Consider the following 72089-nt stretch of genomic DNA (forward strand, 5'->3'; position numbering starts at 1 on the left):
TTTTATTTTATTTTTTAAAAATAATATGTTAACTTCAACTTTCAATACTTTTAAATTTAGTTATTTTTAAAATTAATTATGCAATTTTTTTTTTTAATAATTGATGTAAAAAAGTAATTAATTTTGGGCAGAGCCGCCCCACGGACTTCCCGCTTCTCCACTTTGTCTGAATTGTCAACCTGACTGACTTGCGGTTTCAGCTTTCAACTCTGTAACTCAAAACCCCTTCCCCTTCACTTCCAAATACTAATAATAACAGATACAACCAACCAAGTCAACAATCCCTCTCCAAACGCATCAACTCCTTTCCGTTTCAATTTCCTCTTGGATCTCTAACTGTAAGTTCTCCCTTCTCATTTTCCCTTCCTATTTATTTTTTATATTCTGCAATATGCGATTGATTGTTATACCTGCTAATATGCTTTCCTTATTCTATAATTTATTACTCTTGGAAAGGTTGTCGATTGTTAGGGAAGTGTTTTTCATTTATATTTCATGATGCACACAAATATAGATCACGAGGAACAAGGGAATCACGATACAGATCTTTGAAAGCCATGTGTGTGATGCGATAATACAGCTCACGGCTTAAACTTACTTCCTCTTAATTTCTGTTACTATCTAAGACTTGAAGAATCCAATTTTTATGTAGCAGTATTTGATTGATAATGTTGCTATCGCCTATCTGTCACTTGATGCATTTTCAAAAAAAAAAAATATTTGTCAAGAGGATGATTTTTGGGTTATTTTTTAGATCTTGGTGATTAGAGTACACGGTTATTAATTTATATGTTGTCTGATTTCTTGCAGATCTAGTAATTAGATTGTAGCATATGAACTCTAGCTTGCTTTTGCCATGGAAAATCAAGAGTTAGTGGAGACAAAAGAAGCAAGTTCTCAAGCTGTTGAGAAGCTGCGAGTAGATGCTTTTTCCATTCTGAATGAAGATCAGGATAAAAAATCAGAGGAGGCAAAAGCTCAAAATATTGGTCCTGATGGCCCTGAATTTGACAATGAACTAGATGACATATCAGACGAGATAAATGACATGAAAGATGTGAAGTCTAAGTCTAACAATACTCACGAGGGAATAAGAGACGATGTCGTTGGAGAATCTGAATTGACTCAGAGGAAAGATGAGAGTAGGGATTTGCAGTCTGGAACCCAACAAGAAAACTTAGAGACCATTTCTATTCAAAAGGTGAATGAGACTGCTTCCAAGGGATCCGAAAATGAAGTTAATACTGTTGGGCAAGAGTATTCTGGTGAAAAGGTGGATTCCAGTGGTGATTTTGAGCCTAAAAGTCAAGAAGCAAATCTAGATGGCAATTCTGGACAGATTGACTCGGCTAAAGAGGAGGATGACAGTAGGGAAATGGAATCAACGCTGATGAATCAAAAGACAGATGAAATTCCAAGTGAGGACCAGAATTTGGAGCCTGTATTTGATGGAACAGAGGTTCCAGGGATGGAAGCTAGCCGGAGCACATCTGGCCGCAAGTTGGATACAGATCAGGAGTCTCCAGGTGTGGTTGAGAAGGCAGTGGCTCTGAAAAATTTAGTTAAGGAGAAAAGTGCAGTCGCAGTCTCCACCATGCTGCGTCGCCTTTCTGGAAAAAGTGATGAAGCTACGGTGGGTAGTTTTGATGATGAAGGTAAGGATGTTTCAGACTTCTCAAAAACTAGTGAAACCAAGGTGGTTTCCGAGAAGACAGTGGAGAAATTCGCCTGGAATCCCTTAAATTATATTAAGAAGTCATCTGATATTGATGTGGAAAACAAAACTGAGCAGAGGGATTCAATAACTGAAGGTCCACCACCACCCATAGCCATGAAAGGAAGGATAATTCTCTACACAAAACTAGGGTGCCAAGAATCTAAAGAGATTAGGCTATTTTTGCATATGAAAAGGCTTAGATACGTGGAAATTAACATAGATGTGTACCCCAGTAGAAAGAAGGAGCTGGAGAAGTTTTCTGGATCTTCTTTTGTTCCCAAGGTTTATTTCAATGAAATACTTATTGGAGGCTTGAGTGAGCTAAAAACCTTAGATGAGTCTAGCGAGCTTGATGAGAAGATTGACTTTCTTATTACTGAAGCACCATTATTTGAGGCCCCATCACCGCCTCTTTCTGGAGAGGATGAGGTGTCCAGTAGTGGGGCACTTGATGAATTGGCTGTTATTGTCCGCAAAATGAAAGAATCTATTGCTGTGAAGGACCGATTGCACAAAATGCGTAGGTTCACTAACTGTTTTCTTGGCTCAGATGCTGTGGACTTCTTATCAGAAGATCAATATTTGGAAAGGCATGAGGTAAGCTTGACCTTAAGTCTCAAGCATAGGTCTAATACCCTTAAACAACCCATTTAAACTTCTCTTATCATATGTAATCATTTATTACATAGAATTTGGTCTTGCTATATTTTCAATTACATGATCAAACAAATCATCCACTGAATATCCCACAGATACATTTAATACAATTTCTAGCTTCATAATGTCATTATCTTCTTTCTAACTCTTGTCTGGGGGTATAGGCTGTTGATTTTGCACGAAAGCTTGCTAGCAAAGTTTTCTTTCGACATGTTCTTGAGTAAGTCAAAGCACTCTATTTGGTGTATCCTCTTTCCTTTGTTATAATTATGTTTTGTTAGTTGTTACAGATTTGATAATCCTTCCCGGTTTTCAATGATTTTTCTTGTGCTTTAGTGAGAATCTATTTGAGGATGGCAATCACTTGTATCGGTTTTTGGATGATGATCCAATTGTCGTGTCACAATGTCACAACATTCCTAGGGGCATACTTACCCTGACGCCCAAGCCTTTAGCAGAAATTGCATCGAGGCTAAGGTTTCTGTGCTATGCAATCTTTGAAGCCTATGTTTCTGAAGACGGACGTCGTGTTGATTATACTAGTATGCATGAAAGTGAAGAGTTCGCAAGGTTTGGTTAACGTTTTCTGTCTTTTGCCTTGCGTTAGAACTTAGACGTGCCGTGCAATCTTGATAATCCATTCAGTTATTTTTAGAAATTTTCACTGTTATTTGTACAATTATCATTTTAGGTATATGAGAATAGTCGAAGAGCTCCAAAGAGTGGAAATATGGGATTTGTCTAGAGAAGAGAAGCTAGCGTTCTTTATTAATCTTTATAATATGATGGCCATCCACGCAATCTTAGTATTGGGTCATCCAGATGGAGCACTGGAAAGAAGGAAATTATTTGGAGAGTTCAAATATGTTATTGGTGGGTCCACCTACTCACTTTCAGCTATTCAAAATGGCATATTGAGGGGAAACCAGCGACCACCATATAACCTTAAGAAGCCATTTGGTGCAAAAGATAAACGCTCAAGGGTAAGCTACTAATTTTTTGTATTTGTTACTCTTAGCAATTTAAATATTTATTGCTGTTAATAAAGTAAATTTGTTAGGAATACTTTTGACCTAGTTATACAATTTAGTTCATCAATTTTAAGCTTTGAAATATATTTTATATATATGATCGTAAGAGTCATAAAATCAACAGTCATATTAAAAAAAATAACATACTTTTAGTGTAATTTGTTTTTATTCCATTTTCTCTAAACTAATTTAACATTGTCTAGAGTTTTCTTTTCTTTTCTTTTTTTGTGTAATGCTAAATCCTTTCCAGACTGCACCCAAGAAATTATTTTGCCAGCATTTAACAAAAACTCTTGTTTGGCACGTGTGCCTTCACCATGAAATTACCTGAATAGCATGCATACTTTGATGCTCACGTTTCTTTTTTTCTTTGTCAGGTGGCGCTCCCTTACCCTGAGCCTCTTATTCATTTTGCTTTGGTATATGGTACCCGATCTGGGCCTGCACTTCGGTGCTATTCTCCTGGAAATATTGACGAAGAATTAATGGATGCAGCCCGTAATTTCCTGAGAAGTGGAGGCGTTGTAATTGACTTGACTGCAAAGGCTGTATATGCTAGTAAGATTCTTAAATGGTAAGTTCTTTCAAGGGGGGATTCTGAATATGATTGATGTGACTTTTGGTAAATTTAAGCAAAGAAGAACTCGTTTAATATTTCTTATAGACTCACATTCTGTGACGATTACAAAGCAAATCTTTCAAATTCTATACTTGACTGAATGGTTCAAACTCAAAGTATTTAAGCTTTAATTTTTTAAGTTTGACTAGCGGGTAGTGTCACTTGAACTTATAAATACATTAAGGGATCTTGCAGAAATGCAAATGAGTTAGTTAAAATCCATTCTGATGTTTGTTTAATATTATACGTAAAACTTGTATATGTACATGCATTCACGATTATCAATGGTTGTTAAATGAAATACACTATAATGAGCAGTGCTAAAATTAAAGTTTTATCATGGAAATATTGAAACCTGAAAATAGTTATTTCTCCTTGTTCATTCTCAGGTATAGTATAGATTTTGGCAAGAGCGAGGTAGAGGTGATCAAGCATGTATCCAACTACTTAGATCCAGCTGACTCGGAAGTATTATTGGACCTGTTTGCTACTTCTGAGTTGAAGGTGACATATCAGCCTTATGATTGGGGTTTGAACAGCTAGCGTGTGCTATCGAAGTCCTGTAAATATGTCACGTAGATTGATACCGATTTTCTATCAGACAAATTATTACTAAAGTAATCAATGTCGTATGATAACTTTTCTGCCCATTTCATTAATCTCTATATAAGGGTAGACGAGGTAGACAAAAATAGGGCCTGAGGAAAATATGTTTCTATCATTTCCTGTTCTTTATTAACTGGTCTTTCTATAATTACTTGTTCGTATGTGTTATTGTTTGATGCAATTTAAGATAGTCCATCAAATGCAATCTGCATGAAAGAGTTTGAACTTGTGATACAGCGGCATCACACTGGGGGCTAGTGAGTAATGCCAACTATTACATTCTTTTTGCTGCACAAAGCACAACCTGAATCTATTTCTAAAATAAAAAAATTGGTTGAACTTAAATGGATCTACTATTACGGTTATATACATTTATACGAACATTGGGTCAGAATTCAGAAATTATGTCACAAATCTCAAGTTTATAGTTTGCTTATTGCTTGTTTATATATGTAGGCATAACATTGTGAATTTGTGACTCATTTTTACTAAAAACAACTGTCAGAAATTTAAGGAAGGAGTGAAATTAAGGGGGTTGAAAATCTAAGTTCTTTATTTAGAACTTTGTAAACGGGCAAGAACCAAACAAAAACAAAAGTGATAGATCGGAGATCTTTCTCCTTTGTTTGTTCATTGTTGTCTGTAAGGTAAAATAAAAGAACCTACGCAATTAGTTTATTGTTATATACAGTTATAAGTGAGCAAAATAAGGGTGAAAATATAACCTCATCTTTGTTCAACCAATATTAAAAATAGGAAAAAACACTTCACATGACCGTTTGATTTGCATACAAAGTTTTTTATTTTATGTATGAAACTCAATAATTTTCGTGCACCTGAGAAAATCAAAGCTCTTAAAAATACAACCTTATCAATGTCAAAATTCGTTACATGCAACGGCGGGCAGCCTCACACTTTCAAAGTCACTCATACAGACACATTATCTAGTAGCTGACGGAGGAAACAACTTATCAAATTGCTGCGGACCATGTAAAATACTCAGTCTAGTTCAAATTTTGCTTCTCTTCAAGGCATAACAGAAGCCACTGCAGCAAAGGCATAACAGAATCATAAGTTTCTGACTGAAAGCCAAACCAGGTTCAACATTCAGCTCCTATTACCGCATTCAAAATGTACATATTCACGTTTTAAATTGCTCACATAATCTTCTTAAGTTAGACGGTGGGGCCGAACAATGATATGGGCTCTGCGCTACCACGGAACCAAAGATGTCATAATAGTGGGATCCAACCACCAAATAAACTGTCCAGTACATGAAATCATTGTAATTGCTCCTGGTGTGAAGGTGGCTAAAAGATGTTCAGCATTGTTAGGGTACACACAGTTCCCAGTAACAACAACATCAACACACACAACATTGGTGTCCTTCGTGCTCAATTGTTACAATAAAAATTGGGTTTTGCAAATCAGAAAGAAAGAATAATAAAAACAGTAACTTGGGGTTGCTTCAAGATTGTAGCCTGATTTGGATGATAAAAAGGTCAGCCAATCATTACTGACCAAGTTATCAAACTGTCCATTTTTTATATCAAGAATTTAGAAGCTAAAAGAAGTTTAGTTGCAAGATAAACATTGTTAAAGTTTCCATACTACTCTCTGGCCTGCTATACTCACTTGAGGGTGATAAGTTGGACAGATGTCTTAAGGGGCAGCATCCAACTTTTGTTCCCTAACATACCAGCTAGGTTTCTTTCTTGGTTATGACATCTTCTCTAGAATCATACACCAGTTGGATTTATCAAAAAACTGATCAACAACTCTAGCATTGTTTATTCCAGTTGCCAAACTGCAAAAAGATATGAAAATAAGTTAGAAATCAGAAGTAACCTATCCACATAAGCATGTCAAGTCATCTGAAACATAGTTCTGCACTATCCTCCTTTTAAAATTTGATGTTCATTTTGAAACATAGATTAGCAAGGAAACCATAAAAAAAGGTAATTATATATGTTCATTGCACCCTCAGACGCTGTTGATTAATTTAAGAGGTAAAGAAGAAACACAATGACATGACACTGGCCACTTAATTTCAGAATATTTAAAGTCCCTTCTTCGTTATTTTTGAAGACCATTGCTTATATTTTCAAAAGTATAATGACCTCTACCCTAGCTTTTCCTCTAATAAATAGCAACACAATCTCTATGATCGGCCAAAGAAGAAGCAGCAAATTTGACTATTCATCATTTAACAACTAGTTAACACTGAAGCAGCACTTTCAAGTTTGAACATTGAACTGCTTTTACTGAAGCTAATGTCTGATTCTCATCCGAGTGTCCTACTTTACTTTGATTATACACTCCATATTTCTAGGTTCAGATATGAAGTATGCTAACATAGCACAATTGATATCCGAGATCAAGCACACCAAACACAAAGCCTGGTTGGTGTGTGTAACTTTAACTTTACCAACCTATTAAGTGGGGGGGGGGGGGGGAATGAAAGAAAACCTTCAATAACAAGATATTCAAAAAAAATATTACATCAGAAGACTTGGTTCAGTGGTTTACAAGCTATGATAAGCTAAACAAGAAATGGATTAAAGGTTTGTTCCATATTCATATAGAAAAATTCTAATGGAGGAGGGAAAATGTTACCTTTCAAGCTCGCCTTCACTAAAAACATGATAATATCTATTATACACTACAGCACCCTTTTTGTCATCTTTAGTTGCCAGACCAGTAGCAAGAGCATGCGCAGAAGCACCACTGACTTCGGCACGATGATAAGGTAAATGCCAAGGAACAAAATATTCCTGTTGATTCTTCATATTTTTTTCTTCCTTCAAATCTCTTGATAATTTTGAATCATTGCAAACTTTCATGTGCTCACCTGAGCTACTCTCCTCACTTTCTGAAATACTTTCTAATGATAAGGATGAAGGGGCCCTAGTAAAAGGACCTCCTGGTCCTATCCACTCTTCAACATACTTCTCTTTAAGTGGAGTCCATTTGGTAATCAGCGATCCATCCTCTTGTTCTACAGCCCAAACTGTAATCAGAACAAGGCCACCCTTTTTAACAACTCGGACTAATTCTTCTATTGCTTTTCTCCTTCTATTTTCAGTGCTTAAATGATGTAACACAGCTATAGATATTGCTGCATCACCAAAACCAGTTCTGTAAGGAAGATTCACAGCATCTGCAACCAGAACTTCATGCCCTCTATCCGAGCATATTTTAATCAAGGAAGGACTTATATCACATCCTGTAAAAAAACAATCATGATTTAAACCTAAGTACTTCCCATTCCCACATCCGGCATCCAGGACAAGAGATCCTGAAGGCAAAGATGATAGAAATGTGGCAACCTTTGGCCACTTGGCAAACCGGGTGGAACTGAAATGTGGAGCAATAGCATCATAAACATGATGGACAAACTTCTTTTCAATTTCAGGGGTAGATTTCACACTCATAGATGAAGTATCAGGGTCCTCACTGGCTGAGAAGGAATCTGTGATGCAGGGTTCACCATTGGGGGCAAGAGTACACAAATTAGAAACCATTTTAGAATTTATTTCTTTCATTGAACTAATTCCTGAATGAAAGACACAAGTCACACAACCACTAATGGCAATGGGAAAATCGAGGGCTTCCGAATGTTGATAGAGGAATCTACTTGCTTTTAGAGCAATATGAACCATCAACCTGCCACAGTGTGCCAGAAATCACCTGCATAAAGTTATAAGAAATTTTTTCAAAACATGTCTTTCATTTATGCATAAACCCAATAGTGATTCATTCATATAAAAAACAAAAAACCCAAAACCAACATATGCAAATACGTGCACTTGTAATGAAATGACCAAATGAGAAGATATAACCGAGTGAGAAGGGTTAACTCAAAATCACCGAAAGTCCGAAACCCAATGGAAACCCGGAAGAACCCGTGCTTAAAAATCCCAACTTTTGAAAGCTACAAGTTGGGGGAGGAGAATGAATCTACTTACTCAAAGGGCCAAAAGCAAATAATCGCTGGGATAGTGAACAGATAAGAAAGGATTGAACTGTATCATGAATATCATGAAATTACATTACATGCGGGAAAGACGAGAGAGAGAGATAGAGACAATCATGAACATCATCATGGGTTTAATCAATGGTGTGGCTTCGCTCTGTGTTTGTTACTGAGAAAACGTGGCTTGAAAACCTCGGTGTCTGTATCCAAAAAAAAAAAAAAAACCTCGGTGTTTGTTTTCTAGTGTTGTCGGCGATGAATTTTTGTATATTACATAATGTATTGCTAATTATTATTATTTTAACCTTATTTGGCATGTCAGATCCAACTATTATCTTAAAAATAAAATTGGGGCATTATTACTGACCTAAGCCAGTCTAACTTCATCATACATTACATATTTTTCATATCTTTATTATTAATTAGATTTTATTAGGTCTCACTAAATAATTTAGACTCGTTCTTTATTTTTTAATAAAATCTACATAAAATTTACTTAATTAATCATTTTTCTGCTATAAAATCAATTTCGGTATGATTTGTTTAATACATTCAATTACACACTAATATTAAAAATAGTAGTTATTGTAATTATAAATCACACCCAAAAGTAAATGACGTCATATGTAAAATCACACGGATAGATCTTCTCATGTTTCCTCTTATCGTAATTTAGGAGCGTTTGTAATAATCAGGAATATGAGATAAGAAACATAGAAAAGTGAGTTTGGTAGAAAAATTAAAAAAAAATGATTTAATTGGACAAAATTTTATCAAAAAAATTGGGTTAAATAAGTCATATTTTTGGTTCATCTTTTTCCATTTCTCTAATTTTTTTTAAATACCACCTCACAAATGATAAATCTCAAGAGTGCATTCTCTCTCTTTTTGCATGCAATTCACAAAGAATGGAAAAACATATTGATGGGTAAGTTTTTGTATTTCTGCTACTAAATATTGGCAACATGAAATGCCAATATCATATGAATGGGGATCCAAAAATAAGACCTAACCAAACACTATCTAAAGCCATTCATTTATAGATTAATTATCACCAATTAAAATTATTATTTATTATTTTACAAATTTTGTCATCATTGAAATGAAGACTCAAATTTGGTACATGACATTATTATATAAACAAACATAAGGAGATACACTCTTAAAATCACTACTAAAATCTCCATATACAAGTGACTGGAAAAAAGAGTAAGTTGGTACGTGACTTTATAGGTGACCATAATGAAAGTATAAATGATGACATAAACTCTACCTACCATACCCTAAAAAACAAGACACTGACTCGGCTGCCTTAACCAATTCAGAGAGGGTAGCCCTTAATTGCTTCTTCCCAAAGCCAAATGTTTCAGGTCACACACTGCTTATATAAGTAATCCCCCACCACCACCTTTCCTTACAAATTTGCATAATTGTCCACAAAACCTGCTTCATGTCGATGGCAGGGTTTGGTCTTGCTGAAACATACGTGATGCGAAAGCTATACAGGGAAAAAATAAATGAAGAAGAGAGAAGAGCCAAGACCAAGATCCCTACAACATGCACAACGAGTTCTCACGCCCAAACTTTAACTGGATGTGGATGTTTCTCCTCATGCTGGAAGAATGCTCGTGTAACAGATTCCAACACCAATCCTTCATAAGATTTGTTCTTTTGTTTTATTTCAAGGTAAATCAAATTGAGTGCTATATATGCCTATAGGTAAAAATTCAAGAGTTATGAATAAAATCTTCTTTGGTTTGACTTATTGTTAACGATTCCTTTCATTTGTTGATGATTCCTACTTGAGTCATGTGGCGTGTCTGATTTTATGGATAGAATCTTGATTAGTCTTAATAATAAATTGATACTTATTAAATATATATAAAAAATATTTTTGTAACTACTAAGTACAAATCAACTGTTAAGCAGTTATTCCAGCTTAATGGATCAATTGACATGGAATTTTTTTATTTTTTTATTTTTTTTGATACATTGTCAGGAGGTATCCACATTCAACCTTCTCCGGGTACCATGCCCTTGGGGTACGGCCCGTTTGGGCTAGCTCCTCATTGTAACCCCAACCGAAGATTTTTTGGCTTATCCTCTGGTCCCCAAAGATTTTTCAAGAAACTGCTTGAGGCAGAGTTTGATCCCTGCACCAAACAATCCCTTGGGAGCTCAGCTGCTAATTGAGCTACCTTTGGGGTTGACATGGAATTATTTTAACTTAGTCACTGGTTTCAAATTCCAATTCTTGGAATGCAGTTACATTATCTTACTTGACTCGAATTAATCTTGTATCAAGGAATCGTCGATGAATAATATAAAAAATATATTATCTTTGTAAAATGGAGAAGAAAAATAGTTATTTTAATAATTGAGATAGTACTAACCTTTGTGACACATGAAATCATCTGCTGTCACCGAGGTTGCTGTAGCATTTATAAATGGTCGTTTCTGCATCGCTTAGGCCCAAGTGTTTTTAGCCTACCATTTTCATGTACGCTACAAATCAGGGATAAGTTTTGTACTTTTTCTTCAGATTTGCCATTCTTCATGGCCAAGCCCACGAGTAGGCCCGTTTATATGGGTGTATTAATGTCTCATTATAAACCCATCGCCTAATCAAATAACCGTAGCTGAATTGACGTCATAAAATTGAGTAAATGAAGATGAGAGTAGTTAAGTTTAAAGCTTAAATTTTGAGACCCGTCTCAAATCAAACTAGTGGCAAAACCATAATCGATAATATCTCCAAAAAAAAACAAAACATGTCGCCTGTGAGTTCTATTATATTTAGTTAAAAAATCATTGAATATGTGTTTTAATAATTTTTTGATTCATAAATTAAAAAAATATAAGTTTAAATATTGATAACAGATAAACTTGATATTTCAACTGTGTGTTTATCTTCTCATTCATTGGTGGCCTTCAAATAGGCGAACATACAATAAATGGTAATAACGTAACAGACTAAAACAAATAAATACTCTATCTAAACAGTCCTACAGTTACAAAGAATTCAAACAATATACGTTACAAAGAATTCAAACCTACGATTACAAAGAATTGAATTCAAACAATATACGTTACAAAGAATTCAAACCTACGGTTACAAAGAATTCAAACAATATACGTTACAAATAATCTCCAACACTCCCCCTCAAGTTGGAGTATGTAAGGATGAAATGCCCAACTTGGGAAGAAAACTAAGAAGCTCGCGTTGTCCCAAGGCTTTAGTAAACAAATCAGCAAGTTGGGAACGAGAAGGCACATGAGCTGTTGTAATATGCTTGGCTAGAATATGTTCACGTACAAAGTGGCAATCTAACTCAATATGCTTGGTACGCTCGTGAAACACCGGATTCGCTTCAATGTGTAAAGCAGCTTGGTTATCACAAAACAATTCCATAGGACTTGAGTGAGTGACCCCAAAAGAGGTGAGAAACGACTTGAGCCACACAATCTCTGCTGTAGCTGCAGCCATTGATCTATACTCTGCTTCTGCAGAAGAGCGAGACACCGTTACTTGTTTCTTGGTCTTCCAGGATACGGGTGAAGAACCCAACATAATAAAGAAACCAGTGAGAGATCGTCTGGTAAGAGGACATGAAGCCCAATCCGAATCACAATAGGCATGAATTTTTAGGTCACAATCCGATTTGAGGAGAAGTCCTTGACCAGGATCTCTATTTACATATCGAATAACCCGGAGAACAGCCTCATAATGAGCTAGGCGCGGTGAATGCATGAATTGAGAAAGGATATGAACAACATAGCTCAGGTCGGGTCTTGTGATAGTGAGGTAAATCAACTTACCAATGAGTCTTTTATATCGTTCAGGGGTCTCATATATTAGTCCGTCATCCAAGGCAAGACGATGATTTTGTTCTATGGGGGAAATCGCCGGTTTACATCCACTGAGCCCGGAATCAGAAAGAATATCCAGGACATACTTACGCTGACATAAAAATATTCCTTTCTTCCTGCGGGCAATTTCAATACCCAAAAAATATTTCAGACTACCCAGGTCTTTTATTTTAAAACACTGATTCAGATACTCCTTGATTGCAAGACAAGCATGTGAATTATTACCTGCTAAGATGATGTCGTCGACATAAACTACAAGTGCAAGAGACACCTCCCCTTTTTGCATAGTAAAGAGCGTGTAATCAGCTTTTAACTGAACAAATCCATATGCCGTCAACGAACTGCTGAGTTTGGAAAACCAGTTTCGGGGTGATTGGCGCAAAGGGAATGCGGAAACGTATATACTAGGATGGCTCTGATACCAAGATAAACTTGATATTTCAACTGTGTGTTTATCTCATTCATTGGTAGCCTTCAAATAGGCGAACATACAATAAATGGTAACAACGTAACAGACTAAAACAAATAAATACTCTATCTAAACAGTCCTACGGTTACAAAGAATTCAAACAATATACGTTACAAATAATCTCAAACAATAACAAATGTTATAGTTTTTAAATCATGCTCTAAAACTTGTGCCACCCTTTTGCCTGTTGTACGTTATTTTCAGAGTCAATTCTTTGGTACATAATCAGTTTTGACAACCAAAAAATAAAATAAAATAAAATGCTAGCAAGAAAGAGTGAAAGACAATGGAAAATTGTATCTAAACATATGTATATGATCTTTTGATATTCAATTATTGATATCAAATTTTGAAATTTGACACTAAATTTTATCCGTTAATTTTTATTGATTAACAGTTATTATTTATTGAGAATTAATTAAATCTTAAATCCTAAACATATGTACATTCATTTTTCTATTTTATCTTGTGTTACAGGATTATATTATAATAAATGATTTTAATGAAACTCGAGTAGGTAGAGGGTATAATTACATAGTCATCATTAATTAGTAAACTAATGCTTTCTATATGTCGAATTCCAGTGTCGTGAGTAATTAATGCCATATGCTGACGTAATGACATGTCAAGGAGTATAATCAGAGTCATACGATTTTTTTTTTCAACCAATCCTTACTACTGGCAAATCGAATTTCCTGATATCCCATTTGAATTCGATTATTTGTGTATTCCTCAACTGAAAGTTGAGGACTATTTCTCTAGAGATCGTATCATCGTGAATACAACTTCTCGCAACAAAGCATTTTCTATATATATGGTCAAGAATTAAATCGCTTTCAACATATTTAAAGGATCCAACTATCTATCAATTATGTCAAATTTTGTTGTTTATTCTTTTTTGGAAATATATTAGAAATTAAAAACAAAACACCACATTAACCAGGTCTAGGTACTGATACTCCCCTCTGATCAATATGGATCAGGCTATTACATCCCAAAGCAGGATTAAGAAAAATATGCATATTCATCGCATGAGCAATTTTCTGTTTTGCAAGACAATCAACTACTTGATTTCTTTCTCTTGGAACATTCTAAACTCTGACCACCCAAGGCCTACTAAGAAGCTCCTTAATCTTCTGGACTAAATGAAATAACGGATTTAAATTCAACTAAATGGATTTTGTTGGTTTGAATTCAACTCTTTAAATCAATTATAAAATTAATACGGAGTCACACAAATTTTAACATTTGTCCTGAACTTTTTTTGAGAAAAAACAAACAAAATATTATTTGACTCATTTTTCTGAGAGTGTAATATTTATGTTTTGATTGTAAAATTTTATTTTTGTCATACTCATATAGAAGTGAGTGAATTTTACTATTTTTTTTCTTTTTAAAAAAAATAGAACTCATTCACTTTTATATAAGTACGAGAGAGTAAATAGAAATATTTTTTCTTAAAACATTTTTTTTATTATTGAAGGAATTTTATGTGGATCTCATTGAATGACTTAAGCTCACTCTTTATTTAATGTAACCGACACAAAATTCATTCAACAACAGAGAATATGTTGAAAAATAAAATTCGTTAACCATTTTTTTTAATCTCAACATGGATGACCTACCTTAAATTGGACTGGTAGATTAAATCAATCTTAGTGAGCAAGCTAATACAAAATACTCTAAATTACAAAAAAGAAGAAGTTATATGGTCAATTATTATATACTAATTTGTTTTGTTAATATTATATTATCGTAAAGTGTCATACTTTAGTTGTTAGTTAGTATTTCGATTAAAGTATAATTAAAGTGTTGAGGGTCCCATGAAATTGACTTATGGAGATGGTAATATGTCGCTTGTGAATGGCAAGGCCCATAAGATCCAATAACAACCTTAAGGAAAGCGTCTCTCTTACACAGATAATTATAGTTTATATCCTCTTTTCGGTGATCCTCACTCAAGGAAAGCCTTTAAACCTTTTTTCATTAAATGTTCATCTTTTAGCATTAGTTCAAACCTCCAAAAAGAAAACACGTATATAAAACCAACAAAACAATAGCGAGAGAGAGAGAGAGATCCCACCACCACTTTAGCACAATAGCACTTGCGTGATGTGTCCTTGAAGTCATCACGGGCATCGTGCACGTGATGGGAGGACCATCGCATGATAAAGGGCATATTGGCTTAGCTGTGTGACATGATCAATACTTCTCTGACTATTTTGAGTTTAAGTAAGGGCACCATCAAATCAAAGCCATGTGCAGGGCCTCTATGGAGACCACACCACTAAAGATGACTCCTACAATCCCCATTCCGTCAACAAATTATTAAATGGTTAGCATAATTCACCACATACACAGTATGGATCCAGCAAGTGCAACACCAGCATTTGAAGTTGCTGTATTATCTTTGGCATGTCACCACTTGTCTGAATACGATTAGTTCCTGGACATGATTTTGCTTCTCATAAACTCTTTGGTAAACTATTAGGATATGGCATAAAGCCATACTCATATTCAATTAACAAAAAAAATTAGTTATTGTATTCCAAAACTCGCTAAGAAATTGTTAGTATTGGTCTACGCAATTGACTATCAAGTACTCATTTAAACTATTAAACATGTTTCTATACAATGAAAATTTAGATTTGAACATGGTGTAAGAATTTTTCATATAATAATTTAACATAAAGATTGATACATGTATGATAGATAAAATATCACATATCAATTTTTATTCTGAGAGGAATTTGTATATCTGATTGGGCTATCTTATCTACTGAGCGAAGAACCTTGGTCTGGCTAGAGTCTTCTTCTCTATGACCTATTCCAAAATGGAAGCTTTCTACGATGGGAGTATGATGGTTCATGGGACTTAATCCCAATATAAATAAGCTAGAGAGGAGACATAGCCAAATATCCTAAAAAGAGTTTGTGTCCACTGGATCTACCCATCACAGAAAATCAGGGTTATACTGAAGCCTACATTGCTGCCTAACTAGGTCCAATACCAACAGATGCCAAAAGTCCAACTCAATATGATCATAACGGGCTTATCAAAATAATATAATTAGAATATTCATTAATCCGATTAATTTTAAAACACAAAATTAATTAATTAATATTTTTTTTAAACTGTTCATTTTTCTTGATTAATAAACATTAAGCAGCCAAAAATCAAGGAGGGATAAGGACTAAGCAGACTTTGTCTTCATCATGTCCCAATTTGGTCAGAATCACAAGACCAGTGGCAACGCAAAAAAATCAACAAGCAAGAGAATTTTAGGAAAGTGAATTTAATTAGAAAACCCCCCAACAACTCATTTGTTTAAGGATAATAGTTGAAGGATAATCACTAATCAGAGAGAAACGTTGGCAGGTTTCTGAAGTTGATATAACATCTAATCCCTTTACAGCTCCACTTTACCTTACTTATTAATGGCCATAACTCCCATATTTACTGCTAATTCACGCCACGCCAGCGCCTCATCTTAACAAAACCAAAACCAAAACCAAAACCCAACCCAACACAACACCACACCTCAAATCTCTCTCTCTCTCTCTCTCTCCTCTCAAGTGGGTCTTAGTTCAATCTTGATTCTTACTTCGAAAGTTTCAATCTTTCTTGCTTCTTAAGCAGCCACAGATCTGCAGCAAACAAGGGTACCTACTTCCCAATATACCCACATTACAGTGCAGCCTCCAATGCCCCCACACACTGCATTATTAATTAATCTATAATAATTATAATAATAATAATAGATGACTTGCATATGGTCACTTTGACAAATCTTAGGTGTAGGCCTTTTTAGGTGTCTGTTCTGTCCCTGTGGTGATGTTTTGGTTTGAATTTTTGGTATTGCATTATAAGTGTCGACAATATCTATAACAAGGAAAATACAAAAAAAAATAGTGCTATTTTAGCTACATCATTTTTCTAGCTTTGTGGAAGCATTGGTTTTTTTTTTTTAGGATTCTCTTTTACCCTTTGCTTTTGTCAGTCCTTGGGTTCTGAGTTTTATTATTTTGGGTTCGGTATATAGTAAGTGCCATTGTCTCTAATCAGCATCTTTCTGGGTCCTCTTCCTTTTCCCATCTTTCACTTCCACATCTGCTCAAATTCGAATTCTTTTTTAGCTCGATCCGCCGATTTTCCCGGTCAAATTTTCCACCTTTCGTCTCTCAGCAAGGTATGCCATGGAAAAAAGTTTATTTATTTATTGTTTATTTTCTAATTTGGTTCTGCTCCCATCCTTTTTTTTTCTCCTAGTCTTTTGTTCTGAAAATGGATAAGAAATGTTGGATTTAGTTGTTCCATTTGGTGAAAAATGCTTTGCCATGCGAGTTCAGAAAGAGAAGTGTTTCAGTTTAGTTGGAAGGACTCTTGTCAGATTGAAAGAGGGGCTTAGTCAAATGTTGGAGATCTAGCTTTTTTGTTCTATTATTTTGTCTCATCTTCAATTAACTTGAAGTGGGAATTTATGAGCCTCTTCACAGTTATAGGTTCTTAGTGCTGGAAGTTCCTATGTATGCAATTGTTGCCTCTGGCGGATGTACCTTTTTGTTAATGCGAAGAAAGCCTTCATAATTATATTACTGGATCTCTTCCACCCCAAAATTTTTCTAGTTCATTGCTGTTATGAAGTGATATAGAAAAGACTAATGCATTGCTCGGTTTGGACATCTCTTACTCTTTCTTAGGTTCCAAAATTTGTGCTGGAGCTGCATTTTTAGCTCTGCATGTTTGCTTACTAAAGCAAACGTTTAATTCATCTACGACATTTTAAGTAACTTTTTATCTGACGTATTGCTTGAAATTATGGATCATTGGGTTCTAAATTGGTTTGAGGAGATTATTATGTAGCCGAGTTGCTTTTCAAGTTTTCTTAATGGAGCACGAAGTCACAGGAGTAGAGTTACTTAAGTTTATGCCTAAGAAAGGATACGTTTGAACATGGATTCTTTGCTTCTTTTGCATTCAGGTGACTACAGTTACTGTTATTGCATTGGTGGCTACCTTGGTAAGCAATTAACTGGGTGTGGGAACTGGATATGCAGTAATGCATGCTAGGCGTGATTGATTTTCTGAACAATGTCGAGAATTACTAAGTGGAAGATTGAGAAGACAAAAGTAAAGGTGGTTTTCCGGCTCCAATTCCATGCTACACATGTAAGTTTCCGATCTACGCAGCTTTTCCTTCATTTTTTGGGTTGGTACTTTCAAATTTCGTCACAAGAAATTTTGGTTTTTTGGTTGGTAGAAGGGGAAAAAAATATAATCCCTGTAACTTGTTATTTGAACTAGAGAACCCCAATCTCCCACTCAAACATGATCAGAGTGCATTGCACAATTGGTCTGAGTTGGCATTTAAACTTACAGTTCTCAGAATTTATTCAAAATTCAGTTGGCATTATCTTACACCCTGCATGTCTTTCAGTATGTTAGTGTGATGGTTGACACTTGACACTCTCATTTGTCATACCAATTTCTGTTTAGTATTCATGTTGTTTGAGTGAGTGTTACTAATTATTTATTTGTTCTTATGATTCTCTAATCTCAGTTAAGTCTAATTCAAACAGAAAACTCCAAAGAAATTATCTAGGTAGGATTTATGACGAGAGATTTTGTAATGAAAACCTCATCTTGTTCTGCATATGAATTAATATAACCTACCTCAATTTTTTAAGGCTCATTTTAATGTATTTATACCATTTGATGACATGCAGTACAGAAATAATGAATAGGAATTTGGAATTATAATTTATAACTATCAAGTTGGTCCTTCCAAAGCAGCCTCAAAACACAGCATGCTCAAAGCATGAAAAATGTTTATGTTCCTTACATTGGGATAGATAAGTGTAAAGAACCAATTCAACCCCAAACCTTAAGGTTTTGAGTGATGACCTTTTTAATGGTTTATATTATTCTCTAAAACACGCATTTACGTAAGAGCCCTTTGGGTTTGAAACTTGGATATTGCATAGGCTCAATTTTTTTTGTTTTACCTTATGCTTATTTAATTCCGCAAGTGGGAGGCGGTGAGGATCGAACTCGTGATCTTATGGTCACTGAAGCTCTGATACCATGTAAAGAACCAATTCAACTCAAAACCTTAAGGTTTTGAGTGAGGGCCTTTTTAATGCTTTTATTTTATTCTCTAACAATAAGACCTAAGGACCAAGCACGTGTATAAAATGGCCTAGAAATGAGGAAAGTAAAGAATTTTGGATGGGAGGCAAAGAAGAGAAAGGCAGAGTGAGAGAATAATACCCATTGACCCATAGACGGTTTGTGTTTTAGCTGCTCCCCCTTCCTCCCTGCCTTTTGTCCTAGCTAGATGAGCTGAATTGAAACCTTGGCTTACTGGTTAACAAGCTAAAATATAGAATTTCAGACCCACTAAAGTATTTTCATGAAAAAAATAAATAAACTAGAAAAGCAGATGATCAAGTAACCTGTTTATATGTCAAGTTACAATATTTTCACTGGCCCCAGCACCAAACAATAAGTAGAAGTGTCAAGTATCAAATTTGCAGAGTCCATGGCTTTAACTAAAATAAACGGCACTCATATCAGAAATCTCCTATACCAATAACGTGATGGCTCAATCATCCGTTGTAGTGGTTCTAAACTTTTATTGGGTCAAGGACTGTTCAACTACGACATAATTAAAACTAAACTTATCTACTATCTTTGTGTGAAGAATGAACACTTCTTGATTTATGCAATTGTTGAAGAAGATTTAAAATTCTTGACCAAGTTTTGCGTACTGCAGCAGTGATTAGGTTCAACTTCCTCCTGTCTTACTGAAAAGTTAATCGAGCTCTACAAAGTATCTGAGTATTGACTTGTTTATCAACTTAGCTCTCTTGAACTATTTGTACTAGTTGTTTGACTGTTTGCCATTTTAAAATGCCATCTTGAGAATGTAACATGAAGGAGTTTCGTATCTGGAAAAGTGTTAAATGGCCCATAATTTGGTCAGCATTAAACTTATTATCTCTGTTCGGGTGATATCTGGGAGAGAATTTATATTTAAGAGTCTGTTAGGACCCATTTGCAAGGTATGGGAGTTGGAGTCCCACATTAGTTGTGTGGACAACTAATATGGGGTTTATAAGGCCTTGGGCACTCCCACCCTTTGAGCTAACTTTTGGGGTGGTGCATCCTAAGGTTCTTATCAAATGGTATCAGAGCCTTCCACTATGTCTCCCAATTGCAATCAAGCGGTGCAGGTGGTGACGCTCGCATTGCAGAGTTTGCCCGGGGTTAGTTAAAGACTAGTGCAAAGCCAGCTCGTGTGGGTGCCAAGGCTGCGGAGCGTGGTGGAATGTTAGACCCATTTGCAAGGGTATGGAACTTGGAGTCCTACATTGGTTGTATGGGCAACTAATGTGGGGTTTATAAGGCCTTAGGTACTCCCACCCTTTGAGCTAGTTTTTGAGGTGGTGCATCCCAACGTTCTTATCAGTGTCACTGTGATTAGTTGATAATTTTGGAAGAAGTCTGTATTAAATCCTCTTTGCTTTAGGACTGAATTACTGTTATTGGTGTTGTCTAGATCTATTTCTTTATGCAATTACTGAAAATAAGTTCTGTTTCTGCATGATCTAGATTCCACAATCTGGATGGGATAAACTGTTTATCTCCTTCGTTCCTGCGGACTCTGGGAAGGCTACAGCAAAGACAACCAGAGCAAATGTGAGAAATGGAACCTGCAAGTGGGCAGATCCAATATATGAAACTACAAGACTCCTCCAAGACATTAAAACAAGACAATATGAGGAGAAGCTTTATAAACTTGTTGTGGGGATGGTAACACTCTTTTCTGACTTTTAAATTGATATATTGCATTATGCCATAGCATTTATGGAAGTGTCACGTGTGAAAGTCAGAAACCAAATCAGGCAACACTAATCATATTGTTTATGACTTAATGCAGAAACCTTCATTATATCACTCACATGAATGGTGAATATTGTATAAGCTTATTTTTTGGTCGTTTACTTAATCTATGCTCTGAGATTTTGATTATATTTTGTAACAGTGTGATACAATAATCAAAGATACTTTTGAATCATTCTTATTCATTCATTTATTTTTTGGTAAAATATAATCATTCTTTTTAAATTTAATAAGCTTCTTATTCGAAATAATTAGATTTTGAATGGATCTTAATGTTGGGAATAAAATTTAATTGACACTATGAGCTCATGTAAAGAACATAACAACTAGACTAGTATTTGTAAAATTTGAGTTTTATTATTTTTACAGACAAGCTATTGCTTGCCATCATCAGAAATATATGTGTTGTCCGGGTTATCGAATAACAGAGACTCTTGTGGCAATAAGTCTTGTTGTAAGTTAGAACTGTACTCACTTTATTTTTGGCCTAACCACTTCAGGGTTCTTCACGATCTAGCATTCTTGGTGAGGCCAACATCAATCTGGCTGATTTTGTTGAAGCCTTGAAGCCGACAGCTGTCGCTTTGCCTCTTAACGGAAGTGAGCCTGGAATCACACTCCATGTGAGGATCTCTGAACTTCATATTTCTCTGATGTAATTTTCTCGTGTTTATTTGTTCATTGGATATGCACTTGTGTGGTTGTGTTGCAGTACTATCTAATCATTTATGAATTTCTATTTGCCTGGTGATGGCATATCACTCTTAAGTATTTGTTGAGAGTTCTTCAATTGCTAGAGGTATCACTGGTATGACATTTAATGTTTTGTTTCTCTTCTTGTTTGAAGCCAGGTCACCGTGCAGCTTCTCACTTCCAAAACTGGTTTCAGGTACCATGTTATGAGTTATGACATTTAAGGATGTGCTTTAGCTGAAAATGATATACTTATTCGATGTTATTACTTTCAGAGAATTTGAGCAGCAAAGGGAACTCAGAGAGAGGGGTCTACAGATAACCTCTGACCAAGGATCTCATGATGAATCTGCTGATAGCAAAGAGTCCTCTCCAGACCAGAATGTCAATAGTCATATAAATAAGGTTTCATACCTTCTCTCCTTTACAAGTATTACTCTAAATTTGTATTCATCTTTACCTTCTCTCTTTCTCTACTCAAATCATTCCTACTTTTGGTGCTTGACTGCTTGTTGTTAGTTCGTGCTATCCATTTGTTGGAAGAAGATGACAAATTAGTTGATACTTGACAAAAGGGCTTAATGCATTCTAGGAAAAAAAAAAAGAAAAAAAAAAATTACTAACAAAATATATTTTTTCCCTTCTTAAGTCTTAATAATATTTCCTTGGAAATTCTATGTTCTTGGTGATGAAATATAATTTTTCTTAAAAAAAATAAAAAAAAGATGTACAATCTAGTATTCATATAGAGAATCATGTTTGTTGGCTTGGTTTACTTCCTAAAAATTGAGGGTTTTTTTTTTTTTTCCATTTTCTTGACATATTCCCCCTTTTTTCTTCATGAAATTAGGTCAATTCAAGAATGAAATTGAAAAGAGAATCTAAAGATCTCCCCCATATTTCTTCACCTGAAGGAGAATCAGGGGTTAATGAAGAGTATGCAGACTCAGCTGCTGGATTTGATGGCTCTTCTTCTACTTCAGAAAGCATATATACTGAGAAGCATGATATCTCCAGTACACATGAAGTGGACAGCCTTAAAAGTGCTATCTCTGGTGATTTAGGTGGACTATCCCTCAGTCAAAGTCCTCAGCCAGAGAAAGGAGATGCGGTTGATAATCAGTTTCCGTCACAGAGCAGTGATTGGGCCCATGGTTGGAGCATAGATTATTCGGCTGCCAATAATGTGGCTGCTGCTTCTGAAGATAGTAACAATAGCAGACTTAAGGGAAATTTAGAAGCAGTTGAGTCATCTATTCTTGATCTAAAATTGAAGGTTAGCAGTTTGCAAAATGATGCTGATGAAATAGGTGTTGAAACACACAAGTTTTCTGAGCAACTTGCTGCTGAGATATCATCTGGAGAAGAGCTAGCAAAAGAGGTTGCTGTACTAAAATCAGAGTGTTCAAAGTTCAAAGATGAATTTGAGCAGCTTAAAAGTTCTAAGTTAAGCTTAGCATGTACTCTTAGAGAACCTACTGAGACAGATCAGGATAAATTATTTCAAAAGTTACAGCTTAAATGGCTTCAGGGAATTTTGCTCATGGAAGATAAGTTAAAAGATATTCAGAAGGTGTCTATGGGATTTCCTGAAAGGGATTTTAGGTTCCTTAACTTGGAGTTAGAAGCTCTGGTTGAGATTTTGCAGGATCTCAAACAAGAATCTGGAGAGCCGATTTTGGGGATCGATGTTGCCAATGGAAGAGAGAACAAGAAAATAGATTTGCATAAAGGTGAGCAATTTTTAACAGATATCGGGTCTGATGCAGGTGTATTTCAGCCTGAAAGCATGACTCATTATCTTACCATACCTGGCCTTGTTCCTCATGAGTCTGATTCTGCAGATCCTACCCTTGCTATGAAAGAGAAAATTTTTGAACTTCTAAGAGAGCTAGATCAGTCCAAAACTGAAAGGGAAAGCCTTGTACGGAAAATGGAACAGATGGAGTGCTACTATGAAGCTCTTATTCAGGAACTTGAGCAGAATCAAAGGCAGATGATGGCTGAGTTGCAGAACCTCAGGAATGAACATTCGACTTGCCTATACACAATTTCTGCTGGTAAGACTGAGATGGAGAGAATGCGCCAGAATATGAATGAGCAGATAATGAAATTTTCTGAAGACAAGCGCATTTTGGAATCTCACAACAATGAGTTTGAAAGAAGGGCTATTTCTGCAGAAGCAGCTCTTAAAAGGGCTAGATTGAACTATTCTATTGCTGTTGGTCAATTGCAAAAAGATCTTGAACTGCTTTCTTGCCAGGTTCTTTCTATGCATGAGACAAATGAGAATCTCATAAAGCAGACCTTTTCTGATTCTTCACTTCCAAATACTGAGGGTTGCCCAGAACCCATGAAATATCCTAAAAATTCAGAAGGTCATACTTCCAATCTATTGCTATGCCAAAATCAGAGTACTTCCTTGCATAGACAACATTTTGGTGAAGCCATTTTACTAACCGATTTGAAAAGATCACTTCAGTTACAAGAGGGTTTATACAAACAGGTTGAAGAAGAAATCTGCCAAATGCATTTTGTAAATATATACTCAGATGTGTTTTCTAAGGCTCTACATGAAACATTGCTTGAAGCAAGTCTTGATATTCAACTCATGAAAGAGGAAATTGTTCAACTCTCTAAGCAGCTGCTGCTCTCAAATGAATCCAATGAGTTACTGGTGCTGAGGCTGCAGAATGCTATGAATGATATCCTCTCGCTAAATGAGTACAAGGAGATTTGCACAGCAAAGAGCAATGATATTGCTCACCAGAACCAAATTTTAGAAGCAAATTTAAAAGATCTTGCTCTTGAAAATAATCTTCTTACTCAGAAAATTAATGAGTTGGAAGTTTTTCTGACAGAGTATAGAAGTTGTGAGAGTAAATACATGGTATGCAGTGCAGAAAATACAGAGTTAAAGAGTTTGTTGAAAAAAGAGAGCCTTGAAAAGGAACATCTTCGTGATGAAATATCCATTTTTCAGGAAGAGTTAAAAGCTATCAGAACGAAATTTGATGAGCTGGCTTCTATGAAGGATAATCTGCAGAATGATGTGATATTTTCGTCTAATAAGTTGCAGAAATTGCTGGCATCGTATGATGATAGATACAGTGAACTTTCTCTTTGTAGTAGATCTGCTTCTTTGGATTCAGAATGTGAAGACTTAAGAGGTCTCTTATTGCGACTAGAAGAGCTTCAACAGAGTGCATTTGATAGAATCCTGCTACTCATTGAAGAGAAGAAAAATTTAGTCAATGAAAAACATATGGCTCAAGTATCCTTAAGTACAGCTGAATCACGTGTTTTAATCATGAAACAGAAGTTTGAGCATGATTTACAAGAGATGGGAAGTAACATAAATGTGTCTAGTGCCCTATTGGAGAAACTTCAATTAGATTTTGAGGTGCTCGTTGACAGGATAAAGGCTGGTTTTGAAGCTGAGGAAATTTACTCTCAACATCACAAAGAGCTTTTGTCTGGTCTTGATCATTTGGAAGCTGATCTACAACAACTTAATTCCAGAAATCAGGACCTTAATCAAGAAATTATAAAGCTAGATACTTCATCTAGTGACCTAGAAATGTGTAAGCTGACCTTAGCAGCAATCACAGAGGAAAAGAAAGCTTTGGAGTTGTCTTTACAGGACAAAACAGAAGAATCTGCCAATATTTCATCTGAGCTTAATTTTTTGAAAAAAAGCTTGTATTCTCTGCAGAATGAGATGCATGCTGAGAAAACTGTCAGAGAAAAAGTGGAGAAAACAGTTATGGATCTTACCACAGAATTGAATGAGAAGCAATGCCAGCTGCAGGATTCTGATATGAACAGACAAGAGTTGTTCCATCTCAAGCAATTGGTCAGAGACTTAGAATTTGAGAAATCAAGAATCTCAGATCTTCTACAGAAATCTGAGAAACATCTTAAAGATGCTTTAAAAGAATCTTCTTCTATTAGTTGTCTGGAAACTCACTTATCTGAAATGCATGAATTTTCAATAGCTACAGATGTTGTTATGATTTTTACCAGAGCTCAGTTTGAGGGTCATATGGAGGATCTTATTGAGAAACTACATTCCACTTGCAGGCAATTGGATGTGCTTCACAAGAAGAATCTAGCTGTAGAAACTGAATTGAATGGCTGTCTTTGCAGAGAATTGACTTGCATTGAAGAAAATACAACATTGTTGACAAGTCTTGACTTCCTAAAATCCGAGTTAGAGGCATGTGCTGCTCAGAGTAGAGCACTAGCTGATCAAAATAGTGCAATAATATCAGAGCTTAAGGAGCACAAGAGTAAAACAGAGAATGTCAGCCATACTTCTCATGTACGTGAAAGCCAGTGTGTCCTTGAGGTTGCAAGGCTGGAGCAATTGCTGGCAAGTTGTACCAGAGATGCTGAAGAACTCTTTTTGTCCAAGGAAGAAGCTGAATTCAAATGTGTAGTTCTCCGGGCCAAATTGAATGAACTGGAAACTGCAATTACTTCGCTAAAACAATCAAATAGTGAGCTGATAAGGCTGCAGAACCAATGTAATGAGCTTACCAAGAGGCTTTCTGAACAGGTTTTTAAGACAGAGGAGTTCAAGAATTTGTCTATTCATTTGAAGGAACTGAAAGACAAGGCTGAAGCTGAGTGTCTTAATGCCCGTGAAAGAAGAGGACATGAAGGACCACCGGTTGCTATGCAGGAATCTTTGAGAATTGCATTTATCAAGGAACAATATGAAACAAAATTGCAGGAACTAAAACAGCAACTGTCTTTGTCAAAAAAGCATAATGAGGAAATGCTGTGGAAGCTACAAGATGCAATTGAAGAAACTGAGAATAGAAAAATGTCTGAAGCTTCTCATATAAAAATAAATGAAGAGCTGGGGATGAAGATCTTGGAATTAGAGGCTGAGTTACAGGCTGTACTTTCTGACAAACGCAATTTGTCAAATGCTTATGATCTGGTAAAGGCTGAAAAGGAGTGCTCAGTGATAACCCTTGAATGCTGTAAGCAAGAAAAGCAAGAGCTTGAAGCTTCTCTTCTAAAATGCAATGAGGAGAAGTCCAAAATTGAAGCAGAGCTTACATTTGCGAAGGAATTGACTGAGACTTTGACATCTCATGTCAATGTTCTGAATGAGGACAATGACATGTTCTCTTCTTCATCGAATCCTAAAGAGATATCTACTCGGGTAGCTTGCGGTCCCGAGCCAGAGAGAGCAAATTTACTCATCAATAGGCAACCAGAGGTAACTGAATTATTTATTTATTTATTTTTATTAAATATCTTTAATTATCACTTCATAAAAAAATCACCTTATTTCTTGGATGGTATATTGATACAGTAATAAATAAATTATTTTCATTACAGAAAATTGTTGGTTGTCCGAATTTCTTATGCATATGTACTAGTTCTTACATATCAGTATCCAGAAAGATATCTTACTAAGAAATGACTCTTTATTTTACTAGGTGAACTATTCTCTCAAGCTTTCAATAATTTTTGCTCTATTGCTTTTGTATACTTATACGATCAAATTATCGTAATTTCAGTCCTTTGTCAAGTTTTAAAGTGTCAATTAGGGCTTTTATCATTGTTGGAGGTTGAAACTTATTAAAGCTACCCACATGGTTTATTCTATATCATATTCGAACCAAAGCTTTTGGAATACATTGTGCATGATTGCTATTGCTAGCCTAGAATAAAATCCTACTCTACGTACATGCAGGGCCTTCTCCCACTCTGTCTGTCTTGTTTCAGTTAGTAATTCTGGACAAGTTAGTGGCCATTTATCAGAAATAAGTATCATCCATGAAAATGATAATCATTATGAAAATTATTTATACCAATCAAATGCCAGTATATAGGAATTTTGTCTGTAAAAAACAATTTTTTCAAGTGTTTTATACATTTTTTTATCAGAAGTTAAGAACCCTCACATCTAGTTAATATGAATTGAGCATAATATTACTTATTCATGATATGTAATACAATAAAGCAGGAGTTCCTCTGTTGAGAATCTTAACTGCGTGTCATGGAAGCTTGACATTTTCAATAATCTTAAAATTTGCAATATAGATTGTTCCTATGTGTAGCAGAAAACTGGTTGACTTATTCACATAGCTTTTCACTTCATGAAATATGTATCTCTTTTAAGTTCAGTCAAAGGATTTTGCCTGGTTGGAATAAACGGTGGGAGTATGCAGAGGAGAGAAAGGAAACCATGATGAAATTTTGGAACTGATTATCATTTCTTTTCCTTCCTCTTGTCTTTATTTCCTATTTGTTCTCAAGATAAGCAAAGCCTTTAACTTTGAGGAAACAGTTACGTAGTGCAATATCCAATGTATGCCTTCCTTCATTAATCCTGAGTGGTAAGCACTAATAATTTATTTTCATAATCATTTGATAGGACCCTCTTGCATTTAGAGTTATAAATGGATGCCAAACTCTTGGAACTGAAGAGGACTTGCAACAACATGAAGAAAAGAAGCATGTGGCTTTAACTGAAAGTTTGAAATCTAGCATTGACCACTTGAATAAGGAGGTAATTTATTACATCGCACAAACAAGTTAGGTGTCATTATTTGTCCTCTATTATAGTTTCCATTACACTTTTTCTTTATTCCTCCTTACTCTTAAAAGTAGTACTTTCCTTGCCTAATATCATGCACAAGAGAATTGCATTTGCATTTTCCTGGTCCTTGAGTTGCTACTTTTATAGTTGTGTTTGATGCCAATGTGTTCTCTGAGTTCTGTCTTCTGATTGCAGTTGGAAAGGATGAAAAACGAGAATTTGCTTCCTCCAGTAGATGGTCATAGCCACGAGCCAAGTTTCCCAGGTCTGCAAAGAGAACTGATGCAGCTACATGAGGTAAATGATTCTTGTTGCATTGATTTCTATAAAACATACGTTTGTTTAGATTCTTATTAATTTTGTACTTAACTCAGGCCAATCAAGAGTTAGGAAACATATTCCCTTTGTTCAATAGAATCTGTGTTAGTGGTAATGCATTAGAAAGGGTGCTTGCTTTGGAGATCGAGCTTGCTGCAGCGTTGCAGGCCAAGAAGTCAAGCATCCAGTTTCAGAGGTACACTCTTCTTTGCAACAGTAATGAGATCTGACAATTACAGTTGCCATTTTGGAACCACTTCACCTTAAGATCCTCTTTTCATTCTTTACTCAATTTAAATGTTGATTAGTAAGATGCATCCCTTGATCATCAAAAGCTCCTTTACTTCAGTTTCACAAATACTTGGAACAGTGATTTGTCAAGAACTAATTTATTCCAAAAGCTAAAGTTGTTTAGTGCAGGATCAAGCATGTTGTCTTTTTATTAATATCTATAGCACATGTCTTCTCACAAAACCCCTTTGGGCATGAAGCATGGCCAAAAGCACAAGCCTACTTTTCGTTGTGCTGAAATTTAGTTTAATTAGAATAGTTGGGGCAGCAGGGATTGAACTCTTGATCACTTGGTTGTATAAACATTAATACAATGTCAAGAACCAACTATCCCAGGTGTATTATGGTGTTAGTTCTAAGAGGCTCTAAAAACTTTAGCCTTGAAACTCACTTAAGGAGTCTGCCATGCTATTCATGTTAGAAGACCTATAGCTAGACTGCTGGCTGGTGCATAAATATTTAAGAGATGTGCACCTAACATAAAACTTTTTAAGTTCCAGCTCTGTTTCCTCTTGTCATCAAAGCATTTCTGGTATAGGCTCATGTCTTTTGACTTGCAAATTGCATGTATGTTTCTCATTATTGATGTGGCAGTTGTTCTTTAGCCTATCTTGGTTGTTTACTTCTGCTTGAGTTACCATTTGTTTAATTGTTATATTATTTTATCTTCTTCAGAATCTGCTAGTATCTTCCATAAATCCAATTCTTTTAACTAAACTCACCCTTTTACCTAGAGTTATTTCATTTAAGCTTTTTTCTTTCTATTTCTCTTGCTTTTTCTTTGTGATATTTTCTTTATGTAAACTGTGAGGTAGCTATTAATTTCCAGAAGCACTGGAAAATGTAACCATTTTTTTCTTACCGATGACACAACGAATTCCTACAGGAGCCAAATTTCTTCTAAGGTCAAATTGTTAGTTCCCCTTTAGATATACTAATTTTTCAAATAGTTCCTTATGTTTTAAAAGTTTGTAATTGACTAATTGGCCCCTAGACCTAAATTTTTTCAAATAATTCTCTGTTAACCATTGCTAAACTATGGGGACTTATTTGAAAACTCAAGTAAACTGTAGGGGCCTATATTTTTTTCTCAATAGGTCCCTATAGTTCAACCAAGTTTTCAAGTAGGTCCTTATAATTTAGCAAAAGTTAATCCTGTCTCAAGTCTCAAGGCTGTCAACTGATAGTGATAGGCACCTTATTTCAAATTTTTGGAAGTTTAGAGACTCATTTACAAACTTTGAAGTCTAAGGACCTATTTGAAAAATCAATGAAACTATAAAGACCTAAGAATAATTCAACTGTTATTTAATTAGGATCCCTAATTTAGCTAGATAACCGATGTATATGGTATATTATGATTTAACTTACTAAATAGAGATAAAACCATAGACATGACAAATGCCTACTTATCCTGTCTTGGAGTGTTTCTTCCCTCTATCAAATAATTACTCCAGGAAAATGCTATCCTTATGCTTAGTGTACAGAAGTGTAGCACTTGTTTGCTAGTGGGTAAATGTATGATCAGTGGTGGAGCATTGAGGAGCTAGGGAGGGATGATCGCCCCCTTCAAATTTACATGTTACTTTAGTTGTGAGCTGTTATTTATGTTGTTTTTGGTCATATAAATAGTAATCACCCTCTTCAGCTTCATACAAGTCTTTAATTATAAGCATCATCTCTCTTCTTTTGCTCATGTAGATAATAATAACTTAAAATGAATATTACACTTACAATTTTGCCCCCCTTCACAAAATTTTCGGGTTCTGCCATTGGTAATGTCCAGCATTTCTATTGGAGTTGACTTACTGACATGCTCACATGCATGAGCATCTAATGAAAAATTGCATTGAGACCATTCAACCTCAAAAGTCTGAGACAATTTTTCTCTTATGTTCCAGTTCTTTCTTAAAACAACACAGTGACGACGAAGCAGTATTCCGGAGCTTCAGGGACATCAATGAGCTAATTAAAGACATGTTAGAACTGAAGGCAAGACATTCTGCTATGGAAACAGAATTGAAAGAGATGCATGACCGTTACTCTCAATTAAGTCTTCAATTTGCAGAGGTTGAAGGTGAGAGACAAAAACTCATGATGACTCTTAAGAATACTCGAGCATCCAAGAAGGCTCCAAATTCATCAACCTTCTTCGGGGACCATTCCTTATAGTCAGTCACACTAAGGCAGCATTTTTTTTAGTTTTACCTCCTTATGCAGGCTAATAATTCATGCTTGGTTCACATATTCGTGGCCCCATCATATCTTACTATTTTGTTTATTTATATATAGATTATGCTATATAAGGGGCTCCATCATCTATGGCGAGAGTTATATTTTTGCAAGGGATGGTATGGTATTAATTATATCATTTTCAAGGTTAAGAAGCAGATATAATTTGTGTAAATAAAATAGTGTTTTGTCCTTGGCTCTTAGAATACAAGTGTATATCCCTGTAATATGTACCCGAGCCTGAGTGCTGTAATTGTTTTTCTGTACAGTAACAAGATCTTACAAGATTATTTCTATTTAAAATTTTGTTGTGAAAACTTGTTTCTTTCCTTCCCTTGTATTATCCAGCTGAACCAAATATGTTTTGATGAATATCATTGTTATTAGAAACCAGGTTAAACCAAATCTTGAAGAGTCTCTGGACTTGAGTTTATCGTTTACATAGAAAATTATGCTGTAAAATAGTTTAAGGTGTAAGGTGAGAGGTTTCATCACTGTTAATTTTTTTTTATATAATTAGAATTCCTTCATATGATATAATCATAATAATTAAAATACGAGAGGTTTCATTTCCATATCTTAGTCCCATCGTTTTCTTAATTTTTTTTTATTTAATGAACTGTTCAAATTTATTAGATCTTGAAATTTGTTTATTCAGATTCATTTCTCTCAACGGCAGTATCTTTATTGTCATTCTAAACAAGTTTTGGGTGTGGATATTCTCTTGTTAAAAAAATAATAATATAATTATATGGAGAATTATAAATATACAAAGAAAAATTAATATTAATAATAAAAAAAATATTAAAAAAAATATTTTGATCATGTCATATTTTTTTTTACATCAAACGATTCATTTCCATCGGTTTTAGTTTTTCTTTTCATAGGAATTTTTTTTTTCAGTACCCTCATATTTGATCCTATCTAATGATCTGACATGTAGGACTGTAGGAGAGTTCATATTTCTTTGAGAAGATGTAATACATTCTATCGAGACACTTCAGATCAATTTCAAGTAAAGAATAGAGTTATATATCTTTTTCAATTTATGAGTGTCCTTAATTTCGTTTGTAATAAAACAATTTTCACGTAAAAAAACCATAATTAAACTTAAAATTAAAATCACACCAAAGTGAAATTATTTATTCAATTAAAATTAAGGGGGGTATCAAATAAAAGTATAAACCGTGAGAGAAGCTAATCTCGATCATTTAATTTTACATATGCAATCAAAATTAATTTTTCTTATGCTATTGCTTGATACATTCCCAATGTATATGTGTATATTTATGTTTGCGTGAAAGGATCAATTTACACTCATATAAATTTTATTTTCACACCATCTCAATTTTATCTAATTGTTCAAAATCAACCTGTTTAATTAAATGAGATAATATAAGAATCTAGTCAGGATAAGTGATAAATTTTATTTAATGGAAAAAATTCATATTTTTATTAAAAAAATTCATATTTTAAATAAATAATTATATAATTAACATACAAATCTAATTAATAGACAGGTATTGTAGCAAAAAATAAAAATAAAAATAATTTGGTTATAAAAAAACACACATTCACTTATTTATTTGATATCTCATTTCAATCATCGTTTAATATTGTAACACCCCGTTCTAGAACCGGTTTGTTGACATCACAATATGATATTAAGCGCAGTTACAATCACATGGGTTCAATTAAAATCCGGATAAATTTTTCATTTTAAAACGTACCGAACTTATAATACCCAATTTCGTGATCATAACCATATTACCTTGCGGAAACAGATAAATTAAGCTTAACATCATGTTCATTTCCCATTTTTAAATCATTAATTTACTTCTTGTTTAGTTCAATACTTCTACTATATTGTAGGTTTCTTCATTAGCTACCTGTGGCTTCAAACCGTGCTCAAATCGGAGCACTGTAGCCCAAGTTAGGACCATTTGAAGCAACACAAGAGAGTGTTGGTCACAGGCCCCGCGCGCTTCAGCGCGCTACCGGGCGCTCAAGCGCGCGCTATCGGGCGCTAAAGCCTCCATCTGGGCGCTTAAGCGGTATCAGAGCAGGGCCTCTCATCCAGTACGGTGTGGTTCGAGGACGAACCAGGCGAAAGCTGGTGGGCATGTAACATCCCGGGCGCTGACGAGGGCGGGGAGTGATCGCCGGTGCGTAAGGGCACGGACAAGGAGCGGCTCCTGGCAGGCTTCTAGGGACGGGGGTACATGAATGAATCGAATCAACACCCGAAAGAGAGGGATTCCAGAGACTGTGCTGGTATGGGACAGTACAGTTGGGAATGACTTATAAGAATTAATTGGTACTACCTATACTAACAAGATGCATCTACTTTTCGGTAGCCCGGATCGGAAGAACTCCACAGTTAAGCGTGCTTGACTTGGAGCAATTCAGGGATGGGTGACCTCCTGGGAAGTTTTCTCGGGAAGTGTGCGAGTGAGGACAAAGCATGCTGAAAAGTCTCGTGTTAGTGTGTGGGGATAGTCGTTGATTCTTGCAGGTTGTCAGGCGTTACAAATATGAAAAATACATGCTTTTAATAATAAATATAGTAGTTCACGAAATAATGATTGATTATAATATATCTAAATTATATTTAATTAAAAAAAATCAGATTTATTAGCGAATTGTAAAAATATTAATTTACGTCTAAAAAATATAATCATTAATAAAAAGAAGAGATATAAAATATATTAATGAAGAGATATAAAATTACATTTTGTAAATAGATAAAGTAATATATTTATAATTTATAATATATAAATAATAGTTAATCAATATACAAATCTAACTTATTAGCCCCATATTATTAAAAAATACTAATTTACTTCTAACACTCTATATAATCTTTCATAAAACGATGAGGTATTAAATAGATATGTGAATATATATTTTTTGATATGTAATTTTATTTTTGCTGCAATTCCTATATAATAATAAGATATTAGCACTCATTATGAAAATTGCAAGTTGCTTCCACCTCAGCACTGACGGTCAGATGCAGTTAACCCTCAAATAATGTGTCTCTTCTGTCCCATCCATCATATGATGATTTAGTGGAAAATTATCTTAATGTGAAAGTATTTAGCAAATGTGATAATTGGGAGATAATTTATTGTGGACTGGGACCACCCTTAGTATAAATGAGAGGTAAAATTGAAAAAGAAAAAAAATAACAAGAGTAAAAAAAAAAAAAAAATTAATGTTGTGAGAGAGAACACCAAATTATTAGGGAGTCTTAGAGCATAAAAAATATTTCCGATAATTGCATTCTCACTGTTTGAACTAGTGGGCGCATGATAATTCAAGGAAAGAAATATTAATGTACAATAAACGTGGAAAACGTTTGCTTATCTCTCATACAAGAAAATAGAATAAAGGTGGAAAACGTTTGCTTGTCTCGCATATAAGAAAATGGAAATGGGTCATCTCGTGTTTAAAAATACATGATATGATTACGTGGGATAATTATGAATTAACGGTTATAATTTAATAATTATTTATTTTAATATTTTTCTCTCCTCTCTTATTATTATTGATCCACTTTATATGATTATGGTTGTTCACATAATCATGTCATTTTTTTTTTAATATAAGAGAATCCACTTTCTAAGGTTCCAGTGTAACTGCAGCTTACACAATTGTATGCAATAAACCAATGCAAGCATTTTAAAATCTAGAGTAAATATCTTTTTTGATCTTCATCAAATTTCACGATACTTGCTTTAGTCTTTAGCAAATAAAAAGGCTATTCGTAGTCCTTAAAAAATTCAAAATGAACCCATTTAGTTGAAATCGTGGTCCCTCACAAATTCAAAAAAAACCCGCATTAGTCACTCAAAAGGACTAAAATGGCTCCACTTTAAATTTTTTAGGGATTACGAATAGCCTTTTTATTTGTTAGAGACTAAAGCGGGCATCGTAAAATTTGCCGAGGAACGAAAATGGTATTTACTTTAAAATCTATATATTGCTATATAAAATACATTACATGCAAGTGGTATTAATGTCATATATTAATTACATGTAAGTTTTTTTCTTTCAAATTCACACTTAATTGCTTTAGTCTTATTTTTAATATTTTTAATTTTAAAAAGTTTAAAATTCAAATTAAGTGTTACTAATGACTAATTTTATGCAATTTAAGTGTCCGGGTTTGATGCAAGTCTGGTGTAGTTCAGGACTAGTGGCTGGTAAAGGAATCATTTTGGTTTGGTGTAGTGAATGAGTCTACAATCTGGTGCAACTATGATCTATCTAGTTATGGTAAAATGAGCAGATTTTAGATCTGTTGTAGGTGTGCTTCTCTGCGGTATGCAGTTCTGGTTAAGGTACAGGGGTTTTGGTTTATGGTTGGTGCAAGTGGTAAGCTTTGCTGGAGGTGTGGTGTGATAAAGGACAATATTGTCATCCGCTTAAAATGAAATGACATACTATATATTTTTGAAAATATATAGGCATAATATTTAAATTATTTTTTTTTCTTTTTAAGAAATATGTCAACACGGGTAGTATGTTTTTATTGGCCAAATATAAATACTACGGTAATATATTAAATATTTCCGTGATAAAGGTCCAATAAATCTTTATATAATGAAAATATGATCAAAGTATGATTTCAGTGAATATATAGTCATAATATTACAATTAATATTTTTTCTCTCTCCAATACATATGTTAGCTTATGTGTAATACTCTTATTGATTTCTTGAAGCTATAAAGGGCCGACCCACTTCAAATACCCCGTGGTATATTATATATATTTTGTCTGTTAAAGGCTTAAGGCATATCATGTTCTGGTCTATGTCTAAGTCGTAGGTGTGGTACAGGAAAATTTTTTTTGTGCTCCAACCTCCATATGGTCTTTCCATTTAAGAGATGATATTTGGACAAAAAGTTGTTTTTTATTTCTTCTTTCTTCTCTCTTTTCATTAATTGTATAATTTTGACTGGTCTGAACCACTGATTAAATAATGGTCCAGGCATCCAGGGTCACTGAAATTCTTCTCGTGCTCTAAGAGCAAGTCTGATCCAAGTGTCTAATCTGTTAAGTCATACCATGTTCTGGTATACTCTACAAGTGTGTGGTCTAAGAGCGTGTTTGGTTCACCTTTTAAAAAAAGTGACTTTTATCTCTTCCTTATTTTAAAAGTTTTTTTTTCAAAAGTTAAAGCTATTTATATTTTTATAAAAATATTTAGTTTTTTAAAAAAATATTTGGCTTTTAACTTCTGCTTTTTGTAGAAGTTAAAATTTTTAGCTTCCGAAAAAAGTAAATTTTTGACTTTTTTTGTGACTTCTGCTTTTTTTAAAAGTAGACATCCAGACGAACTAAAAATGAGAAATGCTTTTTTTCAAAAAAAAAAAAAGCAACTTTTGAAGAAAAAAACTCATCCAAACAGGCCCTAAGTGCAGATTTGGTCCAAGTTTCCAGACTTTTAAGGCATAGGTTTGTTTCAAGTGGTCCAACTTTGGTTTATGCACATGTGTATGTTCTTCATATTTTTTCAGCCACATTATTTTGTTTCTTGTTCAGTACTATTCCTCCCAACCTGCGCATTTGTTTTAGATGAAAATTTTGCCTGTCAACTTAGTGTATTAGTGAACAAATGCATACTGCATTTGTGGTTTGTAATTATATGCAAGCTTGCCAAATCGACATTACTGCAGCTATGGTTTATGAGCTTTGCCATTATGTATCTTGCTCTAGCTACGGTGCATTATTACACAAATGCACACTTTTTATACCAAATTAGCTTTAGTATACAGAATTAGTATACATGCACTCTCAAATTAAGACTGGATCAAAATGGGACACCAAATTCAAATTCTCTTTCATTAATGTCATTACACTTACACAGTACATGACCAATGAGGAACTACATCTGTTTTCATTAATCTCATTACAGTTACTCATTACAAAGGCGTATTACCATCATCATACAACACAATATGATTGACCCTATATTTTTCAAGGACTAAATAGACTATTTACCCAATTTCATAATAATATTTCTTCTTAACTTTATATAAAACTAATTGAATTTAAAGATCATATATAATTCTAAGATAAACAAACAATTTCTATTACAAAAGTTCTAACTTATCATTTTTTATTTTTTATGTATTTCTATCCAATATATGTTTCTATATTATCTTGTGCATTACACGATTGTTTAAAGGGTTCGCTTTTTGTTATGTGACATGACTAGAGCACTTTCCTGCACACACAAATCAAGTGTGGATCCCACGCTTAAAAAAAAAAAAGTCAAACCAAATCAGGATACGACGCTGTATCCTTAAGATACGGAAGCGGATCCTTGTTGCAGGAATGAACAGTGTCATTCCTGCAACATGATTCTTATATTTCCCTTGTTAAAATGATATAAAATATTTTTAGGGATCTATTTATCTCATGTTACATGAGATAATTATATAATACAACAGAGACAAAACAGTGAGATCCACTATTTTTAAAAGAAGAAACAGTAGACTCCACTACTTTATCTCTGTTGCATGAGATAATTATCTCATGCAATATGACATAATTATTTCCCATATTTTTTATGATGTAAAGATAGGTAATATTTTTCTCTTTTCACATGACACAAGCAATTTTTCTACAGAGATACAAAAATAGGCCCATCAATTCTTTTACTTTTTTTTATTTTAAAAATAGTAAACCCCACAATTGATTGTCTCTTTGACATGACCTAATTTTTTTTCCTACAACATAATATTTGTTTTTCCCTATAAAGATTTACGCAATTATGTAATACTGATTGGCCTAGTTGTATACAAGAATTTCTCACGAGAACAAACAGTTCTTCATTACTTGCGCTTCTTTAGGGGATAGAAGCAAAATCTGTAAGCATGAAACATGTGTAACATAAAAATAAAATAAAAAAACTAAAAGGAGGCTAAAAAGTGGGACATTGACTATATTGACTATATTGCCACTTCTTTAATAAAAATTTACCTGATTGTCACTTCTGAAAAAAAATTTGCCAAAATGCCACGCCTGAATCCCGCTGGTCTGACAAGCGGGAATGCACTGGACACGTGTCAACGTCTGAATGGTGAACCATTCTCGCTGGGCTGCCCAGCTAGAATGACAGAATGCTGACACGTGGCAAAAGTACAGACATCCAGAGAATGCTTGTGCTTTTGCCACGTGTCAGCATTCTGTCATTCTAGCTGAGCAGCCCAGCGAGAATGGTTCACCATTCAGACGTTGACACGTGTCCAGTCCATTCCCGCTTGTCAGACCAGCGGGATTCAGGCATGGCATTTTGGCAAAAAAATTTTCAGAAGTGGCAATCAGGTAAAATTTTGCTTAAAAAGTGGCAGTATGGTCATTGTCCCCTAAAAAGTATGGCTGAATTATATAGTACGAGTTCCAAGATAAATACCGTATGCAGCACGTTGACTGCATTATTTAATATCTCTAGTAGATAAATAATGAATTGTTCTGATATTATTCTGGTATATCAGTGTCGAAACTGACAGCTACTATATATGGTACTTATTTACCTCAGATAAAAATATCAATAGGTACATGCAAACTATTACAGCACTCCTCGTTTGCTGACACCTGACTCAAAATACAAACGGACTCACTCCATGGGGATAACATGTAACTTTCAACAAACTGACAACTTCAAAGGGTGTCATATCCATTGCTTGGTTTCTAGCTAGATATCAATAACTTGGCAACTGACTAGTTCAGCCTGCCCAAAACCCCTACTTGCAACTACCTTCCAAACAACTGCATCTGATTCAGACGATTCCGGAAATTCATGCAAGGAACTTTGTGACGGAGTTGATGTTGATGTTGATGGTGAAGGATCCAAATTATTGCGCAGGTCAGCCTGCAGAACAGCAATATTATGACTGGCATCTTTTGTAATGACATGAAGCTTTCCATGGAAACCAGCAAGAAGATACGGAGACTCTGAATCAGCAGAATCATATATTGGGACTTTTCCAATAACAACTTTCCAAGCATCTTCTCCTTGATCATATACCTTGATCCTTCCACTATCCATAGAGTTAGAAGGATCAAAAGCATATAATTCACCATCCACTACAACACTCAATTTTGTACCTGCCTGCCGTGCAGGCCATCCCTCACCCATTCCAATTGGCATTTCTATCCATGAGTTTGTTTCAGGATCATAGATTTCTCCGCCAACATCAACAAAAAAGGGCCATGAATACAAACTTTGTGGAACACACAACCTTCCCATGTATGAGGTCAATCCCGTGGCAATAGGCTTTAACATGTCAGCCAAAAAAGCGCTGGGCAGGACTTGAGCTCTCGAGAATGGCATACTAGGTACATGAGACCATGTATCTGTAGAGGGGTCAAAAACTTCAGCAGACTGAAGAGGAACTAGTCCAGCTTGACCTTGACTAACCCCTCCAACAACATAAAGCTTGTTATTTAAGATGCCTGTCTTACAATATGCCCTACCTGTAGACATAGAAGTCACGTTGCTCCACATGTTTTGTATCGGATCGAATCGCCAGACACATCTCATAGTTAAAGCTTTAGAGAATCCACCTAGAACATAGAGACATCCATCAACAGCTCCAATAGCACAACCGTAAAAGGGCATTTCATCAAATGAATCCTTTTGTCCAAGAAAGCCTCTAATAACTTCAGCAATTCTGATACCTTCCACCATGTTCCACATCCAAAGCCTAGAAGAACCCTTTCTAGATTCTTCTTCATCAACAACATTGGGCATACAAGGCAATCTCTGCCATATCTGAGACCGAGGATCTAGAGCATGCCACAATAGCTTATTTCCTCCAACCTTAATCAACAGATATAGCCACTCTTCAGTTGTCCCGAGTTCTTTTCTTACTTTATATAGTTCCGAACTCATGATAGTTGACTTCCACTTCCTTGACACCAGCCTTACATTGAAGTAACAAATCCTAGGAACTCTAGCAATAATCTGAAGTGATAACTCATCAGGGAGATTAGGAATTAGTCTTGGACTCTCTTCATCAACGGCAAGTGACATTCTTTGCCTCTTACATGTCTCATTCGGAGAGACCCCTTTCCACTCACTTCGATCAGATTTGGTATTCGCCACACTAAAAAAAGAACCCATATCCGGCAAAACTCAATATCTGCATTAAAACCAAATTACCAAGGGAGGAAATTTGACTTCTCAAAACTAAGGCATTGTAAGCATCAAATGACCCCTTGCAATCCATAGGAAATTAAAGAGACAGAAAAGCATTATAAACAGGCAACAGCCCATCACTTATAATAATAAAACGAGAGAAAAATTGCAACTCCAAACAATCTCTCCAGGGACTTTTCAACAAGGCAATAAAAATTTACTGCTAAAAATTAATTAAAAAGAAAAAAGCTCCCACGTGACACCTCTACTCCTCAAATGAAGAAAACAGATACAATCAATTAACAACAAATCTCACCCCCACAGTGTCTGTCACATCATTCATGAAATCGGAAGTGTAGATCCAAGACCACCAACACCCTAAACAATATCTCAGAAGTTCTACCTCGCCCTGCTGTAATTCAGGGAGAACAGTAATATTTTCAAACCAGTAGCACAAAATACACATCACAATTCTCTCAAGAAGCACTTCTATGAATGTATTATTTCCTTCCCCCCAAATTCCCCATTTCTACAAACACAAAAACTCAGATGAACACCACCAAACGAATGAAGAAACTCATCCATATTACAGAAAATTCGAAAGGGTGCGTATTGAAACTAATCAGTAAAATTAGAGTCACAAATTCAGGAACCCACTACATGAATTACTAAAATCACAAGAGAAAAACAAAGAATCTAAGACATCCGAAAAAAGAAAAGAAGAAGAAGAAGAAGAAAGAAAAAGAGTAATACCTGGACACCTGGTAAAGAAAAGAATTGAAGAATGGAATCAAAGGACGAAGGACGAAAACGTGAAACTGTGGGAAAGCGTCATCGTTCGCATACAGTTCAACAAAGTCTTTCGTGTTGAAATTTAAGTTGAAGTTGATGCTCCGAAATTTCCACATCCCACCGCTCAAAAAATTTGACGTGCCTAAAAATATTAAAAAAATCTTTAATACAAAAAATTGTAATTTATATTAGGAAAAAATATTTTTATTGAGCTTTGAACGACGACATCGTTTTAGATTATGAGATTAAAAAATTATAATGATAAAAGTAATCTCTGATATCTTATGTGTGTCTTATGGGATTTTTTTCTCTTATATATATTATAATAAACGGTTAAAATAATGATGGGTAGTTAATGGTAATCCATCCTTGAAATTTTGGTAGGGCCCTGATGCCACTAATTCTTGGGTCATATCCATGTTTCGAGCTCCTTGTTCGGCTTTCGGATTTGATTGATATACCTTATTCTCACATCCTATCTCTGATTTAGGCTCTATTTGAGCTTGCCTAAACCCATATGACGAATCTGGAATACCTTGCAATATATTAGAATACAAAATTATTTTGATTTCTGTCTCAAAAAGATATTGTTTTGAGTTAATCGGAGATAACTTATTTCTATTAATTGAAAAAATCATTTACCCTTTATTTTATTGTTAAAATAATATAAGTATCAAATATAAACTAATTTAAAGAACATTATTATTTTTTAAATTTGTATTATTTAATAAATTAGGTTACAATGTTTTATCTGCATCAAAAGACAAAAGGAAAAAAAATTCAATTATTTATATTCCTTCTGATCTCGATTTCATTACACGTGAAACAATACATAATATAATAGCATTAAATCTGTTGTAATAAATTATAGAGTAAATACTCTTTTTGGTTCTCAGAAAATTTTACGAGGCCCGTTTTAGTCCATAGAAAATAAAAAGGCACATCGTGGTCCCTCAAAAATTCAAAAGGACCCATTTAGTTGAAATCGTGGTCCCTCACAAATTCAAAAAAGAGCCATATTAGTCCTCAAAAGGACTAAAATGGGTCCAATTTAAATTTTTTAGGGACCACGATGGACCATTTTATTTGCTAGGGACTAAAACGGGTCTCGTGAAATTTTCTGAGGACTAAAAAGGATATTTACTCTAAATTATATATTATTATTTTAATAATATTATATTTAAATTTTATGCATTAGTTGATTTTCTTTTTTAAAGTTAAATTGAGATCCCGACATGCCATGAAAAGAGATTTTGATGTAAGCAAGCTGAATTAATTAATAATTGATATATGGGATAAGATATTGTAATAATCACTTAGTGTTACTATCAATGTTATTATTAATCAATTTCATCGCTAAATCGATTATATGGATCTAACGATTATATTTATTTTTATCTTTGTATGATTATGATTCTCCATATTTAATGTGAAAGCATTAAATATAAGAAACCATAACCATATAAAGGTGGAAATAAATATAAAGTATTAAATACGAAGAATTATAATCATACAAAGATGAAATAAATACAATCGTTGGATCAATATAATCGATCTAACGATGAAATTAATTGGTAATAATATTAGTAGTAACACTATTTAGTTGTTACAATATCTTCTTTTAAAATATGACATTGATATATATATATATATATATATATATATGAGGTAGGATCCTTTGACATCGGTGTTAAATTTTAATTTTGACACCTCATCTCAGAGCCGTTAGATAAAAAAATCAATGGTATCACATGCTTGCAAATCAGAGCCATTGATTTTTTTAATCTAACGGTTCTAAGATAAGGTGTCAAAATTAAAATTTGACACCGGTGTCAAAGGATCTTACCTATATATATATATATATATATATATATATATATATATATATATATATATATATATATATATATATATATATATAGAGGTAGGATCTTTTGACACCGATGTCCAATTTCAATTTTGACACCTCATCTGAGAGCCGTTAGATCAAAAAAGATCAATGGTGTCACATGCTTGCAAATCAGAGTCGTTGATCTTTTTTGATCTAACAGCTCTCAGATGAGGTGTCAAAATTGAAATTTGACACCGATGTCAAAAGATCCTACCTCATATATATATATATATATATATATATATATATAGGGGCAAGATCATCTTACACCGGTGTAAGAATAATAAATCTTACACCAAATCCTAATCATTGATTTTCTACATCTGACGGTTAAGATTTATTAGGTCTCACTCATTAATTAATTTTTAATTCCCAATAAATCTCAACCATTGGATGCACGGAAATCAACGGTTAAGATTTGATGTAAGATTTATTATTCTTACACCGGTGTAAGTTGATCATATCCCATATATATATATATATATATATATATATTAGTAAAACCATGACATTGATATTTGAACCTGATGCAAAATACCCAACATAAAATATTAATATAATATAAAAGTTTGTGTATTTAATTATAGTAATTAATTTAGTGTATATTATATGTCTTTCTGCCTGCATTATTTATATTGTTACAACTTACAACGCTCACTTGTCGCTTGGATTTATATGATTCAATTCCAATCCGGCGGACCCCGCTCGGACTCCCCAATGCCTGTTACTGTTTGATTGGATTTTTGCCTTTGATATTTCTTCCCTTCATCAAACAACCCTTTTTTTTGTCTTCATCCAGTCTCATGATGTTCTTTTTTTTAAAAAAAAAAATTATACATAAATAAATTTAATTGTTGAGAATGTGTTTGCTTATTTCTTAATTTAATTTTATATTTATTATGACTTTAATTTATTAAAATATAAAATACATATATTTTTAATTAAATATTTTAAGATAAATTTATTTTAGACATGTAAATTAAGACATTCATAAGTCTTGTTAAAGGCCCCTATTTCATTTAACATCCCTACTCATGAGTCACAGCAACAAAAGCAAAGTATATTTGATTCTTTGTAATATATATTTAAAGTACTTTATACTTCTTCAGCAAGTTGAAAAAGATATTTTTTGCAGCTGAGAGAAGAAAAATACGTCCTACCACTTTTAGAAAGAAAAAAAATGGCTGTTTTTTCATGTGAAAGTGGCCGGAGAACTTGGATTTTATAACGATAGGAGAAGTCTTATACCCATATTTAAAAGAAAAAAGCAAAACAACCATACTTTATCTACACGGGTTTTCTTTTTTAACTTGTCTGTATGTTCATTGATTGGAATTTATTCAAACTCCATAAATTTGGATAAGTTCAATATGCAATCAATTTTTTTTTTGTTTTTTTTTTTTTGGAGATTGTATGCAATCACATTAATTAGCTCTCTAGTGCTACTCTTCCAAACTAATCATTAAAATGTCGACGATGACTGTTAAGAAGAAAAAACGGTACCACTATGCCATTAACCATTAGCTAGTTGCTACTACTAAATACAAAACAATACCTACTATTAATTAAGAAAAACACTATCATTAACTAGTAGCATCTTTATGTGTTTTTCGTTTTGTTACAACTATATTATATAAGAAGAGGTGACATCACTATCACTATCACTATCACATGACAGGAGTCATGGGCCGAATAGGGGCCGAACAAGGCCGGCCCAAGTAGGGACTTGAATCTCCAACCCGATCCAACCCACTAGCACCAGCATATGTAACGCATTCACGTAAATCCCAACATGGCAGACTCTCCGTCTCCAAACTAGGTTTCTGCAACAAATTAGAAGCTTCCATCGCCAACAACTCTTCCTCAAACTCCTCCTCATTGGTCGGGTATCCACACTCTTCACAGTAAACAACGTCATCATTATCTTCTTCTTCTTCTTCTTCTTCTTCAGGGGAATGACTTGTTTTCTCTGCTGTTATGATTAATCTTCCATCTCCGCTATATTCCCTTTTGAAAGTCCAATGACACGTCATCGGTGGTGGAAACTGCCTCTTCTCTCTGGCTATGCTTCTTCCGAGCTTGCTATACGTAAAAGGTGGTTCAGGTTCATAGTCCATTATATGATCAGAGGTCATGCAGTCACCACTTTCTGTTCCAATAACGTCACCCATCATAATGTATTGGAAGGCAGGTGACGGCGATAACCACAATGATGTCGATAGCAACGTCGGCGATGGTGGTTTTGCCCCCATGTTGTAGCGATGTAGAACTCTTGGGGGAAGTTTTTCTTTTGAATGAACTAGGGTTTTGAGACCTACTTTGAGACAAGATTTGTTATTGGATTGATGGTGTTGCTTTGGATTTTTTTTCAAGGGGAATGCTAGCTTGGTTGTCCAAAACAATATGCAGCTATATAGGGACGAGGTTACGTTCATAACCTTGCGTGATAAATATTTATTCAATGAATCCATATGTGCCTTATCGTTAAAAAGGACAAATAGTTGATTTCCTCTTATGCCCTAGCAGCTGGTAACAGCTTAGATATGAAGCTAAAACAGATGCACCTAGCCTGGCCAGTAATTATCCTGATAGAAATTAATTAAAAGGAGAAAATTAGATATGCATTGGTTAGCTATATATAGCTGGCAGTAAATTTTAAAGAAATTTTGATCATGTTGCTAATACATTAAATGCATGAAATTAGGAAGGAATTCCGGACTTGAATTGGAGATGAAAAAGATATATAGTCGAAGCTATATATGGTTGTCTTTTAAAGGATTAGTTTGTTCACAATATTGGACACGTGATGTGCTAGTGATAATATTTTGCTATGTATGTGCTCCATTTAGCTTCTCTGTTTTTTTTGTTTCTATATGTATACACAGCACCGTATTTTGTGATTTTGGCTTTTGTCCCACATATATGCAGAAGGGACATCCCCAACATAGGCTTTCGGTGCACACTTATTCAGAGAAGTTGCAAGCAGTTCTGTTGAGATATATAGTCCCACATTGGTTGTATGAGCAATTAATATGGAGTTTATAAGGCCTTGGACACTCTCACTATTTGAGCTAGCTTTTAAAGTGATGTATTCCAAGATTCTTTACATAGAGTTCTTTACAAGTTCCACAACAAAAAAAGGTGAATTGAGGGAAAAAGAGAATTATAGTGTTTTTTTTTTCAATCAAAATTGAAAATGATGGCTTTTAATGGGTTCGATCGAAGAAGCAGATTGTTCAAGATATGTGCAACAAAGTAATTTTAACATATCGCTTCTTTTCAAATTTAAGAGAGAAAGATGAAGACTTTTTTAAGTTATGGGGCTTTTTATGACTACGTACATATATAATACTTGTGCCTTATCTTTACAAGAATGCCAAGGGGTGCAATTAATGACATGCATGTTAAGTGCTCAGCCAAGAACATCCCAGAAATCTGATATCATGAAAAATAAAGGATAGGTTTGAAAATTTGCACAAAGTTAATCAGTTTATATACAATCAGTATAAAAAATAGAATTACAATAGTTGAAGCAGAATCAAAATTATTGGATCAAGTTTGATGTGTATATGTATATAAAAGAGACTGAAAAGTAAATTGCTTTTAAGTGGTTGCAGACATACTCATGAGCAGAACCACAAAAAAACATGCGTATGTTGAATTGAACAAAGCAGTACGATCCGAAACTGGCACTAAAAAACTGAATGAGACTAAAATATGGCACTAACCAAAAAACAATGGACATGGGAGGAGAAAAGGAGATCTTACATTCTTAGCGATTTCTGAGAGTCGAGGAGGTTGCATCACTTCATTTTCTCTGCCACCAAGAAAGATTGGAAAAGGACAGAGAAAATGAAAGAAAAAGCACATAACACTCTTAAATTGAACTCATTGCAAAGCTAGAACCTGCTATGACGAAATTAAATGGCGGTATTTATAGGATAACTTATGGTTTTAGGGTGGTGCACATATCATCACATAGTCTGCGTTACCTTAAATACCCCTCCTCCCTGACTTCACTTGAGAGTTGTTGAGATTGAGACAAATACACAAGCTGACACACGACCCCACACCTCAGGTTCAAGGATATCGAGGTCTTTTGCTGTTTGTTTAAAACGTCTGGTTCTTTAATGAACCAAGGTCTGGTTTGATTGTGTGCATTGCACCACAGTTGGATCAATGGTGATAAGACGCTCAGAAAAACAGAGAAAAAGCATCTCTATATATCAACCAACGTACGGTAGTTTAGTTAGTGAAAAAAAAAATGAGAAAAATAAGGGTTAAAATATATGTTCGATTTTCTTTAATATTATTTTTAAAGGGAATTTAAAATCTTAATTCAGAAATTCGTTCCGAATTAAATAAGTGATGAAACATTAAAATATTTTCAAATATAAATATAAATAAATATATATATATATATATATATATATATCAACAACATTTCAACAGATTTTGTTGCGTTTTGCATCCCTGGCTGGCTTTCAATATTTTATGCCAGCTCTGTTTTTCCTGTGACCCCTCTTGGCGACACGTAACTACTTACTTTTTAATTTCTACTGTCTATTTTTTCTTATTTTATTGAATTATATTTGAGATTAATGTTTTTGAGATTGTAAGAGATAAAATTTTATATTTATACATATAAAAAATATGTGAGACCCATAATTTTTTTTCTCTCTTCTGCTCACATGATCCCACATGGATCCCATATATTTTCATGTGTGTAGAAAATAAAATTATCTCCTACAACATGATAAACATTAATCTCATCGTATTTCCTTATTATAGTTTTAAATTATAATTATTTAATGGTTTACCGTTTCTTGCAGGAAAAATATTTTTCTCTTATTTAATTTTATATAATAGTTAAATGAATAAATGAAAATGAGGCAGACCGGTGTAAGAGTTAGAAGTCTTACACTCAATCTTAATCATTGATCCACTTGTATCCAATGGCTCACATAACTAAAAAATTTGAGCCCTTAGATATAAATGGGATCAACGAACAAGATTAAGAGTGTAACTTACACTGGTGTAAAATGATCCTGACCCAATGAAAATTATATTCCAATTAATTTTGTTCCGTTTTCTAAATTGAATATTTCACTGCATTGTATCTTGAAAAGTTGAAATATCATGTTTTTATATGGAAATGTATTGTTTGATTTACAGCTGAGTGCTGATTCATGTGTAAATCCAGTGCATGCATTGTGCAGTTGGGTGTAGACCAACGAAAGAAATGCGGGTTTGTGTAACTCTCGCCTTTGATCATTTTGTCCGTGGGCCAGTGGAACATGGCAACGCCAAATCAAGATTTTGTTGGCCAGTAAATTATGTTGTGTGTGTGGTTCTTGTTCGGATATTTGTGTATACAATCAAATGGTTTCAATTTTTATAGCCTTTGTTATGGTTATTGACCCAATAAGAGACGCACTCATCAAGATCGTTCAATTAATCGTTTCAACCACCAAGATATATCATGAGTCTTGGGGATCCTAGCCTATTTATCCTTTTTAGTATGTTGCAATTGCTTACCCCAGTTTGAAATCTCTGATAGATGTTATAATAAACCCCTGAGATTTCCATTTCTGAATAAATTTACAAGCAATAGCCAAAATATGATGACAAAAGTTATTAGAGGCCCAATTTTGTGGAGAATTATTTTATTAATGTAAGGTCAAACATTAATTTCCTCTTTTATTATACAGATCTTGGTTTGAAAAGGAAAAGAAATTAATTATTGAGGAATATTACTCTCATATTATATGAGAGAATTGTTAAAGAGATGCTTCCCACTGTATTTATTTAAGAATAATATAACTGAAAGTGTATATACTTTGATAATGTTGGAAGTCCTTTGTAGTAGTGTTATTTCTCTTCATTTGAATGTGACACTCTTTGCTACAAAGATAAGGCACATTAAGATTTTATACCCAGGAAATATTTGGCCTATGAAGAGGAAAATTTCTTAAAAGTTTGAGTTTTTTATTAAATTAATTTTTCAGTCCATCTAATTAGATAACAAGCCAATTTTGCTGGCAAAAGCAGTATGAGAACTTCAAGTATAGATACAATTGAATAGCTACAAAAGCAGTATGAGAACTAACAGATGAATGCTTTACAATTGAATGCTTTACAACTGAATAGCTACAAAAGTAGTATGAGAACTTCAAGTATAGATACAATTTTGCTGGCAGCCAGGTTTGCATGACACGTTTCATCAATGCTTTACTCATCAGGTCTTTCTCTTGAGATTTCAATATTTCATGGTTACCCCAAGCTTTTGCAACATAGGCCACAACTTAACCTTCTGATCATTCATACAAGTTGCAATTATCTGTTTGATGGGTTCATAACAAAACTGAAAAAAACCACACTTGCATGTAGGAGAACCAGAATTCTTGTTGGTCCATTTCTTGGTAAAGAAATTCTCACCCCAGAGCCTTTCCATCATCTTTGACTTATCAACTCCAAACTTTGAGGCATACATTTTAGCGAAGTTGGTCAGAGTGCACCATCAGTAATGCGAAGGGCAGCTGTAACCTCAGAAGAGAAGTCCACATGCCCAGGGGATTCAATGAGATTAATGAGATATTCATTCCCATTGCGTTCTCCCTTGTAGGCCTTGAGAGCTTCATCAGTCATTTCATTATAAAGAGAGATACCAGTTGACTTGATTGTGATACCACGCTCAGCTTCATCAGCCCTTGTATCTGTCATGCGTACATCACCTGCAACTTCTTGTGCAATAATACCAGCAGCAGCCACTAGAGAATCAGGGAGAGTTGATTTTCCTGACTTTAGAGAGAACAAATAAGTGTCATTAGGACAAATGGGCCAAAGTAATTGTTCACTAGAAGCTTTTTAAACAAAAAAACAATAATGCAATAACCATGATTCCATATCCAGTTACAAAGACCAAATTTAAATCAGGAAGGATATCACAGAAGGAAAATGCAGCAATTTCAGTGGTACAAGATATGGCATAACAAACGTTGCTTTTGACAATGATACATAAACTGCTTCCGGCAGCAGGCTAGGCTTATCTTATAATCAACTAAATAAAATTGAAATTTAACAGCACCAAGTAGAGACAAATGATCTTAAATATCTGCCATAATTATTCACAACTTGGACAAGAACTTCAGCTCAGAGTCTAATCATTAGTTCATTCTAGTCAAATTCACTATAGCTGGCAGGCAGTTAAATAGTCTAACTACTACACAATTAACCTCTGATGGTTCAAACTCTTTAGTAAAAAAAAATTTCATTATATTTCATTTAGTCCAGATCTCCAAGCACATCAAATGTCGCCAATGCCAACATAGCTGACAAAATAAGAACTAACCACTGCACACGCCAGCGTGTCTCGCGCTTTTCAATAACACGAAGGCAGGCACGCAATGCTTCCAGAGCCCGCTCGCGAACTGGCAATGCTGGATCCCTTAAAGCAGTCCAGATAGCGTCAACAAATTCGGGCACATGGACATTGAAAACAGTTGAAGCATTCTCTGCCATTTCCTGCAAAGACCAAAATCGAAAGACGATAAAAAAAAAAAAAAAAAAAATCAGCCTAATTTAAAGATCAAAAGTAAAGTACGCACCTTGCAATGTGTGGAGTGCGGCGGCGGCTCGACGGCAGAGATAGGCAACGGCGGCTATGGGCGGTTGTGGTAGAGTGCGGTGATGGGCAGAGAGTACAGTGAGAGAGAGAGAAGGGAAGAGAGAGGGGCACACAACTCAGAGAGGAATGAACGGCGACGGCGAGGCGGCTGAAGAGTGCGGTGGCGGCGGTGATGAAAGAGTACGGCGGCTCGGCGGCGGTGATGGTTATCTCATGTAAATTAATTTGATATTGTCCATTTATGTTAATGAAATAAATTATTCAAAATGAATATTTTAAATTCAAGTTATATAAATAAGGGGTTTGCATAATTTAACATGACACAACAAAGTTGACTAGCACAACATTTTGTAGGCCCATATTTTTTGAAGAAAAAAAAAATTACAGCACGCAAAACGAATATCTATAACATTACACAATCACTTTTCCTACAATATAACTCTTATAAAATCCATATAAATAAATATATAAATGCATAGGATTATAGACTGGACTATTAATTTACGGACTCAAGTTATACTTGACTTATTTGGTATGAGAGAAATTTTTTTTAACAGGAAAGAAAAATTGCAAGAGAATATAATGAGAAGTTTTTGTTACCGGGTAAGTAACAAAAAGGTATTTGATATGCCAAAATTTTGCAGGGAAACTTGAGTTGATTTTATTAAGATATGTTTGGTTGATTCTAAAAGAATGATGGGAATATTTACTGAAATTATGAAAATATTCATGAATTTGAATATTCTTGAAATTGGTATTTTTTTATACATTCATCGTCATTCTCTCTCTCTCTCTCTCGAAGACCGTTTGCTTGTTTGTGTTCGTCACCCAGGTCGTTTGCTACTTCTCTGTCTTTGCTAAGTAACGATGATGGTAGTTGTTTTTACATACTTCACAAGTTTGTTTGTTTTTTTTGTATATTTTATACATTTGGAATTTGGGAATTTCTGGTAACCCTCGACAAACATATTATAGTCATTCTAGTATTAGTAATATTCAAGTTTTGACTAACAAGCATATGTAAAAATTTTTGTAACAAGTAGAAATTCTGACCGTGTGCTTCAGAGTATTTTCGTCACAGCAAAGTGTCAAGGATTTGCCACCCACAGGGAAAAAAAGATAACCACCCCTATAATGGCAAATTTTTGCAACCCATTCGTGTACAAAGTGAAAACATGGTGAGCATTTTTTCCCAGACACCTTTTTCCTAATCCTCCTACCAAACATGGCCATATTATTTTTTCTATCTTATTTTCCTTGTCAATTTTTTTTTGCTCCTACCAAAGAAGTGAAGAACCCCTAAGTGAACTTATCTCTAACCCAACTCCACGGGCTTGAATTGATATCCTGACTATAAGTTGTCTTCTTGAAACACGGTTTGACAAACAAGTACATGCAGCCAGGATTTATCCTCTAACAAGTCATGCCTCATGGCAGTACTATTACAATAAGCTAGTTTGCGTTCCTTTATAACTCATTGCTATATTTCTGAAAAAAAAATAAAAAATTCTAAGATATAATTCAATGTTTACTTATCCTGCGTATCAGGTAACTAACTATAGGGGACCGAACCATGGAACCCATAAGAATAACACACCACAAGCAGCTGGGCCAAGATCCAAGAGATCATCAAAGAAAACCCAAACACTTGATGGACTATAAGCTATATTACTCTCGGGCCTGATCCAGTACTACTAACACATAAATGACAGCATTCCTTATGCGATTAATTTTATCTTGTTACAATTACTAGATCAGATTAATATGTTTGAATGATATGATTAAGTTTATTTAAATTTTGTCTTTTGTTTTTATTTAATAATCTTGAAGGCGTGAATGAGAGCAAGCAAAATTCCAAAATGCAATCTGAAATTATATTACTGTTGTGTTCACTGAAATTACTTGGTTGCAATCTTCATGGTAACATAATAGGGATAAACTAATCTCATGTTACATGAGAGATTATATCTCATGTTGTGAGATAAACTTAATGGGTCCCACTAAAAAATAAAAAAGGAAAAAAATCAAAATAGGACCTACCTTAATTTTGTGCCACCCACATAAGAGAAGTTATCCCCGTTAACATAACATGAGATTAGTTTATCCCAACATAATAATTGCAAAATACACATGTGCGGTGAGGTCTTTCACTTGTCTTTTCTTGCCCTCCTGCAGAATGTTGATTTCAACATTAGTAGGTTGCTAGTACCTCAGGGGAGTTTACTTTATTGCTATCCTGTTGTGTGCCTTCGAAAGGAGTTCAAAGCAATATCACCCGACTGTGAGGGGCTAGGCTGGGAGAAGAGGCCAGTGTTTAATTGATTTGATTTGATATAGCTCTCAGCTCGAACCACATATTTACGTATTTAGTTATTTATTTTAGCTGCTTTCAGTCTTGATGTCTTTTCAAGGTTAATGTATTATTGGAGAATAATATAAATTATTAAAAAAAAAATTATTTAACATTTAAAATTTTAAATTAAAATGATTCTTTATATGGTATTAGAGTAGTTTTAGTGACAACAAGGTCACGAGTTTGATTTTTACCGTTTCTCATATTCTATTGGATTAAAATAAAAATAAAATAAACCAAAAATTGAACCTACCTAATATCCACGCTTCAAGCCCAAAGAATTTTTGGGTGAAGGAGTGTATTAAAAAATAATATAAACTATTAAAAAAATCATTACAAAATTTTAAAATTTTAAATTGAAGTGATTCTTTACGATCTCTAAAATACATATATAAGCTTATTACCAAAAAAATACATATATGAGCTATAACGAGTGACTCCGCGGGAGAATGAAGCACATATAATATAACCATTTCTTTTTAGGCCCCTACAAGAGAGAGTAAGAATAAATGCCAAAATTGACTTGAAAATTTAATATTCGAGTAATTAGAACCACCCACATCGATTTATGATATAGAATATGACATGACACTCAGATATATTAATTTAAAAAAATATTATTTTAATATGTTAAGACACATTTTGATATTAAATAATATTTTTAATTTATGTAATATATATTATATTTAATATTTAATAATTTAACAAAAAATGAAATTAAATTTATAATACTTATCAATTTTACAAAGAAACATAAGATATCATAAATATTTATATATTTTAGTACAAATAAATGTTTATATTAAACTTAATAAAATGATTGTAATAATCTAAAAAATTTAATAGTTGAATCCAAAAATATAACACAACATAATCTTTAAATATTTTTGTTAAGCCTATGCAACGTATGTTAAAGTGTAAGAATATAAAGCAATATCAAACATAACACGTTAAATTTTTTAAAATATCAATGCATCATAGATGAAAACTCCTCGCATGCTAGTCACTGTCCTTATTTAGCTTTAGAATGTGTATAGCCGAGTAGTGGTTTTTGTTACAGCTATAGATATAGATAGGCATCATATGCACATTCAGCCTGCACTCGTTCCTCTATGCCTAAAAAGTTAAAATACGAAGCACAAACGTGCTCCCGAGTTGAGACTTGTTAGCTATGCGTTGTTGTCGGCAACCTATAGATGGAATCCTCTCTCTCTCTCCCTAGAACTCTCTCTATATATAGAGAGAGATGAAATAAGTTATAACTCCTTTCTTATAGAAATAAAAAAAAAAATTATTAATCTTATGTTAAAGGAGATAAGTTATTTTATGTCATAGAGATAAACTTGTGGGAGCTACCACCTGAAAAATAAAAATAAAAGAAAAGAAAAAGATGGCACAATTATCGAAGGGTGTGTAAGAGAAATTTATCACATGTAACATAAGAGTAGTTTTTTCCAACATAAAATTATTAATGTGTCATTTATTTTATAATTTAGGTTTTTGAATTAGTTTTTGAGAAAAGTGTGTATCATTTTAAATGATATAAATGTGTGTCATTTTAAGTGAGAGAAAGAGATAGATAAAGGAGGAGAGAGTGGACAAAAAAATATAAAGGTGTGGGTCCCACCTTTTTGTGAGAGTGAAAAGATATAAGTTGTGTCATTTAAAATGACTTTTCCCTTGATTTTTTACGTATGATCTCTTTGATTTTTTTATTTTACTAAAAAATAATTAAATATTATATAGTTTCTTAAAGCCTATTTCGGACATCTTTTTTAAGATTAAAGGTATTTTTAATTAAAGTTAAACAAAAAGAGTTTAAAAAATAAAACTAAAAGTTGTTGGATAATTATATAAAGTTATTCTTAGGATTTTGAAGGGAGGGAGATGAAATGATTTGTTATTAAAATAAAGGGAAATGTGTTTTTTATGTTCCACGAGACAATTTGTCTCATGCAACACACAAAAAAGTGAATGTGTTCACTTTTTTTCTTTCTCTCTCTTCTTCAAAGTGGGCCCTACCCACTTTTTTGTGTGTTGCATAAGATAAATTATCTCATGCAACATGAGAAAAATCAAATCCTAAAATAAATTATAATGATAAATGATAAAATTCATAAATAAAAATTTAGAATAAAAATATGATGAAAAAATAAATATGAGAATTAAAAAAAGGTGACATAAATCTTAAAAGAAAGTTACTCCTATGAGTTTTTAATTTTTAGCTTTTTTCCTATTATAAAAAAGCTCTTTTTATGATAATTTTTTTTTTATAAAATATGTTTAGCTAAATTTATATTTACAAAAAGAAGATAAGCTAAAAATAACAACTCCTCAAACTTTATGTAAATGGTCATTCACCAAAAAAATAAAAAAAAACCTTTATGCAAATACAAAACTAATCATGTCGGGTTTAGTGTTTCTTATTTTATAAGATATAAATTCATATTCTACATAATCATAAAAATCGAGTCTCATATTTTATCTTCTCTTCACATTGATCCACATAAGCTCCATGTGCTTTAATGTATATAGAAAATAAATTTATATTCTATAACATGAAAAATATTAAACCCATTAATATAACCTTCACCGAATATTATAAAATTTTGGATTAAATTAATTTTTGACTTCCTTACCCAATCATATGCTAATGGAAATAGATCATTTTATATGGAAAAAATCTATGATATAGTCATGTGAAAAGATTATAATTATACAAAGGTAAATTAATTGTAATTTCATAAGTATTCATTTTAATATTTATTTTTTCATCATTAATTTATTTTTATATAATTATAATTTCTCACATAATCATATTATTTTTTTTAACATGAGAGAATGTAATATGGAAAAAACTATTCTTATGTCACATGATATAAATTTTCTCTTCTATACACTCTTCGATAACTGTGTCATTTTTTTTTTTTTCAGGTGGTGAAATCCACTAATTTATCTTTATAACATGAGATAACTATTTCATTTAACATAAAATTAATAAAAGTCATGTAATATTGAATGGGTATCATTTTTTAGACTTAGGAGCTGGCGTGTCTCAGTCTCATCTCAAATGGCAGAGATATGGAAATAATAACAACGCCGACCATCTTTTGAGCCTAGAATTATGGATAAGTAAGTACAATACAATTATGTGGTTGTAGAATATACTCATAAATTTTTATTTCTTTAATTAATGTGTTTACCAAGGCGATTCAGATACTCACTTTGCACGACACACGCCACTCAATATGCGTCCAAACGTCCAAGAATAAATGGTTTACTATCGTAAAGTCGTTGGACGCTGTGACTAAACTGACTTAGAAAGATCATCACTCATACACGAATAGACAAGTATTTTTTTAATTTTTTTTTAATCTAAATGCCGGTGGTCCAAGGTTCAGATAAAACTTGAAGTTTCAGGATACGCTTAAAACACACACCTAATAAATTTTACATACACTCATTCTGTCAATTCATAATTGGGCAGAATAACCTAATATGGGATTTAATGCAGTGGTCCCCTGAATCTGGATTTGCATTTATTTAAGTTTCTTTCTGCAATAAAACACTCAAAAGTGACATATTCCTAATTCAAAGTGATTGACTTGCCTCCCTAATGGGATATGGCTTTGATAATCCTCCGAAATACAAATTTGTCTTATTGATCAATATTAGATTTCCCTTATCTTGCATTACGTTTTGAGAATTAAAAAAATGACTATCAATGGAATTAGAGAAAACAAACAAGGGGACAATTTCATTTTCATGGATATACAGCACTTTCGCACCTCAAAATCAAAATGGCCAACGATGGGGCTTTTCATTATTCTATTCATCTACAACATGTTGCAGCCATCTGTCACGGTAACAAAAACCAAACCCATTTGTGCATTTATTTATTGGTTGCGTTCCCTTTCTTGTCCGCAATTTTTTTTAAGTCTCCTACAGTGACACCGCCCTATCATTCCCCTCAATCAACAATCCATTATTTTTTATTGACAAGTGGACAAATCCTACTGGACTAACTATGAACACCATGAAGCTCTGTTGTCATCATATTGTCACGTGGCTTGCAAATCTACCATCAATGTTTCCACCAGCAAGTGAGCGCCAGATATTTCTGCAACGTGTCAACCGCTGATGCCATCCAAATCTATAGAACCTCAATAATTCATTCATTATTATTACAAAAAAATTAGGTGGTTTTTTTCAAATTTTTTGACGGGGGACTCTCTCTCCCCCAACATCGATCAACTTTTCTATGGTAATACTTAATTTCATATTTCGTGTACTCAAAGCATTAAACTCTTTTTTCTCAAGGATAAATTTAATACGTATAATTAAACCTTTGATTCTGGAGTCAAATCCGCGTTTTACTTCGACGTTATATATTCATGATATTTTTTTATTGGCTCACCAACTTTACACCCGCATTTAGGGCTGTGCATGGGTCAGGTCGGGTCAGGTTTTTGTCCGACTCGATTCAACTTGGTTTTAATAGGTCAGGTATTTTGACCCGCCCCGCTTTAATTTGATCCAAGTCAGGTCTGACTTGGATTGGATTTTGTTGAACTAGTTCAGAACCAGTTTGGATCTGACCTGACTTGGTTTCTGAAGTGGGTCTGACTTGGTTTCTGAACTGGGTCAAATCTGACATGACCCGTTTTTGACTTGGTTTTCTCACAAAATTTTGTCGAAATTTTTACGTTGCAAAAGACGGAAATTTCGTCACAAAATTAATTTTTCGTCAAAATTTTTACAAAAAAAAAATTTTCTATTGAAATTTAGTTTCCGTCAACAGTTTTGACGAAAATGATTTCTTCCATCAAATGTTTTAAACGAAAAAAGAATTTTGTCAAAAAATTTAACGAAATGTTTTTCGTTCAAAATTTCGATGGGAATGTGTTTTGACGAAAATTATTTCGAGGGAAATGCTTCATTTGAAACTTTCGACGAAATTTAGATTCTCTAAAGAATTTTGACAGAATATTTTTTTCGTCAAAATGTTTTTTTTGTCAAAAAAATTTACGGAATTTTTTTATAGAAATGTGTTTCGTGGAAAATTTTGATGGAAATTTTTTATCAAAAAACTTGACGAAAATATTTAGTTGAAAATTTTCTATGGAAATGTGTTTCGCTAAAAATTTCGACGAAAATTTTTTTTTGTCAAAAAATTTAACGAAAATTTTTTCGTCGCAAACTTTTGCCAAAATTTGAAATCTGTAAAGAATTTTGATGAATATTTTTGCCGTTGAAATTTTTTGCCGTCAAAATTTTTTGATGACGAAAATGTTTCCGTCAAAAACTTTCGCCAAAATTAGAAATCTGTAAAGAATTTTGATGAAATTTTTTGCCGTCAAATATTTTTGATGACGAAAATATTTCTGTCGAAAACTTTCGCCGAAATTTGTGTAAAGAATTTTGATGAAATTTTTTGCCGTCGATATTTTTTGCCGTTAAATTTTTTTGATGACGAAAATGTTTCCGTCGAAAACTTTCGCCAAAATTTGAATTTTGTAAAGAATTTTGATGAAATTTTGTGCCGTCAAAATTTTTTAATGACGAAAATATTTCCGTCGAAAACTTTCGCCGAAATTTGAAATCTGTAAAGAATTTTGATGAAATTTTTTGATGACGAAAATATTTCCGTCGAAAACTTTCGCCAAAATTTGAAATTGTAAAAAATTTTGATGAAATATTTTGCCGTCAAAACTTTTTGATGACGAAAATATTTCCGTTGAAAACTTGCGCAGAAATTTGAAATCTGTAAAATTTTTATGAAAATATTTTCCATAAAAAATTTTGACGTAATTGTTTTACGTTAAAACTTTTCTTTTAATGTAATTGTGATTTTTTTTTTTACATAATGGGTATGAGTCAAGTTTTGGGTCAGTGGGTCAATATTAAAACGAGTCAGGTCTAAAACTGACCCAAATAAAAATGGGTCAGTATTTAAACCAGTTCAAAAAATATGAGTATTTATGGGTCGGGTCAAGGTCGGATCAAGGGCAGGACAAGTGAACCAGTTTTTTTGCACAGCCTACCTGCATTATGGCTTGCCCTGTATTTACAACATGTTAGAAGAGCTGAAGAGGGTTCATTGAAACTTGACAGTATAATCTCTTCTGTGTTAATTTTATGCTGTTCTTTAGTTAAGGTGATAACATTTTTTATTTAAAGTGGTAATTGAATTTTAATATAAATTTAATAATTCTAGTAGACTAGGACAGCCCAACTTCTCTATTATTAATCATTTAATTGTTTATATATAAAAAATAAATAAATTCACCCTGATATATATAAGTATATATATTGTGATTTGTCCACCTGTTGGATGATCATAATGCCATCATATCCTCATATCAGTTGTAAGTTGATTATAGTTTCTGTCCGTTCTCTTCCTCATATCACTGCATGTTCACTGCTAGCTCCTATTTGTTCCTCACCGCACACTCAATCGTTTGAAACAAAAAGAGATAACGACTAGTCATTTTCTATATATTTTCAGACACTTTAGTCACTCTCTCTTAATACAATAAGCTTAAAGTTAAACCATATATTTTCTTCTTACTCGCTCGAACTATCTAGACTGGCTGGGTTTTTTTTGTATATATGTGTATGTGTGCAAGCTGGTTTATATAATTCATCAGTTTCTTTAATTAAGAGTACTAAGCATCATCGACTTGAGCTGACACTGAGGATATAAATTAAACAGAAAATGGGAGTACAAGGAACTTTGGAATACTTCTCTGATTTACTCAGCAGCACAAAAAAGAAGAAGAAGAAGCAAACCCAAACCGTGGCTCTGAAAATCAGAATGGATTGTGAAGGCTGTGCTCGCAAGGTTAAGCATGTCCTTTCTGGAGTTAAAGGTACTTTTTCTTATTCTTATATATTCTTCAATCTCCTGTATATATATATATATCATTTGCATGGTGCTGTTATGATCTAGCTTCTTAAAAGTTTAAATATGAACAGGAGCTAAGTCGGTGGATGTGGATTTGAAGCAGCAGAAAGCAACAGTGACTGGATATGTAGAGCCAAAGAAAGTGCTGAAAGCTGCACAGTCTACGAAGAAGAAGGTTGAGCTGTGGCCGTATGTTCCGTACACTATGGTGGCTCACCCTTATGTTTCTCAGGCCTATGATAAGAAGGCACCTCCTAATATGGTGAGGAAGGTCGCTGACACTTCCAATATATCAGAGACCACCGTCGACGACACCTACGTACAAATGTTCAGCGATGAAAACCCAAATGCCTGCTCTATCATGTAATTTTATTAACATCATTGATTAGTTACTAATTAAGATATATATATTGATTAGTTACTAATTAAGATATATATATATATATATATATATATATATATATATATATATATATATATATATAAAATATGGGCATGGTTTTGTACTTTGTGTAGATTATTATATGATATATATCACTTTTTGCATACAGCTTTGACTAATTGACTATGATGATTGATTGTTATGTGATGTCTCATACTCTCATTATCTTAATCTTAAATGATTGTTCGGTGGGAAGCTGGAGCAGAGTTGAAATGGAACACACAGATCGTGTTCGAATTAATTTTTAAATTAATTATTTTCATGAATAATATCATTTGTCGTTTCATCGTGGAATAGATGTATTGTTTGTCATTTAAATCATGGTCTTATTTTTTTTATAAATAAATAGAAAATTAGAATTTTAAAACTAGTTTTTTCTCTTAATTAATTTTATACATTTTTTTGCCTTTGCATTCTTTTATTTTAGTGCAATTCGCAGATATAAATTGAGTTCAATAAATTAAGCTATTAAATATAAAAGTATGTCACGAGAATAGAAATAACCATTTTATACCGAAAGACTATTATCTACGAATCTTAGGTATTATAAAAAGGATAAAAGTGTCTTAATTAAGAACAAAATGTCTAACATTGAAATTAAAGTTTCTTATTACATTTATATATTTTAATACGATACCATTTAATTTTATGTATTGCATATTTTAATTTCTTACGGTAGATTGTGTATATTGTTTCAGCAGTTTTTTAAACACAAATTAATCTCTCAATAATGATTTTAACTAGAGGTGGCAAAGTGGGCGTCGAGCCCTGTCATCAATCTGTCAAAAAATGAGTCAGCTTGTTCCGTCCCGCTTTTGAAAGTGGGCTGAAAAACTCAGACCGTCCTGCCCCGTTTGGCGAGTTGGGCGGGTTGGCGGGCCAACCCGAGCCTATTTTACACTGACCTGCCTCAGCTCGCCTATGCCCGTCATCAACCCGCTAAAAAATGAGTCCCCCTCACTCCGCTTTTGAGATGGGTTGAAAAACTCAGCCCACCCCATTCCATTTGACGGGTTGAACAGGTTGGTCCACCGAGCCAAGTCCGTTTTGCCGGTTCTAATTTTAACATCATTTTTCTAATATCGATGTCGAGGGACAGCAACTTGCGCCTAATTTGTCGTTGTCACATTTTCCTGTTATTAACCGTCACGTTTGTTAGCACTTCTGAAATGATTTTCAGCAAGGTGGTTTGGTTTTATGTGATTAGTCTTTGCCTCAATCACGTAGAACAATTGGTTTTGCTGGTTTTCTTTTCCGGTAAGCACTTCTGCTGGCAAACAAGTAATCCTCTATTTAGAATAATTGTCATTTAAAATTCAACATAAAAATTGGAATTCTATTAAATGTATTTAATGTTTAAAATATAATTAAATTATTCTTTTTTATTAATATTCTTTCTCGTTTTATTTAGTATAGATAATAGGAACTAAACATAAATTTAAAAACAATTTATATTGTTACAAAAAAAATTTATATTTTCTTAATTTTTTAAATGATAAGTTATTTAAAAAAACTGAAAATTTCAATCAAAGTGACATAATATTAACTATTGTCTTTAAAAACTACTTCTATCTTAAAATAATCGTCAATTTAAATATTTTATTTTATTCTAAATTGTTTTTCATTTTTTTTTAATTTATTCTTATCTTTTAGTATTTTTACAAAGTAAAATATGAGAAAACATTAATAAAGTGAAAGAGTAATTTAGTCAAAAGAATTATATTTTTCTCGGAATTAAGGACATTTGATTATTCTTTAATTCTTAACATAATAAAACCTAGAAAAATTATTAATTTAAACAAAAAGCTAATTTCTTGTTGAGAGCATATATAAACGCGGATTAAAGAGTATCATGCCAGTTTACCAAAAACAAAAGAAAAGAGAGTACATGCCTTTTAGCGAGCATGTATAGAATTCCTAATAAAATCAGGATTTGTTTTAACGTTATATTACTTAAACTTTGATTAAAGACAATACTACTAGAAATAATTTTCTTTACTAGAAATAAATTTCTTTCTTTTCTCAGAAGATTGTTCTTCTTCTTCTTTTAGTTTATTCTCTCGCATTCCAAAATGGCATCTTTTTAAACATCAGTTTTCTTTGTAAGAAGATATTAAGTATTATTTGTACAATGTAATCATTTTCAGATTTGAGTAAAATATAAAATGTAAATAAAATAAAAACATACTTAAGAGAAAAAATATTTGAAATTTAAAAAAAAAAAGAGGTTATATTTACAACCTTTTTCACTTACAATCAAATCTTAACTGTTAATTTCTGTAAATCTAAAGGTTATAATTTATCAAAAATTAATTAATAATTAATAAATATGACCCAATAAATTATAACCATCAGATTAACGAAAATCAACGATTAAGATTTGATTATAAGAGGTTGTAAGCGAAAAAATGTTGTAAATATAATTTTTCTCATAAAAGAAATATATAATTAATTTAAGATGATTTAACTTTTATTTTATTTAAAAAAAAGAAAATATTTTTTTTAATAAAATCATAGTTTTAAGGTGGTTATCAAAAACAAAAAAAAAATAAGTTTTTTAATAACCTCCAAAAAAAAAAATAAGTTTTTTAATTTCTAGAAAAAATAATAATTTTAATTCTTTTTTCATGGATGAAGAAGAATAAATTCTAAGAAAAAGGTGGTTATAAAAGTACTATTTTTCGAAACCTTACCTAGAGGCACCCTAACTCATTATAAATCTCCATAATTCATGAGATTTAAGAAAGTTATTGATTCTTTTATACTATTATAGAATTATGTATCATTAATTAAATTATAAAAAATCTAACTATCACGCCATAATTGAAGATTTTAAATCTTTTGATAAGGTGTCAGTGCAACATTTAACAATAATAAATTTGTTAATGAATCAAAGTGGAAGTGTCAACACGGGGTAGAATAGGACCGTAGAAGTTTTACCATTTCACTCTATTTATTAATTTCTAACACATGGAAATAGCATGAATAGAGGGTAAGATTATACCCAATGGGTGCAGCTCAGTTGGTAACTTGGCGCTGAGTTAGTGGGGTTAAATATGTGTTCGATTCTCGCTGAATGCATTCTTGGCGAGAAGGCTGAACCTTTAGCCATCACTGTTCCCCCGCACTCTAGATTAGTCTCATAACCGGCTCAAAGAGTCGAAGCTCGTGGGGATACCGGAGGGAGCCAACTCGTCTCAAAGAGATAATTAGGATTGGGTAACTCAAAAAAAAAAAAGGTAATATTATATATACAGTCTTTTGTGTCGGTTGTAATCTACACATTAAGTCCCTTCACACAGCAGGGAGATAAGGTAAAAATATAGAAGAAAGAAAAAAGTTGTGACCGACCTTAATTTGACCAATAGCTTCAGTCTTTCTATCCCTTTAACCACTCTGCACTTTACCTAAAAGTGGGAAGAGGGCGGAGAAGAAAGAAATTGACAAAGTGGATAACTGGATACGTTACGTATGATGAATGCCTTAATTTTCAGTTTTCTGTATATATTTTTTAACTAGTCTCGCATGAAACTGATTATTTCATGGGGTAAGATATTGTTATTATCAATTAATGTTATTGTTAATGTTACTATCATATCGTTGATTTTCACCAATCAATAATTATTATTTATTGCGAATTAATAATTAATTAATAAATTTAATTTATTGATATAATAACCGTTGATTGACAAAAATCAATAATTAAAATATGATAATTACATTATTTGATAGTAACAATATGCTATCTCTTATTTTATATGTTTGGTTGATCATAGTACTTTTTTCATCCATATTTACATCATATTATTAAATATAAAAAATTATATCTAAAAGTTACTTTTTGATGGATAACATAAAGTACAAAATATAATTAAGTTCCCAAGACCTACTAAAAGGTTAATTCTAAGACTTAATTATTATAATTTAAACTTAAATCCTTATATTCTCCTCTAAAATTGAAGAGTAAGGACATTCTCTTACCTTATAAATAACTTTGAAATAAATGACATAAATATTATAAATATTTATAAAAGGTGGAATATGCAACAATGTTAATCAAAATAATATCCAGTAAACTCCATATAAGAGGTATTATTAAACTTAGCCAAGTATTACGTCTGCAGTGAATCTATGATTTTAAATAATATAATACCAAAACTTGCTAATATTATATTTGTAGTTTATCCTTATATACATGTTGCATTACATTTATGGGTTTATCTAGTCCGCACGAGAAAATGAATCTTATGCATAGATACATAATAGAGGGGCCCATCACTTAAAAAATAAAAATAAAAGAAAAAAATTACACGATTATCAAAATGTGTATAAGAAGAAAAATTTATATCATGTAACATGAAAATAATTTTTTCAAAAGCATACGGCTAATTAATTAAGTCTTAACCCAAATTGAAATGTATCAAGACACAGTTGCCAATCAACTGATAATTAATTAATTATTGCGTGTAAGTGGAATTAAGTAATGGAACATGATTGAGTTGGGGTTTTGTAGGGTCGGAGGGCTAACTTGCTAGCTTTGATTCATGATTCTTGTTTGTCACAAACATGCTGCTTCTGGATGGCACCGCGTATTGTTGATGGACTGGGCTTGACTTCAGACGTTACCTGAATTGAACCAATAACTGAAAAATTATCCCTTCCTTAACCATGAACTCAGCTCCTCTCTCTATAGTACACCAATCCATAAGCCCAGGCCCATCCCAATATAGAAAAAAAGTGCTTTGTTGTTAGTTGCAAGCTTTTAACTTTTTCATAGGAAGACTGATTGTTTGTTTGAAAAAAAATAAATTATGTTTAAAATATGTTATAATTAAAATTTTATTTTGAGAGTTTTGTAAAAGATAAGTTATTTTTTTTGTTTCAAAATCAAGCATGCATGGAGAATTGTCAAATTCTTTTTTTTTTTTTTTTTTGGAATTTCTCCGTTAGTCTAGTTCACCCATAAAAAAAATGTCACATTTCAATGATTTCATGTTCTTTTTTACCCAATAAGAAATGGGTTTTGTATCTATAATTTAACATGACCACAACAACTTTCCTACACACACAACATTTTGTGGGACCCACAATTTTTGAAACCAAAAAAAAAAAAAAAAAAAAACTCTGGCACGCAAAACGAATCTCTATAACATAACACAATCATTTTTCCTACAACATAACTCTTATTAAACCCATAAGAAATTTATATCTTTCAGAAACTACCTTACGCAGTTACCCACAACACTTACGCGTCAGCATTATTAACAATAGACCGATACCACATCACGGCGCACGCGTATTACTTTCCAAGTCCTAGCTAGCTAAGTCTATTCAATAATTTATTTATTTTTTTTAATTATCATAGCTTAGAAGAATAGAAAAAAAAAACGGAAATAGATGATATAAAAATTCATTCTTTGATGTATATGAAATTTTGAACCCTCTACTCATAATTTTTTTATTAATATAAATTATAATCTAAGGTGGCAAAATAGATCGACACGATACAACTAGAGGTGGCAAAGCGGGCTGCCCCATGCCTGCCAAAAGCCCGCCAAAAAGCGGGCTGGCCCGCCCCGCCCCGCCATTGATGGTGGGCTAGATATCTCTGCCCGCCAAGCCCGTCACATTTTACACTAAAAATTAAAAAAAAAAAAATCAGCCCGGGCGGGCTGGCGGGCAGCGGGTTTAGAAAACTCAGCCCGCCGGGCTCGACCCATTTTGCCAGCTCTAGATACAACACATGAATTTGACACAACATGAATACACGCAACACGAACAAGGTCTGAATTTTTATTTGTGTCAAAATCTTCAGCACGAACACAACACGAATTTTTTGTAAGTTGACATGATACGAATAACATACAAAACTATGAGACAAAATAGTAGTTGACAAAATAAAAATAAAAAAATGGGTTGAAATAAAAAAAATATGGGTCAAATTCGTATTGACACGACATAACTTGCGTGTCATTTTTTCAATGCAAATATGACACAATTTTTTTTGTAGGTCAATCCGATCACTAATTTTTGTGTAGTGTCTAACATGTTTTGAAATCCCTTAAAATACATACTTAGATGAATAGATACATATAAAAAAAAAAAAGTGTTACCTTGTCCCAAAGATAGGAGATGAACTAACGACAACCCGAATACTCTCTTGGCGATGTTCTTAACGTTTTGGAGGGGAAGAGGAGGATATAATTGAGTAAATATCTTTTTTAGTTCCTAATAAAAAATACGGTCTTCACTTTAGTCTCTTACAAAAATAAATTAGTCAGTTAGTCCTTAAGAAATTTAAAGTAGACCCATTTAGTTAAAATCGTGGTCCCTCACAAATTTAAAAATGACTCATATTAGTTCCTCAAAAGGACTAAAATGGGTTCACCTTGAATTTGTTAGGGACTAATTGACTAATTTATTTTTGTAAGGGACTAAAGTGGAGACCGTGTTTTTTGTTAGGGATCAAAAATAGTATTTATTCAATATAATTTGTTACTATAAATAAAGAATAAAATTTGTAAATACAAATTTAAAATAAGAATTCTATTGAAAAATAAATTTGAAAAATCCCAAAAGTTTTCGTCCATCTAAAAAATTTAATTAAAAACTCTTTTTATAATAATAACTTTTATAAATATATGTTTGACTAAATGTTCTTCTTTTATGAAAAAAAAATCTAAAGAAAATATCCGCTAAATGGGTACTCGATATAATTTTTTACCAATATTTTTATTATAGTAGCTAATCAAATTATGACATGGAAGGGATTTGATGAATAGTATGGTGATGGTTTCGAAAAACCATCAAAACTTGATCCGCATAAAAGACTCGATACAAGTTAATTTATGGTGCTACTTTAGTGGTGAACACTAAGAAACACCAACAAACCACACATAAACCATTCATAAAATTGGATAAAAGAAAATTAACCCATAATCCATACATATATCACTTAAACACCGAGAAACAATAAACTCATAATAAATACATATTAAATAATTTTTAAATTGAGACAAATCAAATTTGACGAATTAAAATGCAATTTATTAAGTCAAAATTGTATGATATAGGTCGATAATCAATTATACGAGATTTGAAAAAGCCTAATCTTTAATGGGATAGGATATTGTGACACCCAAGTTATGTTACACCCATGTGACCCCCAGTCAATCTCACCGTTAGATCGCTTATGTTGATCCAACGGTTATATTTATTTCCATCTTTGTATGGTCATGATTTCTTAAATTTAATATTTTATATTTATTTCTACCTTTATATGGTTATGATTTCCCATATTTAATGCTTTCACTTTAAATTTGGGAAATCATGACCATACAAAGATGAAAATAAATATAACCGTTGGATCAACATAAGCGATCTAACGGTGAGATTGACTGGGTGTCACATGGGTGTAACATAACTTGGGTGTCACAATATCCTATCCCATTAAAGATTATTGGAAAAACTTCAAAAATTCCTCTATAAGTTTCCTCAAAATCACTTAATCTCCTCCTCAAATTTTTTAATCATTTACCCCCTACTTAAATTTTTTTTATCACTTACCCCCATAATTTAATTTTCCATCCAAAATTTTGTTAACATAGGTTAATTTTTTAAAAAGTACCAAAATTACCCTTAATAGAAAAAAGAAAAACACAATTTTCTCACAAACGCATTTTTATACAAACTCACGTAATCAAGACATGAATGTAAATCAATGATTGAACTCTCCCTCTACTCTCAACAACACAGAAAACAATGAAATGACACTTTTTGCATGTTTGCTTGGTAAAATCATATGATTAAGGAAAAAACAAGGCATATATGAAGCACAAAACGTTAAGTTTTTCAGTTGCTGTGCAAGCAAAATAAAGTGCGGCTCTGAATAAATTTATAAAGTCAGATTTGTTGGTCATATAATAGTAGAAAAGCTTATAACAGAAAAAGGAAGATCTAAACCTGCTGAAATGATGCCTCTTTAATTATTTTATTTGAACAACAACACCAACAATTGTGAGCGAGGTGTTTAATTGCAATGGGACTTGTGGGAAATAATTTTAATAATTATTAATTCTAACAAGGCTACTTTAAAGAAAATATTTTGTGAGTTTGTCTAAAATTTTGTTTTTCTTTTTTCTATTAAGGGTAATTTTGATATTTTTTAAAAAATTTAACTCTATTAACAAAATTTTGGATGGAAAATCAAATTAAGGGGTAAGTGATAAAGAAATTTTAAGTAAAGGGATAAATGATTAAAATTTTTGGGAGGGGGTTAAGTGATTTTGAGAAAACTTGTAGGGTTTTTTTGTTTAAGTTTTCCCTTAATTATTTAAAGACATTGAAGAGATTTGAAGAATAGTATAGTGATCGTTTCGGAAAACCATTAAAACTTGATCCACATAAAAGACTAAATACAAGTTAATTTCTGGTGCCACTATATTGGTGAACACTAATGAACATCATCAAACCACGCAAAAATCATTCATAAAATTGCATAAAAGAAAATTATTCCATAATCCGTACATATGCCAAAACAAAAAAACGAAAGATAGCAAAACTTAAAAAGGATTTGAATTAAACAAGCAAAAAAGATAAACCTAGCTTCAAAATTATTTGAAGAATAAAAAAAGTGAAGCCATGCGAAGTAGGGAGTGATTGATAAATTTGCCTCTCGTTTTAATTTTTTTTTTATCACTTGATCCCTTTCCAAATTCTATATAAATTCATCCTTTCAAATTATATATCAATCTTTTCTACTTGATTAATCTGCTCATTTACTCAATTAAATGTGGAGCAAATATTGGTCAAATAGATATATATTGATATATAATTTAAGAAAAATGATAAATTGATATATAATTTTAAAATGAAATCAAAGGCGATAAATTATTACAATAATGAGGAAAGAAATTAATAAGATGGATCAGTGCTTGTACTCTCGTCGCTTTCGGAATTAGGCTGCTCCTCAAACTCATATGATTGTGGTGAAAGCATTTGGTCATGATGAAGAGGATGCTGGTTATTTTGAATTTGACCATGAGAATTGTCAGCGGTGACCAGAGAAGGTGAAATTAGAGACATGTGGTTTTGAGAAGCAAAAACCTCTTGAGGAGAAATGATATCGTTGAAGGGAAAAAGAGGAAGAGGAGAAGTAGTGGGGGGTAATTGGTGGAAATTGGTAAGAGAAGATGGTGGTATGATAGCCTGCTCTCCGGTGTAGGAGACAAGTACATTCCTAGCATACAAGAGTTGAGTCTGCAATTGTTTCAGTCTTTGTTGGAGAACAGAGACCACACGAAGGCAACCATAGACTGGATCTCGCAGGCGTAACTCTGCCTCATAAACCATTGACTCGACAGCATTTTCACGCTGCGCCGCGTTCACCTCGCTTAGAAGGTTGGCCACATTATTCGCTCCGAACACCTGGTCCACCTTGGCAAACCTCTGTGGGTTGTCAGACGGAAAATACGGCGCGAAAATGCATTCCTGGGTGCATTCTCTGCGCTGATACATGCATGCTGCACACTGAGAATTCGATGACGATGACATAGTTGAACAAATGAACACTGAAACACACAAGATGGGGCTGCTTGTTGGTAACAATAACATATGTTGCCTTCTCTAATCAATTTAAATAGCAAATAAAATAGGGATAGGATATTGTGACACCCAAGTTATGTTACACTCATGTGACACCCAATCAATCTCACCGTTAGATCGCTTATGTTGATTCATCGGTTATTTTTATTTCCATCTTTGTATGGTCATGATTTTCCAAATTTAATATTTTATATTTATTTTTACCTTTTTATGGTCATGATTTTCCAAATTTAATATGAAAAATCATAACCATAAAAAGGTAGAAATAAATATAAAATATTAAATTTGGAAAATCATGACCATACAAAGATGAAAATAAATATAACCGTTGGATCAACATAAGCGATCTAACGGTGAAATTGACTGGGTGTCAAATGAATGTAACATAACTTATGTCACAATATCCTATCCCAATAAAATATGGGAAATACTACGCTCATTTCACGTGATAAAATTATCTCATTTTTTTTTCTATCCTGTGACGGTGGGCCCACGAGATTTCTTTTTGTAATATGAAAGAACTATTCTCATGTACAATGAAAATAACATTCCATATAAAATATTTCCCCTTTTTTCAAATTTCTAATTTTCATGAGAGTGAAGATATTCTAACTATCAAAAATTCTTACTACTAATTTACTACCCATCACATTACCATTGGATTAAAGAGAGAATGTTAAAAAGTTTTTGAAGAGAGAGAAAATGTTAATCTAACGATGATTAGATAGGTAGTAAGTTGACAGTGAAAAATTTTAGTAGTGAGGATATCCCTCCATGTACTTTTTACTTTTTTTTTTGGGGGTAGTAAAACAGGGAATAAGCCTAGAGGTGACAAAGTGGGCCGCCCCCCGCCCCACCCCACCCCGCAATCAACCCGCCAAAAAATGAGTCAGCCCGCCACGCCCCGCTTTTGAAAGTGGGCTGAAAAACTCAGCCCGCCCCGCCTCGTTTGGCGGGTTGGCTCGCCAGCCCGAGCCTATTTTACACTGACCCGCCTCGACCCGCCTATGCCCTCCATCAACCTACCAAAAATTGAGTCCACCCCGCCTCATTTGACGGGTTGGCCCGCCGAGCCGAGCCGAGCCCGTTTTGCCAGCTCTAAATAAGCCCAATACTTTTCACTTTTTTTTTTTTCAGTACAAATTCTTTTCACTCTTTACAGGGTACATAAATCAAATCGAATCGAATCCTCATCTATCATTAATCATGACTTTTTATGGAAAAACATTAACGTTTAATACTTCATATTAAGATATTAACTATATATATATGCCACGGATTTGGTAATATATCATGAGAAATTATTCGAAAAGATTAATATACTGTCATATAGATAATTTTCATGTAGGTACTGTATTCAAGCTAATTCGTATAGTATTTGTCGAGTAATTGAAAAAAGGAAAATGTAAAATAAACCATATTCCTTTGATTTGCAGCTTGATTGAGGGGAAGGAGGATTTGTTCGATCAAGTTTTCAATGGTCATTTAAAAGCAATTAGTGCGATTTCATGATCGGTAGCATCTTGCATCACAACCATAAATTATAATAAAATTATCATGAATCGAACTCATAAATACAAAATCAATCACTCTTAATTAGAACCCATAAATATAATATAATTATAATTATATAAGGGTTCGTTTTTTCGAAAGTAAATGCAGATAAATTATATGCATTAAGTCTAAAACGACGTCGTTTTGGGACGAAAATTAAGGTATTTTTGTAATTTTAATTTATTTTAAGAGTTATAATAGTTTTTATAATTATAATTTTTTAATATTTCAACACTAAAATGACATCATTATGGGAATAAACGTAGATAATTTATCTGCAAGTAACTGTAGAAACATTTTTCTATTATATAATCAATCAATTATAATAATTGATATATTAATATTACACGATTACCATTGATATCAATAATTCATGGTAATTGATAATTACCATTATTTTATTTTTAATATTGAAAAATGATTTAAAAATTTACCAAAATTGATATTTACTATTCATTAATTACTAAAATTAATAATTAATGCCAACTCGTCTCAAAGAGATAATTAGGGTTGGGTAATTCCAAAAAAAATTAATAATTAATAATTATATCACTAAAACTATAACTTGTAATTATTTGCACTCAATTTTCTCTACATGAATTTACACAATATTTTGGTCCCTTAATTAATTATAAAATACACAAATCTTATATATATATAGAGCGAGAGAGAGAGAGAGTTGTAGGATCCTTTGACACTAGTGTTAAATTTAAAAATTCACACCTCATCTGAGATTCGTTAGATAAAAAAAGATTAATAGTGTCACATGCTTACAAATCAGAGTCGTTGATCTTTTTTGATCTAATGGCTCTGAT

General features: G+C 33.3%; 6 protein-coding genes across 11 annotated transcripts; 3 read left to right on the forward strand and 3 right to left on the reverse strand.

Moving 5' to 3' along the window:
• Window positions 1–278: 278 nt before the first annotated feature.
• LOC133308690 (uncharacterized) lies at window positions 279–4761 on the forward strand. The gene is made up of 7 exons (XM_061509361.1): window positions 279–338; window positions 811–2314; window positions 2539–2594; window positions 2711–2944; window positions 3066–3357; window positions 3783–3979; window positions 4414–4761. Exons 2-7 carry the CDS (start codon window positions 857–859, stop codon window positions 4565–4567), a joined length of 2391 nt encoding a protein of 796 aa, XP_061365345.1. The 5' UTR covers window positions 279–338; window positions 811–856; the 3' UTR covers window positions 4568–4761.
• A 680-nt stretch (window positions 4762–5441) lies between these two features.
• LOC133308689 (tRNA (carboxymethyluridine(34)-5-O)-methyltransferase-like) lies at window positions 5442–8794 on the reverse strand. Of its 3 annotated transcripts, XR_009751203.1 has the most exons (4): window positions 8599–8794; window positions 7247–8320; window positions 6266–6437; window positions 5442–5676 (listed from the first exon to the last, which is right to left on the reverse strand). XR_009751203.1 is itself a non-coding variant. In XM_061509358.1 (3 exons), exons 2-3 carry the CDS (start codon window positions 8290–8292, stop codon window positions 6350–6352), a joined length of 1134 nt encoding a protein of 377 aa, XP_061365342.1. In that variant the 5' UTR covers window positions 8293–8320; window positions 8599–8794; the 3' UTR covers window positions 5442–6349. The 3 variants fall into 3 exon arrangements, 2 of the variants coding, with proteins under 2 accessions (XP_061365342.1, XP_061365343.1); XM_061509358.1 differs by having other exon boundaries at window positions 5442–6437; XM_061509359.1 differs by having other exon boundaries at window positions 5442–6437; window positions 7247–8794.
• Window positions 8795–17987: 9193 nt separating this feature from the next.
• LOC133308691 (uncharacterized) lies at window positions 17988–31178 on the forward strand. The gene is made up of 10 exons (XM_061509362.1): window positions 17988–18115; window positions 20561–20761; window positions 21352–21474; window positions 21703–21740; window positions 21820–21949; window positions 22395–26780; window positions 27945–28079; window positions 28305–28406; window positions 28484–28623; window positions 30620–31178. Exons 1-10 carry the CDS (start codon window positions 18038–18040, stop codon window positions 30888–30890), a joined length of 5604 nt encoding a protein of 1867 aa, XP_061365346.1. The 5' UTR covers window positions 17988–18037; the 3' UTR covers window positions 30891–31178.
• Window positions 31179–38371: 7193 nt separating this feature from the next.
• On the reverse strand, window positions 38372–40994 carry LOC133308680 (F-box/kelch-repeat protein At1g22040). 3 transcript variants are annotated; one of them, XM_061509344.1, is made up of 2 exons: window positions 40859–40922; window positions 38372–40073 (listed from the first exon to the last, which is right to left on the reverse strand). In XM_061509344.1, the coding sequence occupies exon 2, from the start codon at window positions 39998–40000 to the stop codon at window positions 38660–38662; it is 1341 nt and encodes a 446-aa protein (XP_061365328.1). In that variant the 5' UTR covers window positions 40001–40073; window positions 40859–40922; the 3' UTR covers window positions 38372–38659. The 3 variants fall into 3 exon arrangements, with proteins under 3 accessions (XP_061365328.1, XP_061365327.1, XP_061365326.1); XM_061509343.1 differs by lacking the exon at window positions 40859–40922 and adding an exon at window positions 40422–40841 and having other exon boundaries at window positions 38375–40109; XM_061509342.1 differs by having other exon boundaries at window positions 38376–40109; window positions 40859–40994.
• An 18085-nt stretch (window positions 40995–59079) lies between these two features.
• On the forward strand, window positions 59080–60156 carry LOC133308681 (heavy metal-associated isoprenylated plant protein 24). 2 transcript variants are annotated; one of them, XM_061509345.1, is made up of 3 exons: window positions 59080–59136; window positions 59484–59640; window positions 59747–60154. In XM_061509345.1, exons 2-3 carry the CDS (start codon window positions 59487–59489, stop codon window positions 60040–60042), a joined length of 450 nt encoding a protein of 149 aa, XP_061365329.1. In that variant the 5' UTR covers window positions 59080–59136; window positions 59484–59486; the 3' UTR covers window positions 60043–60154. The 2 variants fall into 2 exon arrangements, with proteins under 2 accessions (XP_061365329.1, XP_061365330.1); XM_061509346.1 differs by lacking the exon at window positions 59080–59136 and adding an exon at window positions 59164–59384 and having other exon boundaries at window positions 59747–60156.
• Window positions 60157–69030: 8874 nt separating this feature from the next.
• On the reverse strand, window positions 69031–69669 carry LOC133308697 (LOB domain-containing protein 4-like). Its single transcript, XM_061509373.1, has one exon. It carries the CDS (start codon window positions 69667–69669, stop codon window positions 69031–69033), a length of 639 nt encoding a protein of 212 aa, XP_061365357.1.
• Window positions 69670–72089: the final 2420 nt, after the last annotated feature.

This window comes from Gastrolobium bilobum, unplaced genomic scaffold (genome assembly GCF_033153095.1).
Source record: "Gastrolobium bilobum isolate Gb01-03AN ecotype WA unplaced genomic scaffold, APGP_CSIRO_Gbil_v1 utg2170, whole genome shotgun sequence".
Lineage (NCBI taxonomy): Eukaryota > Viridiplantae > Streptophyta > Magnoliopsida > Fabales > Fabaceae > Gastrolobium > Gastrolobium bilobum.

Excerpts from the sequence above, each read along its gene's own strand:
- LOC133308690 (XM_061509361.1), top strand. The coding sequence starts at position 857 with ATGGAAAATCAAGAGTTAGTGGAGACAAAAGAAGCAAGTTCTCAAGCT. Across the intron at positions 2,315-2,538 it reads AATATTTGGAAAGGCATGAG|GCTGTTGATTTTGCACGAAA; the intron begins GTAAGCTTGACC and ends CTGGGGGTATAG. Across the intron at positions 3,358-3,782 it reads CAAAAGATAAACGCTCAAGG|GTGGCGCTCCCTTACCCTGA; the intron begins GTAAGCTACTAA and ends TTTCTTTGTCAG.
- LOC133308681 (XM_061509345.1), top strand. The coding sequence starts at position 59,487 with ATGGGAGTACAAGGAACTTTGGAATACTTCTCTGATTTACTCAGCAGC. Across the intron at positions 59,641-59,746 it reads TGTCCTTTCTGGAGTTAAAG|GAGCTAAGTCGGTGGATGTG; the intron begins GTACTTTTTCTT and ends AAATATGAACAG.
- LOC133308691 (XM_061509362.1), top strand. The coding sequence starts at position 18,038 with ATGTCGAGAATTACTAAGTGGAAGATTGAGAAGACAAAAGTAAAGGTG. Across the intron at positions 21,950-22,394 it reads TCAATAGTCATATAAATAAG|GTCAATTCAAGAATGAAATT; the intron begins GTTTCATACCTT and ends TCATGAAATTAG. Across the intron at positions 28,407-28,483 it reads AACTGATGCAGCTACATGAG|GCCAATCAAGAGTTAGGAAA; the intron begins GTAAATGATTCT and ends TACTTAACTCAG.
- LOC133308689 (XM_061509358.1), bottom strand. The coding sequence starts at position 8,292 with ATGGTTCATATTGCTCTAAAAGCAAGTAGATTCCTCTATCAACATTCG. Across the intron at positions 6,438-7,246 it reads AGTGAAGGCGAGCTTGAAAG|TTTGGCAACTGGAATAAACA; the intron begins GTAACATTTTCC and ends ATCTTTTTGCAG.
- LOC133308697 (XM_061509373.1), bottom strand. The coding sequence starts at position 69,669 with ATGTCATCGTCATCGAATTCTCAGTGTGCAGCATGCATGTATCAGCGC.
- LOC133308680 (XM_061509343.1), bottom strand. The coding sequence starts at position 40,090 with ATGGGTTCTTTTTTTAGTGTGGCGAATACCAAATCTGATCGAAGTGAG.